This window comes from Castanea sativa, chromosome 6 (genome assembly GCF_040712315.1).
Source record: "Castanea sativa cultivar Marrone di Chiusa Pesio chromosome 6, ASM4071231v1".
Lineage (NCBI taxonomy): Eukaryota > Viridiplantae > Streptophyta > Magnoliopsida > Fagales > Fagaceae > Castanea > Castanea sativa.
Window position 1 is genome coordinate 20,397,104 of NC_134018.1, and position 72,089 is coordinate 20,469,192.

The following is a 72,089-nucleotide window of genomic DNA, read 5'->3' on the forward strand; positions in this document are numbered from 1 at the left end:
AACAAGTACAATCATAATGACGATCAAATTCTCAAAGTGAGAGTAAGTCATATAATTAAATTCACAAGGTTAAAAACCAACAAGTACAATCATAATGATGATCAATTTCTCAAAGAGTAAGTCATATGATTAATTCACAAGGTTAAAAACCAACTAGTACAATCATAATGACGATCAAATTCTCAAAGTGAGAGTAAGTCATATGACTAATTTACAAGATTAAAACCAATTAGTAAAATAATATTGACGACCAAATTCTTAAAACGAGAATAAAGTCATATGATTAAATTCATAAGGCTAAAACAACGAGCATAATCATAATGAAAATTAAATTCACAAAGTGAGAGTAAGTCATATGATTAAATTCTCAAGATTAAAAACTAACAAGTACAATTATAATGACGATCAAATTCTCAAAATGAGATGAAGTCATATTATTAAATTTACAAGGTTAAAAACTGACGAGTACAATAATAATGATGAGAGTAAGTCATATGATTAAACTCATAAAGTTAAATACCAATGAGTACAATCATAATGACGATCAAAATTCTCAAAGCGAGAGTAAGTCATATGATTAAATTTACAAGGTTAAAAACCGACGAGAACAATCATAATGACAATCAAATTCTCAAAGTAAGAGTAAGTCATATGATTAAATTCACAAGGTTAAAACAAATGAGTAAAATCATATTAACGACCAAATTCTCAAAACGAGAATAAAGTCATATGATTAAATTCATAAGGTTGAAACAAACGGGTACAATCATAACGACGATTAAATTCTCAAATCGAGAGTAAGTCATATGATTAAATTGATAAGGTTAAAAACCGACAAGTACAATCATAATGACAATAAAATTCTCAAAGCAAGAGTAAGCCATATGATTATATTCACAAGGTTAAAAGTCGACGAGTACAATCATAATGACAATCAAATTCTCAAAGTGAGAGTAAGTCATATAAATAAATTCACAAAGTTAAAAACCGACAAGTGCTATCATAATGATGATCAAATTCTCAAAGCGAGAGTAAGTCATTTGATTAAATTCACAAGGTTAAAACCAATGAGTAAAATCATATTGATGACCAAATTCTCAAAACTAGAATAAAGTCATATGAATAAATTCATAAGGTTAAAACAAACGAGTAAAATCATAATGACATTTAAATTCTCAAATCGAGAGTAAGTCATATGATTAAATTCATAAGGTTAAAAACTAAAGAGTAGAATCATAATAATGATCAAATTCTTAAAGCGAAAGTAAGTCATATGATTAAATTCGGATGGTTAAAAATTGATGAGTACAATCATAATGATGATGAAATTCTCCAAGCGAGAGTAAGTCATATGATTGAAGTCATAAGGTTAAAAACCAACGAGTACAATCATAATAACGATCAAATTCTCAAATCAAGAGTAAGTCATATGATTAAATTCACAAGGTTAAAACCAATGAGTAAAATCATATTGGCAACCAAATTCTCAAAAACAAGAATAAAGTCATATGATTAAATTCATAAGGTTAAAACAAACGAGTACAATCATATTGACAATTAAAATCTCAGAGCAAGAGTAAGTCATATAATCAAATTCATAAGGTTAAAAACCGATGAGTAAAATCATAATAATGAATTAAATTCTCAAAGCGAGAGTAAGTCATATGATTAAATTCGCATGGTTAAAAACCGATGAGTACGAATATACTAATGATTAAATTCTCAAAGCACGAGTGAGTCATATGATTAAATTCAATAGGTTAAAAACCGACAAGTATAATCATAATGACAATCAAATTCTAAAAGCAAGAGTAAATCACATGATTAAACTGACAAGGTTAAAAACTGACGAGTAAAATCACGTTGATGGTAAAATTCTCATCACGAGAGTAAAGCCACAAGAGTAAACCTACAAGATTAAAATCAACGAGAAAAATCATATCAACAATGAAAAATTCTCAATACGAAAGTAAGTCATGTGATCAATATCGTAAGATTAAAACCAAAGAACAAAATCATATAAACGACCCAATTCCCAAAACAAGAATAAAGTCGTATGATTAAAGTCAGAAGTATAAAATCGAAGGGCATAATTGTTTCAACAAAATTCTCAAAAAGCAGGCAAGATCAACAATATCAACAAATCAAAAGTTCTACCTAATTATCAAGATTAGCAAGAAGCATGTGATATAAATGGCATCCAAAAATAGAAGTCTTCGTCAAAACAGGTAAACCGTCAATATTCCTACGGTCATCCAAAAGATCAACATAGGAACAATGGAGTAATTGACGAGTACTAAAATTATAGGCTCGTCCATACAGATGACAAGTATACAATCTACAGGGTCATCCATAAGAGGATGACCATACAACTAAGGCTGTCCATGGGTCGGGCGGGTCGGGTTTTTGCCCAACTCGTAACCTACCCGTGCAAGATTGGGTGGGTGGTTTTTCAACCCGCAATCGACCCGTAACAGTAACGAATTTGTCAGTTTAGGTTGCCAACGGTTGGTCGTCAGTTTCGGGTGAACTCGATAATCACTGGAATCTGCCAAAACACGACGAGATCTTGCTAGATCCTTCCAAGATCTAGTTGGATCTCGTCAGATCCGGTGAGATTTCTGCCAAATCATGATGAGAAACCACTAGTTCGGCCAAATCTAGTGTTTATTGTGCTAGAAATTGATAGATTTAAGTGAAAAAGTGGCTAGAATCTTGAAAAAATGGTCATTTTTAATGGACTTCAAGCGGGTCGGGTTTCATGGGTTTTGCAGGAAGAGATCTAAAACCTAACCCGCCAGCGTCGGGTTTTTGGAGTCGGTACTTGAGTTTGACCGCCAGAGTCGTTGGATCGGGTGGTTCTGGGTCGGGTCTGAGCGGGTGGGGCAGGTTGGACGAGTGGGTGGTTGATTTGAACAGCCCTACATGCAGCATTTATGTTGCAGTCATTAATGGATTCATAACCAACGAACTCCAACGGTCAGAAAGGCCAACCATGAGCAAGTTAAGCCTCATTTAAACTTAGGCATATGTTATAAAAGATAGCCAAGAAAGCCATTAAGAGGCTATCATCAATTACACTCTTAATAAGCCTCCTAATAGTTGTACTAAGGCTATAAATAAGTCACCAAGCACCAAGAGAAGGTACACAAACTCTAACACACAGAATTACATTCTGATTCTCTGAGATATTTTGGGAACTCGACTGACTTTATCGTCGGAGAACCATTGGCTAATGCCACTCCGGTGTCTTTACGTGGCCTCGTCATAAGCTTTGATGAGGTCATCGATTGACAACCATTTTTTGGCTTCATTAGGCCTATAGAATCCCACCGCATTTAAGAAAAAAAATGTGTGCAATTGTTACACATAATTACACCTAGACAGGACTACATCAAAACAAAATTGCAGTTTTGGGCCTATGCAATCCAACTTAGAGAAACCGATAGAGAAATAAAGACGGGTAATAGGTTAGGCTCAAATGGGTACTAAGAGTATCCATAGCAGATGTGTCAAATGTGTCAAATGCCAAATATTTGGCACATTTGGTACACTAAACACCAAAAAGCCCCATTTATCAGATGTGCTAAATGTGTCAAATTTTTGCAACATGCTACAATACTTTCACAATTTTGGCATTGTACGGAAAAACAATGGCATATGGTTTATTATTTTTTATTAATCTTCTCTCTCATCCCAATTAAAATATCTCTTTCATCTTCTCCTTTAGCCACAGATTCACCGCCTCCATCTCCACTCTCCCATACTCTTTCTTCTTCCCTCGTCCTTTTGCTCTATTCACTTCCCATTCATAAATCATGAGCCACCACCGAAAAACTCTTTACCATCTCACAAATTTCATCACCACTAAGCTATAAAATCTCCTTCACCGGTTTTTTTTCCCCTTTTGTTTGCTCTCTCCTCTTTGTTCTATCTCGTACACCGAATCGGTTTAGTTCATCTTAGAGTCGCCAATTCGCTGTTCAATGTCAGTATCGCCGATTCGCTATTCAATATCGGTATCGCCGATTTGTTGTTCAATCTCAGTTTCACCGATTCTCTAAAGGTTTCATCGATTCGCCGATTCTCTGAAGGTTTCATCGATTCGTTTTACATCTATTGCGTACAAGTAAGTTCTCCATCTTCTCTGTGATTCTCTTGGTATTTCGGTCTCTACTTCTATTCTCTCTATCTTCTTAGTTCATATGTGTCGTGTGTTGTGTGTTGTGTTATGTATTTGTTTCATTAATTCCAGCATTTAGGCTAAAACCATATGTACCAAAGATTTAATTCCAGCATTTAGAATTTGGAATGATAAAGAGTGAGGCATGGATTCACAAGTGCTATGGATGCTCTTATGGTTTATTGATAAGACAAAAGGTTTTGCAAGGGAGGGTAACAAATAGGAATTGCCGCATTGATCAAAATAGAAGTTGACAAAAAACAACTATAACACTATAAAGTATAAACTACTCTCAGTGCAGCCTGATATAAATGATATAAGGTTTTTGTTTGGTTTAAGGAAAGTTTGAGGAAAATGAAGGAATTTGTTTTGGGGGGAAATGGGTTAGTTTCCAAGTTGATAAGTATTTATGAGGATTTTTTTCTCTATCTTTTCTTGAGCTTTTGAATGTAATGGAGCATTTGGGGTTAGGTGAAAATGAATTTTCCTTAACTTTTTCCCCTATTTTCACTAGAAACACACAGAGATATTTAGGTTGGTTTATTGTTGTGTAAAGTTTTGATCTTGGAGATAATTGTTCTGTGCTGTGTGTTATTAATATGCTTATTTGTTTATTCAAAATTTGGAAAATGCATGAGTTTTCAATGTCGGTAAGTAAAAGTGTGCTATGATATTGAGGTTTAGAGATTGGAAGATGAATTCTTTTAATTGAAAGCTATGAACTCCAGCTCATGGTTTTGTCATTCCAACTCCAATTTTTAGACTTTGGCTTTCTCTTCAACTTTATTTTGTCACTGTGGTTTTTGTTGTCAACTTGTTTCTATGGCAGTGTGGCTGCACCAACTTTATTTGTGATGATTATATCTACTCCTATTTGTTTTTTGGTTGGTAAGTTACATATGCACCCATTGGGTTTTGAACCCCACAACCTTACCCTCCACCCATTCTTATGAGAGAATGAAGTGTCATTTGAGCTAGAGTTCATTGTCAATGTATCACTTATTTTTCTATCTTTGGTGGGGGATGATGGGATTGCTACAGATGATACGTGTATTTCTTGGACTACCTAAAATATTTTTATCTATATATCTATTTAGAGCATGGACTCAAGACGTTATTCATCGTTCACTGATGTCTTACGAGAGAATATTAATCTTGAGGATGAACTTTTTGGTGTATCTGAAAATAGTCCCCTGTTAGTCAAAGATTCTCTACTGAATGATGAAGTTGCCACTTCTAAGAAAAAATCAACACGTGGTATCAACTTTAGTGCTGAGGAAGACAAGCTGCTTGTAGCATCATGACTCAATACCAGTGTCGATCCTGTGTATGGTAATGAGCAACATAAAACAACATTTTATGGCAACGTTGCAAAATACTTCAAGAACTACAAGACTGATTCTACACGTAGTATTTCATCCTTAACAACCCAATAGGGAACGATTAATAGGGAAACAGTTGAATTTTGTGAGTCCTTAGCTAAATTTGAAGCAAAGAATGAAAGTGGAACCACGGCTGATGATAAGGTATAAATTTTGCATTAGTCCTCAATTTTTTTAGATTTACAATACAAATGAATCGTTTGAAGAAACTAATTATGTTATATTTATTTAATTTTTTTTTAGATTGTAAAAGCAAGGGAATTGTTTAAAGAAATTCACGGTTACTTTTTTCAATATGAACATTGTTGGCTAATGTTGAAGGATTTTCCAAAATGGGCAACTACTATGCCTAGGGAAGATTCAAGAAAAGAAATGTCTCAAACTCCAGATTCAATAGATCAAGGGGGGGTTGATGGCACTATGGTTTTCGATAGGCCAATAGGTAGAAAAGCTGAAAAGGCTAATCGAAAGAGAAAAGATGATGGGAAAGATGTTGCAACGGAATATTTGAAAAAGAAAATGAAAATTCTTGAAGAAGGTTGTGCACAAAACAAAACAAAAAAGTACGTCTCAAAGTGGAAAAGGTTCGCTTGCAAGAGTTGAAAGAGAATGAAAAAATTATGATGCTAGACACAAGTGGCATGAACGAAGACCAAAGAACTTTTTATGAGGGACTCAAAAAGGAAATCCTTGCAAAACAAAGATCAAGTCGTTCGTTGGGTTGAGATGATGTTGGTGATGTCTTATTTCAACCTTATTTTGGTAGTAACTTATTTTAGGCCATGATATGTATTTTGTGGCATTTTTTGGGTGTAGCTAATTTTAGGCATTGATATGTATTTTGTGATCTTAGCAAAAGGTCTTGACTCTTTTATTATGTGATCTAAGCAATCCTAATATATTAGCTTATATAAAATGTCATGTATGAACGAATTATGATCCTAATGAAAAAATTATGATACTAGACACAAGTGGCATGAACGAAGACCAAAGAACTTTTTATGAGGGACTCAAAAAGGAAATCCTTACAAAACAAATATCAAGTCATTTGTTGGGTTGAGATGATGTTGGTGATGTCTCATTTCAACGTTATTTTGGTAGTAACTTATTTTAGGCCATGATATGTATTTTGTGGCATTTTTTAGGTGTAGCTGATTTTAGGCCTTGGTATGTATTTTGTGGCATTTTTTGGGTATAGCTAATTTTAGGCATTGATATGTATTTTGTGATCTTAGCAAAAGGTCTTGACTCTTTTATTATGTGATCTAAGCAATCCTAATATATTAGCTTATATAAAATGTCATGTATTTTCAGTGGCTGTTTACCGTTTGAAACCTTAAATCTTTATGTGGCTATTTACTGCTGTTTATGTGGCTGCCTGAAGTCTGTTTATGTGGCTGTTTACTGCTGTTTATGTGGCTGCCTCAAATCTTGTTCTGTTTTTATTTTCTTGATTGTTTTGATGAAATTTTTTTTTTTATGTTTTGGGTATATGTGCTAGTGTAAATTAAGTTATGAATTGTTGTTCTTTTTTGTGTAATTTGGAGAACTTTTGGCTCAGTGATTGATGGGTGTAAGCAATTTATGTACAGTTTAGTTCGTTTTCATTGTTTGAATGATATTGGGTGGTTTATGAACCGAAAGGAGACTTGTTCTAGTTGTGTGTGGTATATTTATAGCTATTACTTATTAAAATTTCATTGCGCTGAATGGGTTTTGGTATGGAAGGTTATTACAATGTAAATTGGGCGTGGTTAAATTTATTACAATGTTAATTGGGTGTGGGTTTTGGTATGGAAGGTTATATACATGTACCTACTTCAAACCTTTGATATCTTTAATTGGTTACAATACAGACTAGGCTTTATTGATTCATTTGTGTGCACTGCCTCTATATGCGGCAATCTAAGACTTAATTGAATTTGGAAACTATCATCTGCAAATTGGGTTGTTGTTCTAGATATTTGTCAAACTTTTTTCCCTTTCTTTCTATAAATTTTTGTTTGTCTTCCACCAAAAAGAAAAAAAAAAAGAGTAGCACTTACCTTTATATATACTGTGTTATTACTGACATGGGTCGTTCTTTTAAAGTTATTGATTTCGTTTCATATTATGTTTTTTGCATCTATATTGATAATTGCTTTCTAATGTTTTCTTCTAGTTTATCTCCATGGGTCATTCTTTTTTTCGTGAATTGCTTGATGATGACTCGGATGAAGATGAGATAATTATAAAACTTCTCACGGGTTCAACATCATAACGTAAGCATCGTCGATATATCGATCGTAATCATTTGGCAGGCCATAGAAGGCTTTATGATGACTACTTTGCCAAAGAATCTGTATATCCTCCCAAATTATTTCGAAGGAGATTTCGAATGAGACATTCTCTTTTTCTCCAAATCCTATCTAAGGTAGAAGCTCATGAACCTTACTTTATCCAAAAAAGAAATGCTGCCAAAAAGCTTGGTCTATCTCCCCTTCAAAAGATGACCGCCGTACGTAGGATGCTTGCTTATGGAGTAGCAGCTGATTTTATGGATGAATATGTGAGAATAGCATAAACCACTACAATAACCAGTATGAAAAAATTTGTTGCAGTAGTGGTTGCTATTTTTTCAGAGGAATACTTGAGGTCACCAAACAATGAAGACATTGCTAGATTGTTAGCTCATGGCCATAACCGTGGATTTCCAGGCATGTTGGAAAGTATTGATTGCATGCATTGGAAATGGAAAAATTGTCTAACTACATGGAAAGGGATGTGTTGTGGTCATATTCATGAGCCAACTATTATTTTGGAAGCAGTGGCTTCATATGATCTTTGGATATGGCACTCATTTTTTGGATTACCTGGGTCAAATAATGATACTAACGTGTTGGAGCAGTCTCAAGTATTTTCTAAGCTTGCATAAGGACATGCTCCTGCAGTTAATTACTCAATCAATGGTCATGATTACACAATGGGATACTGTCTTGCCGATGGCATATATCTAAAATGGTCAACATTTGTGAAGACAATCCCAAAACCATTAGGACCAAAAAATAAAATTATTTGCAAAAGCTCAAGAGGCATATAGGAAGGATGTAGAGCGTGCATTTGAAGTGCTTGAAGCACGATTTGCAATTGTACGTGGACCTGCACAGTTTTTCTATCATGAAACACTACAAGACATTATGAAAGTATGCATAATTCTTCATAACATGATTATTGAAGATGAGCGAGATGAAGCTGAAGTAGTGGACTTAGATTATGAACAAATTGATGAGATTTCATGTACACCAATGTCACATGAGCCGACAAATGAATTTACAGAGTTCATTCAAGTTCATCAATGCATTAGGGATCGAGAAGTTCATTCTCAACTCCAAATGAATCTCATTGAACATTTATGGCAATTACATGGAGAGTCATGAAAATTTTTGGTTTTGTTTATTTGTCTCATCTTCTTTATGGAGTTGCCATTACAACTTTTGATTTGGTTTATTTGTTTCATTTTGTTTATGAAGCTACCATTAAAACTCATTGGCTATGTTGTTTTGTTGTGTTAAGTTTAGTATTAGCCAATTGTTTTGTTGTGTTAAATTTAAGTACCATTTGTCATCAAGTGGCAAGCTCAACTATGTTTAATTCAATGGGTTCTGTGTGAGTTAATGTTATTGGATATGAGTTATTTGTGTAAGTTTTCTATGGATTACATTGGTAGTTTAGTTCAGTTGAAATAACTTCAACTTGACAGGTTGGCTTTTAGATTGCATATGTTGTTGGCTTCTGATATGAGCCTTGCCAGGTTCAATGTTTTTTTTTTTTTTTTTAAGGTGACAGGTTCTAAGGTTTTTTTTTTTTTTTTTTTAAGTCCCAGGTTCTGAGGTTTTTTTTTTTGAAGGTGACAGTTTCTAATTTTTTTTTTTAAATGCTTAAGAAAATATGGATATATATATATATATATATATATATATATATATATATATATATATATATATATATATATATGTGACAGTTGAATTAAGAGGATTGTTTGAAAATGTTACCGTTAGAATAAGAATTTTTAAAAATATGACCGTTAAGAACAAATATTACCGTTAAGAACAAATAAAAAAGAAAGAATAAAATAAGAATTAAAAAGAATTAAGAAATAATATTTAAGAGCAAACACATCAGTCTATGTAAAAATTTCCTCTATTTTACACAAAAAACTCCTTTTAAAATTTTACACATTCACTTTTACAAATTACCCACATCAGTTCATCTATCCTACACCCTCTATTAATTAAATAATAATTTTTTCACTTTTTTTATTAATTTCCTCAACTACCGTGGCGCGTCTTTATTTCATTTCTCCTTTTCTTCCGTTCTGATTAATTTCTCTCTCTCTCTCTCTCTCTCTCTCTCTCTCTCTCTCTCTCTCCTTCTCTTCATTTCTTCTCTTCATTTCTCACTCTCTCTACCCAGATCATCTCTCTCACTCTCTCTCTACCCAGATCAAAGCTCGATCCGAGCTCCGATCCAGCGGTCCGAGCGCGATCGGAGCTCCGATCCAGCGCTCGGAGCGCGATCGCGAGCTCCGATCCAGCGCTCCGAGCGCGATCGCGAGCTCCGATCCAGCGCTCCGAGCGCGATCGCGAGCTCCGATCCAGCGCTCCGAGCGCGATCGGAGCTCCGATCCAGCGCTCCGAGCGCGATCCGAGCTCCGATCCAGCGCACCGAGCGCCATCGCGAGCTCCGATCCGGCGCTCCGAGCGCGATCGCGAGCTCCGATCCGGCGCTCGGAGCGCGATCCGAGCTCCGATCCGGCGCTCCGAGCGCGATCGCGAGCTCCGATCCGGCGCTCCGATCGCCGATTTGAGCTCCGATCCGGCGTCCGCCGCCTCCGATCCACGGCAAGACCCACGAGCTCCGACCGGTGAAGCACCGATCTACAAGTCAAGCACCGATCTGTGGTTGTTTGTGTATGTCCGTGTTTTTTTTTTTGAGCAAAGTATATCTACGTATTCCGTGTTGAGAAAGTGATGGAGTCCGTTGAGAACGGATCAAAGAGAGAAAAAAAGGAGCGAAGGGAAAATAGTAAAATATTGTTTAGCCGAGCTACAAGAACCGTGTATATTTACACGATCGTAGCTCGTGGATGAGTTTCCACATTTTTACCCAGTTTTAGATACACTGATGTAGCTCAAAATGTGTAAAATTGAAAAAAATTTGTATTATACATAATTTTAGATAAACTGATGTGGATGCTCTAAATGAAGTTGTAAAAATATAGAACATCTGATAAATGAGATATTGTAAAATGATGTGGAAAAATAATAAATTAGGCTTTTCGTGTGTCAAAATGACATTTTTTTTGCAACATTTGCTACGGAAGTTCTAATAGTCACATGAAACCAGATCCAGACCAACAGATTTCTAGTAGGACTGGAGAAAAGTATTGATTCATGTAAATCCGAACTTCATTATAAACAAAATTCATCTTCTGGCAAAAGATGGACAAACAAATAAATTGAAATCTATAAAACTGAATCTAAAGTAGAAAATATATTGAACGCCTTTACTCCACCCTAATGTCAGAGAATAGAAGCATTAGCTTCTCATTCATTTATGGCAAAAAAGTATCTGGGTTGCTTGTGCGTTGAAATCGGAGATTGGACGATCAGCATGGACCATCTTAATTTGCCAGTGGGCTCGTTTTGTTACTTCCCTGATACTATCATGTCAAACTGGCCGACACAAGATGTTAAGATACGGAGCAAAAGTGGTACAAAAGTTGAATAATGCTAAAGGCCACCCAAATTCACATGGCACACTTTTAGAACTGGCACTGCTGGGACTCAGGGCCGGCCCTAGGCCCAAACTAGAAAGGCCCCAAATGTGGAGGCAAAATTTGATTTTTTTTTAAATATTTTTTGGAAATTTAAAAAAAATGGTTGTTTTAGATTTTTCATCCACTTTTAATAAGGCGCAAAAAATTGAATAATGCTAAAAATAATTCAAATTTGAATACATAAATCTTAAAAATAGATGTGTTACAAATTACAAGAAATAATTCAAACAAAAAAATGTTAGAAATACTATAAACTTTACTACATAATATTTTCATAATAACATTACAATCATGCAATTTATCCCCCCCCCCCCCCCTCCCCCCCAAAAAAAAAAAAAACACACAAATGAGTATATGCATTTAAGAAAAAAGGGGTAAAAATGAGAACTTCAAATAAAAATCATTAAAACATACTACAATCTCTATGATTTCTCTCAGTTTCAGATATTTAAAGAGATTACTATGGTGCATTATAAATACATTAAAATTTGTTAACAATGTTTACAGTAAAATGAAACCATATTACCAAAGTTTCAATGAGTTTAAAAATTTTATTCTGATATTTAGCAATATATATTATTTTGATTAAAATTCAATTGTCAAGAGTTTCTATTAATTTAAAACAGTCTCCGTGATTAACTATAAATATTTTTAACTATTCAACATATTTTGTCTTTGTTTTAGCACTAAACGTTAGACTTAATGTGTTTTGGTTTGGTTATGTGGCTTGATATATGCAGATGTTACATATTGTACAACATGCTTTCGTTATGTGATGATAAATATAAGTATATTAAAAATATTAACATGGTTTGTTTTAAGTGAAATTTTAAGAAATTTGAAACAGGCTACATTACTATTTTTTTAATTATATATATATATATATATATATATATATATTTTTTAAAAGAATTAGGTATTACACAATGTATTTTTATCACATAACTTAAATTTTTTTTGAAGCCTATAAAAAATGTTAAAGTAATCTTTTCCTTTTATTTTTATTTTTAAATTTTATCACTCAATTTCAATTATTTTATCAAATAATGTTTTAATTTATATATATATATATATATATATATATATATAATTAATTAATTGGTGCGTGGTACTTGCAGTCTAGCAAATTTAGAGGAAATTGATGCGTGTTGGGGCGGTCGCAACTTGCAAGGGAGGCAGGCAGTAACCTTGGAAGAACCTTTTCTTATGCTATATTTTTTACAACTATCCATCACTTTCATCTACTTTTCGCAGAAACTGATTCATGATTTATTTATTTATTTTACAAACATGTTTATATTAGTCACAGTCACTGGAATGGTCAAAATGATGGAGTGTGTGTGTAATCTTGCGAGTTATATATGACCCATTGACATACACCAATTACTACTACCTTCTTCTGGGGTTTGGTACTTTTATTTATATATATATATATATATATATATATATATATATATATATATAAAGATTAAAACAATTTGGTCATATACAAATGCAAAACAATAAAAGGGAAACATAGAAAAAAAGAAAGTAGGTTGTTATGTACTAAAAAATATGACAACCACATCAATATATATAGTAGCAATATTAGCTCTTACAATGTGCAATATTATTAACCTCAAATAAGAAGATTAAATTTTAGTCCAGCCATGTCTATTTAATTTTAGTTTATAAAGAAAATAAAGGATATTTGATTTTAATTAAAGAAAAAACTTAGGTATAGTATTTTACGTATTATTTCTTAGATTCTTCTCTTAAAATTCAATCATGTAACTACTTAATTAAAAATTACACCTTTATTCAATGAGAAAAATTCACATAACAAAATCTTAACAAAAAAAACTTAAAAAATAACACATAAATATTGTATATAAATCTTGTTCTTTAATTAATGTACGTTGTGGTATTTAGAAAAAGAAAATAAAAGGTTGTAACTTGTAAGAGCATCCACAGCAGTGGAACTAAAAATTTAGCAATTTAGCTCCACCAAAAGTTACTTTATCTATTTTACCTACACACATGCTGCAGCAGTGGATCTATTTTAGCTTTCAATACAATAAAATAATATAAATATCACAATAAAATAATATATCTACCACAATAAAATAATAAATCTCACTACAATATAAACACCACAATAAAAAGGTAATGTGAACACAAAATAAAAAATTAATTTTTTTTAGCTCTCATGAACAGTGCACATCTATCTATAGATGATCAGAAGAATGAAATAAAAAATATGACATTTAGCCCATCAGATGCTTCTTTTTGGTGTTTAAAATAAATTTATATATATTTAAATTTCCACTGCTGCAAGTGCTCTAAGTAACGTACTATATACTTTTTGGAATTAAATTTTCAACTACCATTTAAAAAAAAAAAAAAAAAAAATCAGTGCCACTTGACATGCGTGTTGTTCTCCCAGCTTCAACTGTCCCGGTAACATGTGTTTTTTTACACTACAAGTCTATTAGGAAAGCGTGCAGAGCACCTTAAATAGTATAGTTGACTTTGTTTAGAAAACAATAAAGTAAGTATTTTTCGTAGAAAGTGCTTAATTAGGGAGTCGGGATGGAGTGGCTGTTATTGGGGTAGTCAGAAAGTCTTCGAGTAACGTTATGAAGTAGTTGGTGTTAGACTAAAATATAAAATTGATCATTTAACTATTTTTTCATTTTATTTCAGTTTTTTCATTTTTTTTTTTTTGTTTATTTTAGTCCTCTAAGTTTCAAATTTATTCAATTAAAACTTTTGTTAAAATTTTTTGAAAAAAAAAATCTAGAAAATAATTTTCAATCATTAATTGAATTTTTTAAATTTAAAAAATTTGAAGAAAATTTTATAAAATTAAAAAATTAACTACAACATATAACAAAAGTTGATGAAAAATCTTTAATTAAATAAACATGAAAGTTAGAGGACTAAAATGAATAAAAATAAAATCAGAAAACTGAAATGAAATATAAAGAAACATAAAGGGTTAGTTTTGCATTTTACCTTTGATACTTTTATTATGAAAAATAATTATAAACAAATAAAAAAGACTATTGAAATAGTTTTTTTTTTTAATTATTGGAAATACTGCTAAACTTTATTAATCAAAAGAATCGACAAATACATCTTGGTTGAGAGCTTGTTCAAGAAAATAAGGGGTCTCTTCAACCCAAGCAAACAGATTTGTAATGCCTAAAGCATGTCTTGCAAGTAAATTGGCTGGTCTATTGCCATTACGACCAACATAGGAAAAATCTACACAGCGAAAAGAATGGGAAGCAGCTACCAAGCTATAGATCAAACCAACAACTAATGATGGAGGAGGAGACAAGTCCTTTAAAGCATTGATCAATGTTAAAGAATCACTCTCAAGTGACTACTGAAACAGTTTGGTCATCTGCAAATGCAAATGCAAATCAATGAAATTAAAGTGATACATGGGAAATCAGTGAGGTTGTGAAATTACAGACTTCTGATGTAAAAACCATAGTATTGTTTTTTTTTTATAAAAAAACATAGTAAAATACTCCTATTAGTTTTTTTATTTATCAAATGCATCAGATAGAATTTAAGTTTATAATTATTAATAATGGTTTGTTTATTATCAAGTCAAGATACTAATTGCTTCTTGATGTATGCAGGTTTTTAAATCTCAAATTTTTTATTTGACCACAAAAAATTTTAATTTTTTTTTTGGGGAGCTACCTCAAAAACTCATATGGAAAGTAAATGAATGCCGCATTAATTCAAGAAATATTTTTTTAAAAATTTATAAAAAATGAAAAAATAATTGATCATGACATTTTTATATTTCTCTTGAAATTGGTAAAAATTTTATTTTTAAAATAAACCATTAACAAATGTCATAGGGATACTCGTTAACCGGATTCAAAAATAAAATAGTAGCATTAGGGCTTATAGATTTGGATTGAGTACAATACCCTCCCTACTTAAAATATTCTTACCACTTTAACTTTTTTTTAAAAAATACTTTTTCTCACCTTTTTTGTTCAATGCTTGAAATTAAAAGTTTTAATTTTTAACTCTCAATCTTAGTAGTTGAGTGTTATCACATTTGTACTTGATCTCAATCCAACGCTTTCAATGTACAACTATAGGCTGGTCTCTTTCTTGCATGTGCAAATAAAACAGTCTACTAGTTAAGTTGCAAAGATTGAAAGATTACGAAGATTGCATCTTTGGTCAGATCCTGACTATTTAAGGCTTGTTTGTACTGAACACATATATTCAGTTTTTAAATAACATTATACGTGTTTTTACACATTTTTTAATTTACACGTATTTTTAAAATATACAAATAACGTTACTAGAACAACGTTACCAAACGGACCCTTAATTTTAGTTTATTTATAAATAAATAAATAAGTATTTGGTTTTTATTGTACGCTTTGGAATTTAAAAAATAAATAAATAAATTTGTTGCAAGTAATGTTCGTCTTGGAACTAAATTTTATAGTTTCAAGTTTCAACTTCCAGCACATGCATGTTCTTTAATTTACAGCTTCAACTGAATCAACTCCCAGTAACGTCACTACTAACATGTGTTTTGTTTCCAGGACAAGGAAAGCGTGGAGAACAGCGTCAATATTCTAGTCTAGTAGACTTTTTTCCTCCGTCTTCTTAATAACTTGTGGGATGAGCAAAAAAAAAATGAATGAATACCACCACCTGGTGATCGAGCAGCCTAGGGATATGCGCAAAACACCACCTGGTGACCGACACTGACGCTATCGCACCGAAAAGCAGACCGACCAATTAAACCGAAATTGGCGAGTGGAGACCGGAGACTGGGGGCTCGCTCTCACATCGATGCAGTGAAGTCATTGAAGACAAAATCGGAGGTCTACCATTTAGCGGAAAACTTTAAAAGAAAATTTATTTCTTGCATTTAATAATATAAAGAGTATGATATCATTTAAATTTTTAATGTCATGATATTATATAGGCAAAAATATCATTTTTGTAGTAGTCAAATTGATTCTGGTTATTTTTCACTTGCAATAAATTTGGTTCTATTATTTTTAATTTGCAGTCTTTTTTGGTCTAAATCTGAGTATTTTTTTAGTTACTGAGTTGATATATATGTGTCTATTGGAGTTAGAAATTGGTAGATTTGATTTGTATTTTTGTTTAGTTGGTGTTCGGTTGCCAATTAAGTGCAAGAAAGATTGTGATTTGATCATAGAACCAAAATTAATTGCAAGTTAAAACTAACATAAACTAAATTGACAATGACCCAAAAATGTAGAAACCAATATAATATTTTCACCTATTATATACACCTTTATATTTGTAATATTTAATCTTAACCAAGAAATAAATCCATATCAAATGAAAAATATCTTGATATGGAAATTTGTGAGGCCCCAAAAGTTATAATTTGTCTTCTATTCTTATTAATAATGTCCTCAAAATTTTTCACATTAGGATCCTTTTCATTTGCTTTTAAAATGGTGTGTCCATTCCAATTTTCATGGTTAAAATTCAATATTTCATAAATATAAAAGTCAATATACCAACAAGTTGTGTCCAAGAGCCTTCCTGATATTCCCAATGAAAATATTCAATATTCAATTCTCTCCCTCCTCAACTGTCAAATTATCAAACAAAAACTTATGTAATCAACCACTACATTGGAATTATTGGTACTCGGATACCTTAGTATGGAAATTTCTATCATTTTCTCAACAAAGCACATCTATGATTCCGTAAAAACCCTAAGCAGCCACACAATCATCTTAATGACCAAACAATCCACATTTTTTTTTCGATTGTTATTAGCAGCAAAGAGAGAAATGGGATTCTAACCACAAACATGGGGTTCTAACCACAAACACCATGTTTTAAATGAGGAGAGAGAGGTGCCATAAATCACATCTTCAAAACCTTCCACACAAATTCACACATGTCAATTGGCACGTGGCAGCTACAAGGGTTGAGGGGATGGGAGTTTGGGACTACTTTGGGGGAAAAAGTCGAGAAGGTAGAGCAGGTCTGGGGATTTGGGAATAAAATGGAGATCGAGAAAGAAGCTCTCATCAAGAGAGGCGGCAAGTTGGGATAAAATGTTGGCATAAAAATATAAGACAATCAATACATTCTCATCGGTTTTTCACAACTTCTAACCAGTCACACCGAACCAATTCGATGGTTTTGCGTAAACTCCTATCAGCCACCGTGTTGGACATTGTTGGACTTGGCAACCACCATTGCCAGTTGGCTCAACTTAGTTGGCAGTAGAGAAGTAGACACAGATAATAGTATGTTACTATGGTAGCAGTATTCATAACCAAATAAGGATAGCATCCTTATCAATAACTAATGTCAGCAAAGATATTCCATATCAAGAACTGTTTATAAATCCGACTAAAACAAATGTAAAATTATACACATCAAAAGATATTTCATGGGGCCTGCCCGCTTATAAATCCGACTAAAATAAATGTAAAATTATACACATCAAAAGATATTTCAAGGGGGGCAATATGGCAAAATCTGTATCTTCTATCTGGTACTGCACTGACATAATGATAAATCTCACTACAACTATACAAACGCAATTACAGAAGAGAAGCATATCAAAAAAAGAGAAGACACAACATTACGCAACAGAAAAGGAAAAAGGAAAATCGATTAAGAGACTTGTCGAGATGCATTTCCTGCCTTCTCATCCTGGGACTGCTAATCCCTGTCAGAGGGTAGGAAGTTGTATAAGGGTAAGAATACAGACTTGTATCCGAGCTCCCAAACATCCTTGCATATACCATCTCTCCAAACATCCCAATTGTCGGATTGGAGAAACTAGTCATCGCTGTACCCCCATGATGAGCTGATGCGTCTGCAGCATAACCTCCATGTAGGTGAGGGAAGAATTGCTGATGATGATATGACTGTGCCTGTGACTCAAAATAGCTTGGATGCATTTGCTGACTGGAATGTGTAGCAGAGGTTGTAGTAGTAATAAGAGAGTTCAACCCAGAAGGTGGAGGTCGATTAGGTATGACAAGACCCAAATTGGGTTTTTTTCCTATAGAATCTGAAGAGGATGATGAGCCACGGCCGTAGAGGGGGACCAATGAAGCCTGAGAGATGTTAGCCTTGCAAACGGGGCACTTCGGCTGCTCATCTGGCTCATCAGTAGAGATTTGAACATTGAGCCACTTGTAAATGCAGGGCCAGCAGTATAAGTGACCACAAAGGGTGACCACAGGTTCATGTGCTGATTCTAAGCATATATTACAATCAAAGCCGCCATCACCATTATCTGAGACTGTTGTTGGTGCTGAAATTGATTTCCACTTAGAATCGAAGTGCAACTCAGGTTCAAAGAAATTATGTTCCATATGTGCCCTGCTACAAAAAAGAGGTCTCATAAGGATAATAATACATGTAGAAATGTGCATAGAACGTGTGTATGTGTGTGGAAGAGAGAGATTCCCCCAATAACTAAGCATTCACTAGTGTTAGACTGGTATAACATTAATGATGACCTTAAGAAAACTCTTTTATGATCAAGGCTGAACTGCAATCAATAAACTTCCTAAACCAAAGTTATAAACATAAGGTTTCTCAAGCATATACAAAAGCACAAGGGAAATGAGAACAAAATGGGTCAAAGATCAAATAGTCTACATCTGAGTTAGGGACAATGACCAAATGACACAAGAAAAAATAAATGTCAAATGGCCAAACCGCTTCCGATACCCACCGATTGTGTATACCAAGAATATGACCAACAGGGAAAGAAAAAAAACAATTATGCTTGGAATTTCAGCAGCTTAATCTCAGTTGGGCCACTTAGAACCCTCCACACCTTCCCTATCAAGCACCGTTTCTAGATCAGGGGACCACTTTAGGTTTTAGAAAGTCTTATTTTGCTACATAACCAATTTCATATGAGGAGCTAACCAGGATTTATTCTGACCGTGGATAACTTTGAAAAAACATTACTTGGGCAGAAAGATCTGGTCTTCTAGATCATTCTACTTATGCTGATTTTTTCAACATTAGAAAATCCTCAATATGTAAAATTAACTTACTTTCTATACCAGATCAAAGGCCATAAAAGGCAGGTTACTCAAAATTGAAAAGACAGCAAATACTTCTTTAGATGAGGACCTTGTTGGACAAGTACAGAAAACTGTCATTTTTAATTTTATACCATACGTTTTAGCTATAAGGCAAACCAAACTCTTCAATCTATCATGGCCTATAATAACCTGAGCATCTGATCACCGTGCAAAAGAAATTACAGCAAATTAATGGCCCATTTTACAGCCAAGAAATTTTTTAGAACGGAAAATATGAAATTTATAACCCTAAAAATAGTATATCATTGTGGGAAACATTTTAATCTTATTTCCTATCCCTCGATGAGAGGAGAAATTCTTGCCTCAAAAGACGAATACCTCTCTATCCATTGAACATCTATAAGGCTCTGCTTGATTCTAAAGAATTTTTTTTTTTTTTTCCAGATCCAATGGTTCTCAATAAAAAAAACATAAATTTAAGATCCAGAAAAGATAGCTATTCACCCCAAGAAAATTGATGGGGGCAACATAAATCTCATCAAGCTTCACATAAAACAATTCCCTACCACTGAGCTAAACAAATTTACAAAGAAAAGACCCAAAAGACAAAGATTGATTTAAGAAACATATTAGGGGTAATAAGAATTGGGACATTGTTTTCTGCCATTAACATCGTTCTGCAGAAAAAGGGTCAAATTCTAAACATCCGACAAAAACAGAGAGAACCCATGATTTTTTACAACCTTGGAAAACAAGAAATCGCAATGAAATAAGCAAATCAAAAATTCTTGAAAACTCAGAATAGAACATGAAACATACCTTGTACAGAGAAAAAAAAATGCTTAATGAATCAAGACCTTCAATGAAACTCTGATCAACAGGGAATTATTAGATAGAGGAAACTAGAGAGGTTGGATTGGATTTTGTGAAAAAGGAAAGAGATTTTCACTTGTCTTCTTTTGGGGTGTGAGGAATGAAAGCTATTGAAAAGGTAGGTACCTGAGATACAAAGGTGGGCATCGGTAATATTTATATACAAAAGAAAGTGTTTTTTTTATTATATAATAATAATATTATTTTTTTATAATTTAAAAAACAAAAACACTCAAGGGACTGGGAGATGGTAATATATCGGTAATATTTATATACAAAAGAAATTTTTTTTTAATATTATTATTATTTATTTAATTTTAGAAACAAACACACCCAAAGAAGAAGGTAATATATTATATATCACATATAAGTCTACCTTTTATTGTTATTTTTTTTTAAAGAAATAATAATGCAAAGAAATCTATGAACTTCTTAATTTGTACGCGTGGACGTTTACGAACTTCTCTATTTGTATTTGTACTGTGGCTTCCCTCACAAGTCACAAGTCACAAGTCACAAGTCACAACTCACAACTCATAAACTAAGAGCCGTGGCAACGTGTCAAAGATCTATCCGCATTTCATCTATGTCAATCGCTCATGGCTGTCGGATAGGCCTTAGAATGGATGAAGGGGCCGTGTCAGCTCATATGCGGCGGGATCAAATTTGCATGACTTTGAATGTTCCTACGCTCTTCTAGAAACTATTCTTTCAACTTTTCACCTAATTTACATGAATTAATAAATGATGTTATAAAACGTTTTTTTTTTCTTGAAATTCTAATGCAAAATGATGTTATAAAACGTGTTTCCTCCTCCTTCTTTCCTCTTCTTTGTTTTTTTTTTTTTTCCAACTTTTTTTAATGACAAAATTCTTCATCTTCTTTCATATTTTTTTTATTTACTTTCTTTTAAGAAAAATGTTATCTCCGCGCACCCTCGATGCAGTGACCACTCCATAAGTATAAATGCTTGTGAGGTGTGGGAGGTAAGGGCCGGGGTTCAAGTCTCCAGGAAAAAACTTCACATACATATACACTTAGATTATACTAAAATAGAAATTCTATCTTGTATATAAAAAAAAATGTTGTCCATAACATTTTTACAATAAAACTTTTATGCTCTAGGTGACTGTGCCTCTAATTTTCAACCCAGCTTCATTTTCCACACCAAAACACAGCTGACCCTAAACTAATTAGCTAGCCTATTGTAGCCACCAAATGCAACTATCAAAAGCCAACAATGACAAGGAAACAATAGCTAATGGAGTCAGCCACTTTATTTCCAAAATCATGCTAAAAGCATGCTAAACTCTTTCCTAAATAAAAGCAACCCAAGCCAAAATACCAAATTAGTATCATGGGGGATAAAAACCTCTTCTATGACCAAAAATAGTCACTTAGAGCACCCTAAGTTCAATACAAAAGGCTCCAATCAGATTTAAAATAAACTAACCACGATCTACGTAGAGATCTAAAACTTTAGAGTAAAAGCTCATTCATCCAGTCAATAATCTCACAATTCCGAACCTTAGGGGTGGAAATATGGGTACAAGGGAACCTTCCCTTACTTCCTCATAACCTTTCTCAATTTCCTCTTCTCGGTGACTGTGAGTCGAATTTTCAAACCTGTTGAACCACGTTTTCCCCATAGAACTGAAACTTGAGAGCAAAAACCCACTGAGCCAGGAAACATTCTCACAATTCTGAACCTTAGGGGTGGAAATATAGGTACAGGAGAACCTTCCCTCTCTTTCTTACAGTCTCTCTCATTTTCCTCTTCTCGGTGATTGTGGGTCGAAGTTTCAGTCCTGTTATGTTTTTATACTTTTTTTACACTTTTGTTATTAGTATTTTAATTCTCTTTTGTAAAAGCACCATTAGCTTTTTGTTCATTATGCATTTGGAATTTTGGGTTTGATTTCTCCATAATAAACACTTCTAAAAAACCCAAGGGGAGATTTGGGTCATTCTCACATTTTTGGCCCTTGTCGCAAAACGTCCCCGACAATGGGATAAAAAGACAATTTCAATAATAGGTTTAAATTAGAATCAATAATATCTAGGAGTAATTATTGAGTACTCTCGAGATATTATAAATGTGTACTTCCCTCTCTCACATAACTGTAAGTCTCACTAATTAAATTTATGATGAGACCCACAATTCATGTGAGAGGAGGAAGTACACACTTATGATACTTCTGGAGTATTCAATAATTTTTCAATAACTAGTCACTTATGATTTGTTGTAAATGTATTTTAAAAATATTATGAACATAACATTTCTCTTCTTTAATGACAAAAGAAATAAGCGTTTGAGCATGGGATCATAGTCCCCCAACCATCTAAACCCTATTCGTGTATAGTGTGAGACCCCCAAGCAATAATTATTATTTGTATATTATACAATTAGTGTGATAAGATGAGATGTATTATTGTTTGATTCCTTTGTTTATGACATGGCTCTCATCATAAAAGTTTAGATGAATCTTTTTGATAATTTGATGGTTCATAGAGAGAAGAATTTGACCTCTAGACATTTTTTATGAAAACACTAAAAAAATATCAATTAAATTACAAAAATTTTGGCTCCAATAATGATAGGTGATAAAGTAATGAAGCTAATTTTGTAATGTAGCGAGGAAATTATGGTGTCAGGCAAATACTAGTAGATGTGATTGCAATTTTTTTAATATAGATTTGGAAGTTTGGCTACAGAATAATTTGCGTAATGATACGATTTATGGCAAGCACAACATTCCCTGAAGTTGCTTATTTTGTTTTGGTATTTGCTTCTTGGGTTTTGGTATTTGGAATAAGGTAATCGATACCGTATGTATCGAAACTCTAACGTTTCATACCGGTTTAAATTCCGGCCGATTTCGGGCATTACCGGTCGGTATAGAAAAAAGTTTTTTTTTTAGTTCTATAATTTTTGAATTTTTGTAAGGGTAGAATGGTAACTTATTTGCATTAACTTATTAGTATTATTATTTTTTCCTTAGTATGCAATTAACAATTAAGCTTTTTATTTTTTATATTGTGTTTTTTTCAATTAATACTAAAATCTAAAACCATGAATAATTTGTTCTGAATTGAGGTAATGTTTTACGGTAAATTTTTATATTTATTATAATACACACACACACACACACACACACACACACACACATATATATATATATAAAATAATGGTAAATCCGAAACGGTACACTGATATTGACTAGTATCGAAATATATCGTTCCACTGGTCAAACTGGTATAGCCTTTGGTATGAGATTAACCCCCTTGATTTGGAAGCTTTGGCTATATTTATCAAAATAAGAGAGTAATTAAACCAAACAATCCTTGTGAAATTTTGGTGGAGGAAGTGAGAAACATGGAAACTGAGTTTTCATTTTGTGCTGGGAGGGTGAAGCATACAAGTGGCAAGTTTCCAGTTAAGGTTAGATGGAAGAAACCTAAGCCAAATTGGATTAAGTTGAATACTGATGGTTCAACGTTAAATAATCCCAGATTGTTTGGCGACAATGGTATAATCAAAGACCATAATGGTACTTGGGTTGCAAGAGCTATTAACATTGCTATTAGTGTTGAGGCCAAGCTATGGGTGCTTCAAGATGGGCTCATAATATGTTCATCACTTGGGATTCAATCGCTAGAGATAGAGTTGGATGCAAAAGTTGTTGTGGAGTGGGTGTCGAGTCAAGCTCGTTCAATTATTGCACATTCACATTCCTTTCTTATTGTGGATTATAGAAGTTTGGTGAGTCAATTTTCCAAGCTACAGATCAAGCAATGCTATAGAGAAGCCAACCAATGTACTAGTGGGCTTACCAAATCTGGAGCTAAGCTAGAACAAGATTTTATTATCAATGATTCTCTCATTTGGAGATCAATTTGTTGTTGTTTTATGATTTTTCTGGCATGTATTTTGAGAGGCTTAAGCCTTACTCTGTTCCTTAATTTTCCCCCTAAGTAATAAGATCTTGGTTTACAAAAAAAAAAAAAAAAAATTATTTACCCAATTTTTTTCAATTTAATAAGGGTATGTTTGGTACATTGAACAAGAATTACGACAATAATGATAATCTTTATTACTAGGAATAAAATGTATTGTAATGGAATAACTAAACAAATTCATAAGTTTGGTTGAGTTGTAACATTAGAACTATACTTAAGATATATTTTAAGAAATATCTTACTCATATAATTATATTTCCTAAAAAATAACATTTTTTAAATTTGAGAGAGAGATTAATTATTTTTTGATATTTTTTATTTTCAAAATTGTTATGCATATATGGAAAGTTTGTTTATTTGAAAATATATTAATTTTAGAAATTATTACACTTACTAAGGAATAATTATTACAACCATTTTAGATGACAACAATTATTCTTCATTTTAAAGAATAGATATTCATAAGGAATGACTATTCTTTGTAATAAAAATATAACTAAACTACTAAATAGCTATACCATTGGAATAACTATTACATTACAGTGCCTATTACAGTGTATCAAACATGCCCTAAGTTGTTAATATATATAATATACTATATTCCTCCATCTCAAATTGTTTATACTATTTAGAAAATTTTAAGTTTTAAAGAAATATCATTTAATGTCTTGTCTTTAAAGTTTATATAAGCTTCCAAAATTACCCTCATTAACTAAGAATCTATAAAAATAATGGTATTGAATTTTTAAATAAATTTAAGGGTATATTAGAAAATTTAAATATTGACAAATTATAACTCCATCATCTTAAATTGTTAGTTCTTTATTCCATTTTGAGATGTCTCAAAATGAATGGTTTAAAAGTAATAATACAATGTATTTAAAAGTAAAAATAAAATGTATCTCATTAAGGCTAGGGAGCATTCATTGCTAGTATATAGCAAAATTGAACTAGGAAGTTTTTTTTTTTTTGATAGGAAGACAATAACTTTATTCAGTCATGAGAAAAAGATACAATATCATGAGCACATGCATGCTCAATAATGCTAGGACACTCCTCTAACCATGCAACATAGCTCTCTACACTTCTAGCGTGGCGGGCCAATAGGTGTGCAGGGATATTTCCCTGCCTCTTGGTATGGGAAAAAGCATACTTTCTAAAGGTTTTAACACGTTGAGACATACTAGCCACAACATTTTGCATAGATGTTGACACTTCACCTACTCCTCTAAGTGCATTGCATATACTCAGAGCATCACCCTCAAAGACAACATCATGTACCCCTACATCCAATGCAAACTGTATCCCCATCTCCATTGCCTTTGCTTCAGTCTCCAACGCACCTAAGGGCCGAGAAATCTTGTGGCTTAGAGCAGCGATCACATCCCCTGCCGAATCCCGTATTACCACCCCAATACCAACTTGCTTCTTTTTGGTGAAAACTGCGCCATCTACATTGACTTTGTAGCTGCCCTGCTGTGGAGGGCACCACTTAATCTCCTCTGTAATTGACTCTGTCGTGGGCTATGGGTTCTCATTTGCTGCATGAAACTCTTCCAAAATCCTGAGAGAGCTTCTCATAATAGCCACTCCGTTTCGGCGCTCCCTACCATGCCTGACATCATTTCTTTGCTTCCATATTCCCCAGCACACCATAATAGTCCGCTCAACTAAGCCAGGGCACTTGTCCTCCCACTTCTGTAATTTCCACAACACATCTATAAATTTCCAAGATGGGCTGATTTCAAACAGCAGTATCAATTTACTGGATGCCCATACCTCTTGTGCTCCGTCACAAAACCACAAGATATGGGAAACGATTTCTGGAGCTTTTCTGCATGACTCACAAAGATTATCCTTCGTGATGTTTCTCTTCCATAGGTTCTCCCTCGTGGCTAAAATGTCTCGGCAAGCCTTCCATGCAAAGTGCTTAACCTTATTCGGCACTTGCATATTCCAGAGGTCCTTCCACACCTTTTTCACAGCAGTAGGGTTCGAGCTCTCCGATGAATTCCCTCCAGTGGACATCTCTTGGGCCAACCAGTATGCACTCCGCACCGTAAACTTCCCTTTTTTACTCAGTGCCCATACCAGACGATCTCTAGCACCCTGTGTACTTAGAGGAATGCTTAAGATTGCCTCCACATCTTGGGGGAGGAACCATTGGTGTATCAGCTGCTCCTTCCATTCCATTCGGTCACCATCAAGTAGGTCATAAACCTATGCCTTTTGCAGACCAGGCCTCTCAGGTGTGACAACTTTATATGTGCTCGGGTTTTGCAACCACTTGTCCCTCCATACCTGAATCTGTTCCCCATCACCTACTTGCCATCTTACACCTCGTTTAACCACTGCCTGAGCTGATAATATGCTCCTCCAAGCAAAGGATGGCTGTCCACCCAATGTGGCCTCTAGAAAGTCGCATCTAGGAAAGTACTTGGCTTTATAAACTCTATAGAACAATGAGGAAGAGTTCGTCTGCAAGCGCCACCCCTGCTTCGCCAATAGAGCCATGTTGAAAAGCTTCAAGTCCCTAAAACCCATCCCCCCTTTTTCTTTTGGCAAGCACAGTTTCTCCCAGCTCATCCATGCGAGCTTCTTCTTCTCATGCACTTGCCCCCACCATAATTGTCTTACCATCCAGGTCAACTCGTCACATAGGGTATTTGGGAGCTTAAAGCAGCTCATTGTATATAATGGTACTGCTTGGGCAACCGCCTTTATCAGAATCTCCTTACCGGCGCTCGAAAATAATTTTTCCTTCCATCCCGCTAATTTATTTGCCACCCGCTGCTTCATCTGAACAAAAGTATTCCTCTTTGACCGGCCAACCAGGGAGGGGAGCCCTAGATAGGATTCGTGTGGTTTTATGATCTGCGCTCTGAACATCATCTTGATCGCCTCTCTTACTCCGTCGGCTGTATTATGGCTAAAAAATAATGATGTCTTATTCCTATTTAATTGCTGCCCTAAGGATGCTTCATACACCTGCAGTACCCGCTGGATTTCCTCACATTCCTTTATTGTGGCCCTCCCAAATATCAGACTATCATCGGCAAAAAATAGGTGCTGTATTCCAAGCCCCCTCGCCGACGCCGCTACACCTCTCAACTCATTTCTCTGGACAACCTTATGTAGTAGTGCAGATAAGCCCTCAGCACAGATTAGGAATAGGTTAGGCGACAAAGGATCCCCCTGACGCAAACCTCGTGTTGGAATGATCTGACCCTACGGCTTCCCATTGATGCGTACTGCATGAGTTACCGATGAAACACACCTCATTACCAGCCGAATCCAGTTCTCATGGAATCCCAGTTTGGCCATTATTTGTTGTAAACAGCCCCATTCCACCTGATCATAAGCCTTGCTCATATCTAACTTCAACACCATCTCCCCATATTTACCCTTCTTCTTCTTGTTGATATGATGCATTAGCTCATGAGCCACTAGCACGTTATCAGTGATGAGCCGATCTGATACAAAGGCACTTTGATTAAGTTTTTTTTAAAAAAAAAAAGTAAGAAGAAGGAAACCTTCTACAATGCTAGGATAGATCATACAATTGGTGAGAAATACAAAAAAAAAAAAAATGCAATTAAAATAAATAAAAGATTACTGTAAAAAAAAAATAATTATGAAACAGTACCAAAGTAAAGATATAGTGTGTGCGCGTAGATTTTTTTTACAAAATAGAAATTCTACTTTATTTTAATCTATATATGTGTGTGTGAAACTTTCTTCTGAAAACTTACACCACGCCCTTTGCCCCCTACACTCCACAAACACTTATATTTGTGGGTAGAATTTATATGAATTACAAAGGTCACGATCATAAGGGTAAGAATTAAAAAAGATAGGCTTATTAGGGATTGAGTGATAGCTTAATGATATATATATATTTTGGTGCCCAATACTTAGGAGTTCAAACTCCACCTTTCACTCCCCCACTAATTACTTAGGGAAAAAAAAAAAAAAAAGACCTAAGGCATATGGCATGTGGTATTCAAAACACAAACTTCACAATTATAGAGTCAACAAATGGCTAACATTACTATGGTACTGATAACGAGATGAATGAGCATATAGTTTTTAATTTTATATATATATATATATATATATATATATATATATATATATTTTGTCATTATCATGATTCATGAGCAAGGGGTAAGAGCAACCACATCAGCTTTTTTAAAAATTTTGTCTATTTTACACAAAAATCTACTTTTTCTATTTTACACTATCACTTTTACAAAATCCTCACATCAGTTCCTCTATTATACATGTTTATACAAATAAAATATTCATTCATGAATCAACACCCAGCCACCGTCAACCCTCAGAGCAGCGGAACCAGCCTCCATCAACAACCCACACAACCACCACCATCAAGCCAGCCTCCATCATCAACCCACCGTCAAAATCCCAAAACCACTAATCAAAATCATCAAAACCCACTGATCAAAACCCACTGATCAAAATCCCAAACCCACTCATCAAAATCATCAAACCCACTAATCAAAACCATCAAAATCCACGAATCAAAATCACAAAACCACCAAACAAAGATTGAGCTACATCAACGATTAGAGCAGTGGCGATCAGAGAACGGCGAGGTGAAAGCAGTGGCGACGCGAGGCGAAACCATCAACGATCAAAGCAGCGGCGAGGCGAGGCAAAAGCAACGGCGATCATAGCAGCGACGACGCGAGGCGAAAGCAACGATCAGATCGTTGATGTAGCGGCGATCAGATCGTTGATGTAGCGGCAGTGATCGTTGATGTAGCGGCGATCGGGGTGAGCAGCGGCGGCCCGGCGATCGGGGCGAGACTTGAGAGAGCAACGGTTTAGCAAACAGCAATCCGAGAGAAAAAGAGAGTGAGGTGGAGAGAGAAAAAATTAATAAAATAAGTTATACATGTGCTACAGTACCCGTGTAAATTTACACAGTACTGTAGCTCGTTTATGGTTTTGTACATTTTTGCCCATTTTTTACACCCACTGATGTGGGTGTTTTTTTGCATAAAATGTGTAAAAGTTGTATTTTTTCTATTTTATAGGATTTTAGCTGATCTGGTGTGGTTGCTCTAAGGGGCCCCAATTATATCATCCCAAATCCCCACGTCTTTAAAGAAAAGATTCCCGATTTTTTAAATAAAAAAAATATGATTTTAAATTCAAAATATTTCCGTTAACTTTTTTTTTTTTTTTTTAAATTCTCCGAAATCTTTTCACTAAAAAAAATCTCTTGAATATAACTTAAAATATTAAAATTTATATATGGCAACATTGATGCACAGATTTATTTGTTTTTATTGTTGCTTTTACTTCTTCTACAATGCCATGTATTTTTTAAGGTTTGCTTTTCAATAAACCTACATTTCAATGATTGATAATGAAAACTAAGATACATATAACAAACATTGATACTCTTCAATTATTTTACAAAGAAAACAAATCATATAATCTCTTTAAAAAATCAAGGCTTTTATAGAACATTTAAAAATATGAAGTTCATTATCATTATGGTTTTAAAACTTGTATAAACCGAATCGTTCAAAGATACAGAAAAGAGAGGCGTTCAAAATTTTAGAAGTCAGATCGGGGTCCAATTGTGATATATCATTTAATTTTTTAATATATTTAATTCATAAAAATTGTCCATATATATAATCATTTTCCGTAATTTACCATAAAAAAAAGTTTGTGGTCCAATGGTTGCTACTCCTGGACACTCAAAATATAGGCGTGGGTTGAATTGTGCTTTTAAAACCGGTCTTTGGGCCGATTTAAGGTTATCCTGGTTTATCGCATGGTCAAGTCCAAGTTCCACAACCTTGATTATCATACCCCCAATATTTCCAAATTTATTTATGCTTAGTTTTTATTTTTAAATAATTAAAATGACTTGTTTGAATATATTATTAGTCTTTTAGCAATTATATATTGGTTATTTCTATTTATAATTTTACTTGTACAAAATATATATATATATATATATATATATATATATATATATATACACACTTATTGATTATGAAGTAGTTTAAACATATCAATGATCATGAAGTCTCATCTCTAACACAAGACACACAAAAAATAATAATAAATTGACATTAGCCAACCATAATTAACGCCTTTCCTTTCCGACAAGGAAGCAGCCCTAGGGGAGCAGTTGTAACTCTGTTGGCATTTTAGTTAGGCTAACCGCCAATATATCTTCCTCTTTTTGTCCAAGTTGCAAGCAATTCTCATCTTTTACATTTTCCATTTCAACCGAAAGATGGTCAACAAAATTTTATAATAGCGTTGATAGTTACGCTCTTTGTCTCTTATTCACTGAAGAAGTAACAAATTGTATAAAAGACAAAAAAAAAAAAAAAGTTAGCGACTTTAAGTATAGGCATCATGGTGATTAGTAATATACTAGTATGTAATCCGTGCTTATGATGTTACGCATGAAAATGGTGAATTGTAGTGGTGCTATTAATATTAGCTTGAGTTATTAAACATATAGGACATTGGTTCGACCAAGACATTTGGTGATACTAAAATAGTTTTTCCTTGCAATTTTTATGATATTGGTTACACCAAATTTCTCATTACACTGCTATTACGTATATAATTTTGAAAATTATTATTTGATACTATATATATAATATCAATTTATAATTACTGTCTGTAAAATTCTACTAAATACAACACAAATAACAGAATAAATTGGCCTAATAGTACTTCAAAATTGAATGGTGATAGATGCATAAGATTGCTCAGCTCAGAGAAAAAATAATAGTAAGAATATAAACAATATAATTTGCATGGAAAGCAAACAAAAGTAAAATCCAAATTTGATTTGAATTGGATTTTCTCTATGTTTGGATATATATATATATATATATATATATATATATATATATATATATATTACCTAGTTAGTAAAAGACCATACATAATCATTTAGTATATTACATAAATGACTTATAAAATTGAATTATTTTTAATTACACAAAAATGACTCATAAATATAAAATTATTCAAATTCTCTCTTTCTCTAATGTTATATATAAAGTTAGATATATGATTAGGGTTTTTATGATTTATTTATATTGGACTTTTTTTTACACTAAATTAACTTACTTGGTACAAAAATTAAAGAACATAGATTAGATGAGACACATGGCTCAAAATTAACCTCTAATTGAAATTCAATTTTTATACTAAATTAATTTACTTGGCACAAACATTTAAAAACTTAGATTAGATGGGATACGGGACACAAAATTAGATTCTAATTAGATTTTCTCTAAACTTTGGCTTTTAATATATATATATATATATATATATATATATATATATGTTTAGTAATAAACAATATTACACTAAGTTGGAGATCATATCTTATATTACAAAATAAAGATTATTGATTTGATCCTAATCCTTTATAAAGTTTGGCTACAATTTTATTTGATTTTTTTTTATTATATGATAATTTTGACAAATCTAATTATTAGACAATATTTTCTTATTATATCTTTCCTCAACGTTTGCAAAATTTTCAAAAGATCAAATATTAGTTATGTCATTAATTAAATACTTAAATTTCAAGTTTTTATAGTTTATAATTATAAATAAAATAAGATTATAGATTAATTAATAAATAACATTTTTTAAACTAATAATAAATAACATTTGATTGATAAGAAATTTGACATATATATGTGCTAAGAAAAAAAAAAATGCAAGTTAAGGCCTAAAATTTTAAAATATATAACTATGTTAATTTTTTGAATAAAAATCATAACTATGGACTACAATCAAAGTTTGTTGTTGTGGGTTCTAGTTAGCTTAACTGGCAAAGTCTCTGATAATTGTATAAAAAATCTGAGGTTCAATCCTTGCCTACACCAAAAACTGATTGGTATTTTAGTTTGATGATAAAAAGTTATCATCAGGAATGGACGTCATAGGTTGAAACTCTCCTAAAAAAAAATTTATTTTCCAGACATTATCCTTTTTTTTTTTGGATGGGCAGACATTATCCTTATACTCACCCATTCAAGAAAAAAAAAGTTTTGAAAATAAATTTGAAAGTCCATTAGTTAGTCCAATTGGTTCTTGAGTTTTTTTTTTTAATTTAATTATTTTTGTAAATTTAATGGAATGTTGTGTACGTAATATGCAAGAATATATACTAAAAAGAAAAAAGAAAGAAGAAGAATTTGGATTGATATCATCGAGGCCTTTTTAATTTAAAAAATTAGAATAAATTTACTCAAAGTTAAGATTTTTTTGGGTATAAAATATTAAATACACATGAGCTGCAGAATAATGAGAGACATTTTGAGACCAAACCCAAAAAGTCCTGGACCATCCAGAAGAAAGTGACGGATTGTATGTATATTCGTATCTTGGATAGAATCGTAGTAGCCTCGAACTTTCTCATGTGAGACCTGACTGGTAAAACAAAAACATAGTCAGTTAGATCCTTCTAATACTGCTTAGCTGACTAGGCCGCTATCCCAAAAATTGTTTAATCTCGCGCGTGGACCCCATTATGCTTCCGACGAACGAAATTGCACGGACGGCCATGTGTTAGTTATGTGGCATACCCCATTCGTATTTAAATTACACGTGGTGCAGCCTTGATCTTTGGTGAGCATCAGGAGATTTGACTAATTAGGTCGATATCAGTGCCAATCTTCTAGATGCTTACTTGGCCTCCCTTCTTCATGTGACTTTCTTGCTGAGGACTTCTAGAATAGTAAAACGTCTATAGAAATAATAAATTACACTTCCAATCTCCATCCTGAGCTGGGCGAGTTGAGTATAAAAATTTCAGGTTTGTATATTTGATTTTATTTATGAGTTAACTCTCACCGACTAAAATGATATGTTCAATTTTAATTTATTTTTATATTGAACGAATTCAAACTTGTTCATGAGTAAAAGTGTAACTCATCTAGCCTTGCAAATTTATTATTTATGAGAACCAAACTAAAATGTTTTACCTTTTCATAAATTTATGACTTTTTTTTAACTACGAATTAATTGAGTATTTATATTATCAATAAGTTAAAAATAATAATTTGGTATTATATTAACCTATTTACAAATTTGTATAATTCAATCTCAAGTCTAAATAAGTATAGTTTTAGACTAATATGCATATAAATATAAATTATCATATATTGTTAAATTAAGCTATATTGTTCATGAGATAGTTTACGAATATATAATTATATTTGGGCTTGACTCGTTTAATAGTTGAGCCTAAATTTGAGCTTAAGTTGACTTGTTTGCTAAATAATGAACATAAACAAATTTTTTCTTAAGAAGAGCTCAAAGTGTTAAAATATAGTTTGGCTTATTTATAACCCTATTCAATAGTTCCCACTTCAATATATATCTTTTTGAGTGACGGAAATATTTATTAGATAATAACTTGCAAGAGTAGTTTTTTTTTTGGGACTTAAAAACAATAGTTGATGTGTTTATTCATAATCACGTTGTACAATTGGAAAGAGAAAAGATTAGCAATATTCTTCAAGCCAAACAATGGTTTCCTCACTTTCTTTTGCAACACTAGCAATATCCATAGTAGCTCTATTACTTCGCAATGGAACACCAATAAAAGAAACATTATGAAAATTTTCACAAATCAAAGCAATATCCTCCAAAATCCAAGCAGCTTATGGGAATAAATTTTGTCTGAGTTAAGAAGGGTCACTAATTCACCAAAAATGTACTCTACTACAATGTTAAGAAAGTAATTGGAGTGACAAAAGAGCAGAGATTTTCTCTGGGGCTGGTCCTCCCATTAGGTGAGTTAGACAATCATCTAAGGCTCTCAAATTTTAACCAATATCGTTATCCCTTTGGTTGTAGAGATTTTAATGAGGTACCAAATATTAGCTAATGGAAAAAAAAAAAAAAACCAAACGAGGATATGTTTTACATTGCTCTATTCTTTGTCCATGTAAACTATGCCAAGGATACGTTTTTATCTATGTAAAAGGAGTTTGGGTAAGGGGCTTTGGTTCAAAAAATCTAGTTCAATGAACTTGTGTGACACAATTTTGTCACAATCTAGTGTGTCAAATTGTGAGTGATGAAGGGAAAAATAGTGAGTTTACGTGAATATGATAAACATATAATCATAGTCTATCATATAAGATAGTTTTGAAAAAGAATTATGATAGTTTTTTTGTCCCTAGATTTACTCGATTTTGGTTTTGTCCGTATAAAAAGGAAAGTCACTATACTAGAGTGACTTTTCATATATTTAATTCTTTGTCAGGTTTATTTTTTAGTAAGTATTATATTATGTGACTAGGACTTTGTCATTGTTGTTGTTTTTGTAAATAACTTTTCTTTTATTTGTAAAATATTTTTTTTATGTAAATGTTTACTATGAAATATGCATTTAGACATGAAATTTTTTTATAAAATATAGAAAAATTAATTGAGTTACAAAAGCTTCATTGGATAAATTTGTTATCAGCATTAAACAAAATATAATAGAAAATTTAGATATAAAAGCCTCATTTTAGTTGTCACTTTACGCGCTAAAGTGTAGGGCAAGCTGCTTTTCTTATTTGCAATAATGCACAGAGCATCCAAATCTTTCATTTTACGGAAAATTATATGACCATCAGCTATGAGAAAGGAGAAGCATATACTCAATGCAGGTATATTTTCTCTCTTTACACGGTCACATGTTACTGCAAGAACTTCTCCTTGACTTTAGACTTTGTGTACTAATAAACACATACCCACTGTAAGGGTTGATAGACCATGTGCCAAAGCGAGTTTAAAAAAATAGAAAATGTAGAATTTACACTATCAACGAAAACAAATTAAACAAGAAAAATTAATTAGTCATATAATATGTCATCAATAAAAGAAGAATAGCATCAATAAAAGGCTTAAATGGTGGTTTAGTAGAAGGGAACAAAAACCTTTTTTGGATATGCTGTCTAATTGGGTCTCCCTCCCAGTGGCTTGAAGAATTTCAAATATTATTGAGGAGATATTTATAGCTTTGGGAAAGCACTTTCCACATGATATCTTTCACCTGGGTTCTTAGGACAGCCAATAAAAGCAGCTCTCGAGCTTGGAATGGTCTTTCTGTCTTTATGATTCTTCTTTTGTTAATAAAGTTTTTTCCATTCCAGGAACAAACAATTCTTCTCTTGAAGAAGCTATAGCCCCTGAATTCCATCGCTGCTTCAACATGATGTAGTAATTAATTAATTATTGTCTTTAATTAACAAAAAATAAGAGAAGTTACACTTAAGCACCCTAAACCATGCTATATATTAACCTTTGCACTCTAAACTTTTTGAGGGTATGTTTTGCATCTTAAACTATGATCTTTGTTGCATTTTGCACCTCGACGTTAAGTTTGGTGTTAATTTCGATTGAAAAATATGATACTAAGTGAAAATACTTAGTTCTCTTCTTCTCAATCCATTAAAAACAAATGCAAAATTACATTTTACTACCCTAAACTATATTCTTTATTATACTTTATACCATAAACATTGAATTTCTATCCAAGTTAACACCAAACTTAACAAAAGTCACAGTTCGAGATGCAAAACATGCATTCAAAAAATTTAGGGTGCAAAATGTAAAATAGAGTATAGTTTAAAGTGGTAAAGTGTAATTTTCCTTTAAAAAAAATGTACATTTGAAATTTTAGGGCATTTTTGGTACATGTCTTTAAACACATGTTTTCAATTTTTAAACAATATTACACGTATTTTTATACACTTTTTTACTCACATGTATTTTCAAAAAAATTAAAAGCTGTTATTTAAGCATACCTACCGAATGAGCCTTTATTATCTTTTATTTCTTTGGTACGTACCACTGTCCCCCCCCCCCCCCCCCTAATATATGTTTCTTGCTGCACGCTTCAATTAATTTCAAACATAAAAATGGTATTTAAAAACACATATTTTAAAATCTGACATACTGTTTAGAATATTTAGATAAGATTGTCCAAACACGAATAACATGGCCCATGTCACGATGATGACAACTTCTTTGTCTATATCTTCATCTCAGACTAAGATAATGAAATAGCAGGTCAAAGACACAACCAACCAAAATAGCGCGAGAGATCTAGCTCAATTCAATGCCAGTTGCGTTGAAGAAGCGATTTCTTGCTCCGTTTTTGTTATTTATTCTTTTGATCATTCAAATAGAGTTACAATTTCTTTTTTTTGGCAAGATGGGAATTTTATTCAGATAATAGAGCTAGTACATCAGAATTGTCTATGAAACAACTGTTAAAGGTGTATAGGAACTAAAGTTAGGGCGAAATCAGGATTCAAACTCCAAGAGGCCAAATTTCTTTGTTCAAGAATTTTTTAAAAATTAGAATATTAATATTAGAGGTTGACAACGGTACATTATTAACATTATTTTTTAAATTTTTTGTATTTTATATTTTGAAAAAAAAAATTAATAATAGAAATTTATAATCAAAAGTTTCTGTAAGTCAATTAGCATGTCTTGAAAGATTATTGAGTTTTTATGATTTGTTTTGCTAGTATTTGTAATTGATTTGTTGTGTGATAATATATAAATTAGGGGATTGTTTTTTCCAAAGGCCTAGGGATTTGGGTGGGGGGGGGGCATGGTCCCCTTTAGCCCCAATGTAATTTCGTCCCTAACTAAAAGGCATTCTCCAAGAATTCCTATATATACACAAAAAGTGTTGTATATATAGGTATATACATGGATATGTTGTAATAATGATATTTGAATTTGGAGAGTACTCTTTCATAAAGTGAAAATTCAAGTTCTGAAATTTTCTAAGTGAAATTTGAACTAAAGGATTTTCGATCGGTCGAAACTTCTGCTCGATCGATTGAAATGATGAAGAAAATAATCCTAGAGTTTCTGGATGATTCGATCGCTATTCGATCGATCGAAAAGAGCATTCGATTGATTGAAAGGAACTCTTGACTGATCAAAACTTTTAAAACTAAGTTTTTTGCAAAATTTTCTGGTAAGAGCATTCTCATCAGCTCTCTTATAAAAAATGTCATTTTAACACATCAAAAGCCTACTTTATTATTTTGACACACCATTTTACCATTTATCATTTATCACATCTTCTATTCTTCAATCCTATATAATAAAATAATATATCCAACATATTAAATAATATATTAACTCAAAACCGCAGTAAACTAACCACCAACGGCAAATCAACCGGCACAAACTACAATCACCTACAATCACAATCACTGGATCTCCAACAAATTCCAAATCCAAAAACCTCAATGAAAGAGGGGGAAAAAAAAAAAAAACCCCCCAAAATCTTCAACAAACACCGTTGGCCCACTACAGCCACAAACATCGTCGCCCACTACAGCCACAAAACTCAACCAACCGCCGCCACAACCACAACACCACCACCGGTCCAAAATCCCAACCCAACTGATCAATCAATGACCCAAAACCCACACATCAAAACCCATCTCAATTCTCACACCCACGACCCAATTAAGAGATTCGAAGGTCGGTGGGCGGTGGCGAGGGCTGTGGAGGTCAGTGGCGAGGGCTGTGGAGGTTGGCGGCGAGAGATCTTGAGCAATCTTGAGCAGGGAGGAGAGGGAAGAGATAGAGAGTGACAGAGAGAGAAGAAATGAGAGACCTGGCGTGGGAGGTCGGCGACGAAGGATGTGGAGGTTGGCGGCGAGGTGAAGTGGTGAGATATCTTGAGCAAAGATGCTATAGAGATCTTGAGCAGTGAGGATTGAGAGGGAAGAGATAGAGTTTGACGGAGAGAGAAGAAATCAGAGAGAAGAGAAAAGAAGAAAGTGACGAGAGAGGAGAGAGCAAAGAGAATAAAAAAATATTTTTAATTATAACACATCTGTCCGTACGCTCTCATATTTGAGAGTGTATTGTAGCATATCTCAAAAATTTGACACATTTAGCACACCTCATGATGCTCTGTTTTTGGTGTTTAGGTGTGCCAAATGTCAAATTTTTGATATTTGGCACATTTACATTACCTGATGAGAGTGCTCTAATTATTTTGAATGTTTGAAGAGGTTTCAAACCTTGTGAACGGTTTTATAAAACATTTTGATTCTCCGTATGTGCCTTTTGATGAAATATAACCCTATAGGTATAAATAGAGGCCTATGTTTACTTGAAATAGTAAGTTAGAGAGAAACACAAGAAATCCTGTGATTATTCTCCAGAATTGTTATTTGTAAAACTCAACAATTTGATTGTATTTTGAAGACAAGTTTGTGATAACCCTTTAACAATAAGAGTGTAGGGGAAAATATTGTCTAAGGATAATAATTTTGTGCTTTCAAGTTATCTATTTCCATTTGTCTTTTGAGTTACCTTATTCTTCCTTTATTACTTTGTGTATTATTCTCAACCAAAAGTCCCAAGAACTTGTTCCTTAAAAAAGAAAAGAAAAGAAAAGAAATAAGTCTCAGGAATATTTACATAACACAAGTCTTTGTTATTTCATTATGTCTGTACATCTTGGAAGTTGCTTTTCTTTTTTTCTTATTTTTTTGGGACTAGATCAAAAGAACCTTTACATAGCTAATATAAGTGATGTTCAAGAGGGTCAAATTACCTGCATGTAGCTGCGATCCGCTTCCAGTTCCTTGGCTAATCTTTGCCTATCCAGGCTTATCTGAGTTGGCTCAACCCCAAAGTGCACACGAAACATTGACCTTAATATATTTAGATCTTGTAGGATGATACGTGTTCTCCACGATACTCCCTACTAGTGAATTCATATTAAGCTCAACAAACTTCACTTTCTCTAAATTTTGAAGACATATGATTCCGAGAAGATATAGGGTCCATTTGGATAGAACTTATTTTGTTGAAACTGAAAACTGAAAACACTGTAGCAAAATAATTTTTAAATGTGTGAATAGTGCTATGAGACCCATTTTTAATGAAAAATTAGCTAAATAGAATTTGTGGGACCCGTAAACAGTGCACTATTCACAGTGGAAAAGTCAAAGTTGCGGCCAAAAAAAAAAGAAAGAAGGAGAAAACGCAACATTGAAAACGCAGACTTGAGATAATTTCTATCCAAACACATTCATATTAGCACATAATATTCAATAAATAAATCATTCTCTCTCTCTCTCTCTCTCTCTCTCTCTCTCTCTCTCTCTCTCTCTCTCTCTCTATATATATATATATATATATGAGTTAGTTCAAGTTATACCTGATGTAACTTAAAATTACACTATTCAATATTTTTTAATTGAATGCAAATTTTGACAAATCAACCGTTGGATTATATTATCTTTGTATATTCTCTATGCTTGTAAAATTTTAAGGTGATTAAAGATCAATAACTATGTTATCAATCAATTATTTAAATTCAAGTTAATGTAATTTAAAATAATATATAAAAGATGAGATTATGGATCAAATGGAAAATAACATCTGATTATTATAAAATTTGGCATGCATGTTAATAACATATAATCCATGTAATCTAATGGCGAGATTTTTAAAATATGAGTTCAATAGCAAGTTATTAGGTGATGTAACACTACTTATAGTTACACCTGGTGTATATCTACTAGAGTTATGCACATTTTTTATACTGTAGATTTCTAAGTGATCTAATGGTTAAAAAAAATCATTAAATATTATTGCCTTTTATCTTATTGATATTACCTAATTAATACTAACATTCTCTCTTCCTCTCCTTATTTATTGTTGCTTTGCACTTGATCCAAAACTTCAAATGTGAGCCTATCATATGCTAAACAAAATATCATATTTTTTTTTGAATTGCCTGATAAATTATCAGCATTTTAACAAAGGCATAAAAAACGATATATGAATAAAATATCAATACCGCTTTTCCAAAAAAATTATATGTGATGGTAGACGAAGCAGTTCATATCTAAAAATATATTTTCCTCAAAAAGAAATCTAAAAAAATATGTTAAGCTTGAACTTTCGCTATAAATTTTAAGTTATTCGAAATAATATCTTCCATTAATCATTGTTTATTTATCCTTTATAAGAACAGATTTTTATATCGTATGGAGGACCAAAGCATGAGCAGGGATAATTATCGTTGCATTTGCAATGCAAAAACTTTTTTTAAAAAAGCAGCAGATTACTTTTGAGTTCAATTGTATATATAATTGTATAAATTTTATTTCAAATAATTTAATTTTATCATCAAATATTTGTTTAATTTCTCTTTTAGGATGAACCATTTGTAAGACAAGTTATTGAAAATGGCATGTGCCCTTTAATAAAGTGAAAAACAATATACAAGAATAGAGAAAAAGATGTCAAGTTATAAAATTTAGTAACTTTTTTTAACTATAAGATCTCTTAGAAATTTACGGTGTAAAAAAATATAAACTTATGAGCTAATTAATATATCTGTTCAAAAATCACATCAGGTAGATGGCTAATTATAAAAGAGACCATGGGGCACTCACGAGGAGTACCGAACTGTCAACTTTACCTTTTCTATCAGATTTGTATTCATTTCTTTTGTTTTGTTGAGAAAGAAATTAAGTGGAAAGGAAATGTAACTTGTACTAATTTATGGATAATTTATAGTGATTTATATATAAGAATCAATTTTTTTCTCATATTATTTGAAAATTTCTGTAAATAATGTATTACATAATTACATCAACAAATTAATTTTTATATGCATATTTTACGGTGATGTGAGTTACACCCCCTCACATTATTATATGCATACCGTGATGTGCAAAAATACTTTACATTTTCATGTGATAAATGATATACCTTCTCTTAATTAGGAAGATGGTTTTTTGGTAGAGTCTGGTGGCAAATTTCAATCCATCCCCATTTTCCATCACCCCATATTATATTATATTATATTATGTTATAATATTATCCATTATTTTCACCACACCATGCAAATAAAGGAAGTGTTCCATTTGCCATCGATCTTTCAATGTTTCCCCATCAAACATACCCTTTTAGCCATATCTACTTCCTTCTTCAAAATTATTATCCTGGAAGTAGGACAGTATTTCGTTTAGTACAGCAGCTATATATATATATATATACACGATCCTCTCAATTTTTGAAATTTTCTAAGATTGCATGTATATTTTTTACTCTTTTCAAACAAAAATCTCTCCAAGCCTAGTTGATAAAAAAAAAAAAAAAAAAAATCTGTCGAAGTTAAAGGAATTGACATAATAGTTAAGAGAATAGTCTTGTTTTGTTTTGTTTGTTTTTTTCAAACCATCCCAAAACGTTACTTATAATTATTGATGTCCTAAGAATCGTACCACAATTATTGTTGATGCTATATATACATCGATCATGTAACAGAAAGAGCCAAGCGGGGGTCGGGAAATTTTACATTCTTCCCACTTCCCAGATCTGTCTTAAAGTGATGGAGACAAGAAATTAGAGGATAAGATCGATGGGGCCTTGAAGAAATTATATGGATTACTATGTATGTGCCACCTCACCCAACATAATGTGGATTCTTACTAATCCACAGCAGTCGGTCACAAATCCCAATCATTTAAGTTGAAATTAAACAACTAATCCAATACCGTTGCTAAGCTAGGTTTATTATTAATTGAGCTTATCATTAGGTATGGATAGGTCGCCATATATACCAAATATTCTCTAATAACGGTGCATGGTTTAATTTGTAATTGTTTTTTGACTGGTTTTACTAAAGATATGTTACAATAGAAAAAAAAAAAAGAAAAAAAAAATAATGATACCTTGCGAGATAGATGTTGCCGAAGGAACCTTTGTCCTTGGACCCTGTTTTGGAAAACCAGCCTTGCATGCAAGGTAAAATTCATAAACCGAAATAGTTTTCATTCTAATCCAATTTCTTATAGTTAATTTGCTGCAAAATATGTTTTTCTTCAATGATATGGGATGAAAATGTTGAACATTCGAGCCTTTAGAATTTGGGTTTCCATCTGCTCAGGTGATGTTAACATGATCAAATTCTCAAAACCCTAGTTACTAGGTCCATTTTTCTGATAACAACATACGTTTTTATTGATTGTGACATGTTTAGATGTTATACCTTGTTTGCATGACATAAACTCATGGCAATTAATGATGTTCTAGATTGCAAATTTAGGTTGAGCGGAATAGGTGGCAAACACTTCATTTCAAAATGTAGCCTCCGAACTTAAATTATTGGTTTTAGACTAAGTTTTATTTATGTGATTTTTATCTTTTTTAGAATATAACTAGGAATTGAAGCATTGTAAATTCTTAGAATGCAATGAGGAATTAACGTTGCTATTTCTCTTAGCTGCGTGATGCAAGATTTGGCGGGTGATTCTCTCTACTTCAGTTAGATCAACTTCAAAATTTTAAGTGATGTGGTTAGTGAATCAAAAAAATTTATGGAGGGCTTGGATTTGATGAGAACAATGCTCGAATGGTAATGAAAATAATGTCGGAAGGTGACATTATTGAGGGAAACACCGAAAAATGATAAGAGAGATTCCTAAAACCTGGGCTCCATTAATAGCATGTTAAAAAAGGGGGCAAAAGAGAAAATTAATTAAAGTAGTGTAGAGAGAGAAAGTGGCATCAAGAGGGTTAATGTAGTTCAATTTGATAATCAACTTTCATAATGGCTCACAACGAAAAGCATAAGCAACTACATTTTTATTCTATTTAATTGCATGTTACAATGGACCAAATGTAGGGTATATATAAAAATATGTGTTGGTTTTAATATTATAAACATAAAACCACAATAGCCCATGGTATTACAATACTACAATAAATAATGGTTTTTACAAAAAGCATTATCTGCATATCCATGGTAATAACGACTTTATAGTACTTTCTTGATATGTTTTAACAGCAGGAAAAACAAAACAATTTGAGACTTGGAAAGTAACTCACCAACATATCTTTCTTTACACGCCTTTTTCCTCCACCAGGTCTTTAAATTGATTCTTTTTGGGATAATTTTGGACACGAGCAGAGGAAAAAAGAAATTCAAACTAGTCTTAGGAATGGATAGAGACCATTTCATGATTAAGATATATTTTTGACAAACTTAAAAGTGTACTTGGTATTACATCATTTAAATTCTCATTCCACTAAACAAGAGTTCAAAATTAATAACTGATTTCAAAAGAAATCACCTATACATTGAGATATGCAACAATTAAATGGTTAATTAATTTCATATACAAATGACAAGGATCTTATCTCCTTTATTCTGCTCATCAATCATCCAAGAGGGTTTTAGGCTATGTTTATTGCAACATAAAATGTTTTATTATAGAAAATATTTTAAGTGAAAAATGATTTTAGGGCAAATGATTTATTTTCAATTGTTTGGTTATGATTGAAACATTAATTTTCTAGGATTCTGTAACACCAAGCAAACGGTGGCAATAATAGTTGGTGATTGATGAGAGTCGAGGAGGTTAGTGGACGGCCGTCTATTGGTGGTCAACTAAATGACAGGTAGCCAGTCATGGTTAAGATAAAAACAAGGTCGAGTGGTAGACAATGGCCGATGGTTAATGGTGATGATGGCTGAAACTTGGGGATTGTGGGCAAGCCAACCTCGATAGAAGAAGGTAATAGGTATAAACCACCGTTTTTGTGTAATTTTTCGTTGATCACAGGACATGTATTATTGGCTGAATTCAGAATTCAAATTTAGGATTCATTTGAGTTTTGAAAGGCCAAACCTATGACCTTAAGTTTTGGAAGATTGCGACAAGTTGTCTATATTCTCTTGCCATTTTGTGAGGTAGATTGATAATGCAGGTCGTCAGATATTTGTTGAAGTGGTTTTAATTATATTAATTGTTTAAGCCATTGGAAATCTTGTTGATTCCGCTGACTTAGAGTCTAGAACATGTTCGCAGGATTAATAATCTGAATTCAGATGCGGATCATCAGGGGATTTGATTTATAATGCTTATACTATAGCTCAACTTGTTTTTGGTATGTAATTGTGAAACATGTAGTTGGATTGGATAGAGGACACTTTTTTTATTTTTTTATTTTTGGTAAGTAATTAGGATAAGGAGGAAACACATGAATATGAAGTGGGTGAGCCAACCTCAGCCAATAATACAGCTCTAATTTTTGACCTTATCCGAAGCAGTGGCATTCTTGTTAGTGTAATATATATAAAATTTCAAAGACGGCTAATTAATCATCATGTATGCATGTTCATGTAATTCCATTGGTTCATTCCATTCAAGCTGCAAATCGATAAAGTCAACCGATTTTATATGAATACTTATCGTGCAAGGAATAATAACTTCAATTAGTATGATCGAGTTGGGGGCAGTACCATTAATTATTTTCAACCAACGAGCACTGCAAGTGGTAGATTCTAGTATTGTATACCGTACGTTTTAAAGTGCCTAATTACGTTAAACTTTAGTTGGGATTAAAATAAAAAAAAAAAAAAAAACCCAAGAGAAGGTCAAATGAAGTGATAGGTATTGTTTTGGACATACATGCATGTTAACTCTTCGAAGAGACGTGGATTTCGAGGCTATATATAGTTTTGCCTTGCCCTTAAGTAAAGTTAAGTAAAGTTTAAGTCGGTTTGTTATACAATTTTAAATTCACATTGTTGAAGCAGAATATCGTCAGTTGAGGAAGGTTCGTCCAGATGAATACCAGTCGGTGGGAGTCCGTCCAGACGATAACTGTGTCACTCCTGCGAATAAGATAAGTTTCTTTACTTGGTCACCGGTGTGGTGCCTGCCACAACACCTCCGATGCCAAAGTTAGCCCAAAAAGAAAATAAAATTTTTATAAAGGAATTACTTTGTTCTTTATGCAATTGTGTCCCCCTTATGTGGATGGTGCTTCTCCTTTATATACCTTTTTTTTTGGTGTCTAGCCGTTGCGGCATTAATTCCTGACTTAATGGTGCTCCTGGCCGAGTAATGGTTCTTTAATATGTTTCCAACGGTCTACCCAGCTGGCGTCGTAATCGCTCGAGGCATTGCTGCTGGCATTGAATCATTTTGGTGCCTTCGTCAGTGACGTGGCAATATTTCTCTCGTCATGGGGGTATAGGTCGTCTGTAGCATTATACCCGTCTGTGAGCCATTCTCGTCATTCCCATCAGATGCCCCTGGATCATGTGGTCGACGTGACACGTCACGTCGTCCATAGGATGCGAATCGTCCGAATACGTCGTCCACAGAATGCGAATCGTTTGAGCTGCAGATGACTTTTGGGGTTTCGTGCTGTAATAAAGGCGTAGTGGTGGCGCCATTCTAGTTGTTGCCACGTGGCGCTTACTGGTGGGTGCAGTTACTGTTTCTTTTGTGCGACCCTTGGGTTTCCCGCTAATTTGCGGTTTTTTTCTGGGCTTTGTTTAAAAACTTCCACTTTTCCTCTTCTTTTTTGTTTCTCATCTTCTAAAATTTCTTGTTGGTGCTCTTTCCTATTCCTTCGATTTTCTCTGTGAACTAGTGCGCTTTCTCCATTTCTCCAAAGCTGGTGCAAGGCAGGGTTCTCTAGCTTCTCTATCCGAGGTATGTTCTTCCTTTCTTTTTCCTTTTCTTTTCTTCTTCCCTTTTTTTTTTTTTTTTTTTTTTTTTTTTTTTAATAATGAGATTCTAATGCCCCCTTTTTCCCTCTTTCCCTTTTCTTTTTTTTTTTTTGCTTCTTTGGTCTTTCTATGATAGATAGTTCTGAGGTTTGGGTTATTTGTCCTTTAGTTTCTTTCCTTTTCGCGCGCTTAGGAGGGTTTGTAGGAGTTTCCCCAAACCTTGAGGGTTTTGTCTCAGAGGGTAACGGTTTGGGAGTAGTGGTGACCAATTTGTTGCCATTGCTTCGTCTATCCGTCAATTGGTTGGGGAATTTGTTAAGGGAGTGGGAAGAGATGTCTGAGGTGAGGACTAGTGAGCTTGAGACCGGGTTGTCATCTAGTGACGACCCAGTGGGGGGAGATACTGCCGTCTCTTCCTTCCGGGAGGTCAGGGCTTTCCACGCCCTTAGAGAGGTATGTGGGCTGGATTCTGAGACTTTAGGTCGATTTAGGGAAAGATTTCAGTTCCCGGAGCGGGTTAGGGTTCGTTTACCATCCAAGGAGGATCGGGCTTGTCATTCTTTCCCTGGGGAGGTCTGTTTTTATGAGTCTTCCTTTATCTGCGGGTTGAGGCTCCCGGTCCATCCCTTTTTTATGGAGTTGTTAGATCGTTACGGCATTGCTCCGGGGCAACTTATGCCTAACTCCTGGAGAATACTGGTCAGCTGTATGGGAATATGGCTGGCCGCTACGGACGGTGGAGAGCTTAGGGTGGACGAGCTCACCTATTTGTACCGTCTGAAGGAGTCTAAAGAGTTCGGGCACTATGAGTTAGTCCCATGGGAAAAGAGGACCAGGATCGTCCGAAATCTACCCTTGTCTTTCAGGTACTGGAAATCCCGGTTCTTCTTTGTGTCGGGGGACGATTTTGAAACCCCCTCTGAAGGGGTTTGGGGTGAACTCCCGAGGCTATCTCGTCAATGGAGGACCCCAAACTTAGGTGCGTCATTACTTATTCCCGTCACCCGAGTTTCGTTGAACTTGACTTTCTCTCTTTTTTTTTTTTTAAACTTCTCTGTTCATTGTTTTGTGCAGTAAAAAGGCGTCCTAAGCTCAAGAGCAGATATAAGGAACGTGTGGAGAAGGCGATCGAGTACGCGCGGACAATTGAGGATTGGGACGACCTTGTAGATCCGCGCACTCTCGCGTTTGATTGCCTCGGCCCCGAACCTTCTGCTTTCGTCTTGCGTAACCTCAGGATTGAAGGCAAAAAAAGTAATTTTCGCCTCGTGTATTTCTTTCTCATGTATGTTTTTTTTATATATATATGTTCCTTTCTTGCAGAGATGACGACCAAATTTAACAAAGGCATGTATGACAAGATGAGAGCAAAAAAGGACGAACCTTTATCCCACCTCGGGAAGAAGGTGGTACGCATTACCGGGAAGGGCCCTCCGGTTACTTCTGCGGCTTCTGTCACGCACCTCGCCTCCGGGACTGACACGACGAGGTCAGCCTCTCCTGCTGCCTCTATCGAGGAGATCCCCACTCCTGCTTCTAAGAAGCAGCGAACTTCAGACAAGGGGAAGGAGAAAGTTGATTCCCGTTCGTCATCAATCTGGGACGACGAGAAACTTGCTGTGGACAAAGCTCGTGAGGTGGTGACGGCGGAGGACTTGAGGGTCCTCTCAGGCTCATCAGCAAAGGACCTTGTGGATTGTCATTTGCACAAGCTGGTCCAGGTAAGCCCTTGTGTCATTTTTGCTTCATATGCCCGTTCACTTCTTCCTTCTCCCCTCTTTTTTTTTTTTTGAATGTGACCTCCCTGTGTGTTCTACAGGTGTTGGGGGAGAGTATTCATCTTTCCTCTGAGTATTTAGCTCAGGAGGCCAAGGTCGAGTCTGCTTTATCGTAGATATCGGTCTTGGAGATGGATAATTCAAAGCTGAAGAAGGAGCTTATAACCGCCATGGGTGAGGCCAATACTGCCAAGGAAGAGGCCAGGAAGATTCAGGATGACCTCAGAACTGAGCGGCAGTTGGTTCTAGAGAAGGACGAACAACTTGCTTCTGCTCGGGAGAGGCTGAAGGGGGTTGCTGCGAGGGCCATAGAGGGCTTCCAGCAAACAGAAGAGTACAACTCTGTCCTCTTTAGCTAGTACTTCAAGGGATTCGAGCTGCTGTAGAGATACCTGATCAAACACCCCTCTGGAGTAAACTTGGAGACGCTAGATATGGAGGAGGTAGATAAAGAGATGTCTGCTGACGAGGCTGCGCAGCAATCTGCTCCTGATGCTAGTACCCCAGCTGAGGTTCCTCCTGCTGATGAAAGAGAGGACGAATGAAAACTTTTTATAATTTCTGTTTGTGTTGTTGTTGTTGTTTTTTTTTTTTTTTTTTGGATGTGCCCTTTGTATTTTGGGCTTTAATTTGAGAACAATTTTACTCATATTTTGAGAATACTATTTTTGCTTTAAAGTAATTGCTCACTGCTCTTAGTTTTGTAGCTACTTGTTTTGTTGCCTTTACTTAGAATATACATCTGTTATTGCGGATTTCTTTCACTTAGACTTTTAGAGACAATCTCTCTATCTCGTCAGTAACGCACACCCGTCATTACTTAGACTTTTGGGAGACATTCTTTGTGTCTTCGTCGGTAATGTACATCCGTCGGCGCAAGATCCCATTACTTAGATATTTTTCGGAGACATTCTTTGTGTCTCGTCAGTAATATACATCCGTCGATGCGGAATTTTATTACTTAGATATTTTTTGGAGACATTCTTTGTGCCTCGTCAGTAATATACATCCGTCGATGCGGAATTTTATTACTTAGATATTTTTTGGGAGACATTCTTTGTGCCTCGTCAGTAATATACATCCGTCGATGCGGAATTTTATTACTTAGATATTTTTTGGAGACATTCTTTGTGCCTCGTCAGTAATATACATCCGTCGATGCGGAATTTTATTACTTAGATATTTTTTGGGAGACATTCTTTGTGCCTCGTCAGTAATATACATCCGTCGATGCGGAATTTTATTACTTAGATATTTTTTGGAGACATTCTTTATGCCTCGTCAGTAATATACATCCGTCGATGCGGAATTTTATTACTTAGATATTTTTTGGGAGACATTCTTTGTGCCTCGTCAGTAATATACATCCGTCGATGCGAAATTTTATTACTTAGATATTTTTTGGAGACATTCTTTGTGCCTCGTCAGTAATATACATCCGTCGATGCGGAATTTTATTACTTAGATATTTTTCGGAGACATTCTTTGTGCCTCGTCAGTAATATACATCCGTCGATGCGGAATTTTATTACTTAGATATTTTTCGGAGACATTCTTTGTGTCTCGTCAGTAATGTTGACTGGTCTGTTAGCACGACTGTAGGCAATGCTTTTATTAATTTCAAAAAAATGAATACATTAGCTTGTTACACCTTTTGATGGTACTTCTTTAAATGTTCAATGTTCCATGGTCGAGGAAGCGCTTTCCCGTCCAGGGTTTCCAGGTGATAGCTGCTTTGCCTGGAGTAATGAGTGACTCGGTAAGGTCCTTCCCATGTGGGGCCGAGCTTTCCTTGGGTGGAGTTTCTAGTTGCTGTCGTCACCTTCCGCAGGACGAGGTCACCAACGTGGAGTCGTCTGAGCCTCACTCTTCTATTGTAGTATTCGGTCATTTTCTTCTGGTATTCTGCTATCCTGTCCGAGGCTCTGTCTCTTATCTCGTCCAAGCAGTCCAGGTTTACTCGTAACTGTTGGTTATTGCTTTCATCGTGGAATGCTTCTTGCCTGATGCTGGTTACTCCCACTTCGACCGGGATTACTGCTTCAATGCCATATGTAAGCATGAATGGGGTTTCGCCCGTTGGAGTTCTTGCCGTGGTTCTGTAGGCCCACAACACGTTGGGTAATTCCTCCGGCCAGGCACCCTTCGCATCGTCCAGCTTGGTTTTGATCATCTGGAGCAATGTCCGATTCGTTACTTCCGTCTGCCCGTTCGCCTGTGGATGCCCAGGGGATGAGAACTGATTTTTGATGCCGAGGCCGGAGCAGAAATCTCTGAAGCCTTGGTTATCAAACTGTCGCCCATTGTCCGTGATAATCGTCCGTGGGATCCCGAACCTGCAGATGATACTTTTCCACACGAAGCTTCGGACTCGTGCTTCGGTGATGGATGCCGTTGCCTCGGCTTCGACCCACTTTGTAAAGTAATCAATTGCGACGAGTAGGAATCTTACCTGTCCTTTTCCCGGGGGTAGCGGTCCGACGATGTCGATTCCCCATTGTGCAAATAGCCACGGGGATGATATGGTCGTCAACTTCTCCGCCGGGAGTCGCTGGATGTTCCCAAATCTCTGACACTTGTCGCAATTTTTGACGAGTTGCGCTGCGTTTGTTTGGACGGTTGGCCAGAAGTAACCTGTTCGGATGACTTTGCTCGCCAGGGATCTGGGGCCAGCGTGGTTCCCGCACACGCCTTCGTGTATTTCTTCTAAGATGTACCTAGCTTCGTCCTCGTCGACACACTTCAAGTATGGTAGGGAATAACCTCTTTTGTATAGTCGGTCATTCAGAATGGTGAATCTGGTTGCTCTTTGCTTGATTTTCCTGGCGTCTTTGGGGTCCTGGGGGAGGTGCCCGTCTTGGAGGAAGGATATGATTGGCGCCATCCAGCTGTTTATTCCCTGGACTGCGAATATCGAGATTTCTTCGATACTGGGGCGTTCTTGTATCTCCATGGTCAGCTCCGTGCATGTTGGTTCATCTTCTGACGAGGCTATCTTTGCAATCTCGTCTGCTTCCATATTCTGGCCTCTCGGGATCTGCATGAACTCCAGTTTGTCGAATTCCCGGGCCAAATGCTTTGCTATCTTGAGGTATTTCTGCATTCTTTCCTCCTTTGCTTCGTACTCCTCCTTGATCTGTGCTACTACTAGCTTCGAGTCACTTTGGACGACCAGGTTTTTTGCTCCGATTGCCTTCCCTAGTCTCAGCCCTGTCAGTATTCCTTCATACTCGGCTTCGTTATTGGTGGCTGGGAACTTAAGTCGAACCCCATACCTGAGTTTTTCTCCGTCGGGAGTTGTTATAACGATCCCTACTCCTCCCCTTTTTTGGGCTGATGATCCGTCAGTCTGGATCGTCCATCGTTCTGCAGCATCTTCGCAGTTGTCATCGTCGTTAGGGGTGAACTCGGCAATGAAATCCGCTAACGCTTGGGCTTTGATGGCAGTTCTGGGAAGGTACTCGATATCAAACTGGCTAAGTTCCACTGCCCACTGAACCATTCTCCCGGCTGCCTCTGGCTTGTTCATGGACTTCCTGATCGGTTGGTCCGTCATTACCAATATTGGGTGTGCTTCAAAGTATGGTCGCAGCTTCCGTGAGGCTACTATCAAAGCGAATGCAATTTTTTCAATCCTGGGGTACTTGGCTTCTGCCCCCTGGAGGGCTTGGCTTATGTAATAAACTGGCAGCTGTTTCTTGTCTTCTTCCCTGATCAGGGCCGCGCTGACGGCTGATTCTGACGCTGCCAGATATAAGTAGAGGCTTTCCCCTTCCTTTGACGGACTTAGTAGGGGTGGATTGCTTAGGTAGCGTTTGAGCTCTTGAAACGCGGCTTCACATTCGTCAGTCCAGGCGAAAGCTTGCTTCAACGTCTTAAAAAAGGGGAGGCATTTGTCCGTTGCTTTGGAGACGAACCTATTCAGTGCAGCGATCCTCCCTGTGAGCTTCTGGACATCTTTGACAGACTTCGGTGATGTCATGTCTAGTATTGCTTGCACCTTCTCCGGATTGGCCTCTATCCCTCTTTGAGACACCATGAATCCCAAGAATTTCCCTGATGCTACCCCGAAAACACACTTGCTAGGATTCAACTTCATCTGATATCTCCTAAGGGTGTTGAATGTTTCCTCCAAGTCGTCCAGGTGTGCCAGTTCTTTTTTGCTCTTGACGAGCATGTCGTCCACATATACCTCCATGTTTCTGCCGATTTGCTTGCCGAACATTTTGTTTACTAACCTTTGGTACGTTACCCCCGCGTTCTTCAGTCCAAAAGGCATTACCTTATAGCAGTAGAGCCCCTGGCTCGTGATGAAGGCGGTTTTTTCTTGATCTTCCTCAGCCATCTTTATTTGGTTGTATCCTGAAAAGGCGTCCATGAACGTCAGGATTTTATGCCCGGCCGTGGAATCCACCAGCTGGTCTATCCTAGGCAAGGGGAAACTATCCTTTGGGCATGCCTTGTTTAGGTCCGTGAAATCTACACACATTCTCCATTTTCCATTTGCTTTCTTTAACAGCACGACGTTGGCAAGCCACTCGGGATAATACACTTCCCTGATGAAGTCTGCCTGCAACAATTTGTTAACTTCGTCGTTGATCGCCTGGCTTCGTTCGGGGGCAAAGACGCGGCGCCTCTATTGGACGAGTTTCTTTTCGGGATCTACGTTTAATTTGTGCTGAATCACTTGTCGCGATATGCCGGGCATATCCTCATGACTCCATGCGAAGACGTCCTGGTTTTTCCTGAGGAATTGAATGAGCTTCGTTCTCATTTCGGGGCTTAGTGCCGTCCCTATCCTCGTCATCTTCGCGGTTTCCCCCTCCACGAGCTCGACGGCTTCCAAAGCCTCTGCTTTGTCTTCTTTCTCCTTTTCTATCGTCCATGTGTGGTTCTCCTTTGTGGCCACCACAGCCTGGTAGCATTCCCTAGCCAGGACTTGATCTCCTTTAGCTTCGCCAACTCCGTCCTCAGTTGGGAATTTCACCTTCAAGCAATATGTGGACGTGACCGCCTTCCATCTGTTGAGCGTAGGTCTACCAATGATTACATTATACGCCGACGGGCAGTCTACTACCAGAAAGTCCAGCTGACGTGTTTGCTGCTTTGGGTATGTTCCTATCATGACTTTTAGTGTTACTATGCCCCTGGGGTATACTTTGTCCCCACTGAAGCTAACGAGGGGAGAGTCGAAGGGGCGCAGCCTCTTGGGATCAAGTTTCAGCTGCTGGAAGGCTGGTAGGTACATAATGTCTGCAGAACTGCCATTATCTATAAGTATCCTCTTCGTGTTAAATCCCTCGATCGTGAGTGTTATAACTAGGGGGTCATTGTGTGGCTGCCTTACTCCTCGCGCATCTTCTTCGTTGAAAGAGATGTCATGGTCTGTTCGTCTCTGCTTGAATGGGGGCTGCATATGGACGCTATTCACTTGCCTCTGGCATGCTTTCTTGAGGGACTTGCACGACCCTCCCGTTGGTGGCCCTCCTGCAATCGTGTGTATTTCTCCAATTACGTCTTGTGGTAGTTGAGGAGTGCTGGCCCCATTCTTTACCGAAGGCTCGCGCTGGCCCTTGCCTTCGTCTTTGAACCTGCTGGGTTCTCCCTTCTTGACATACTTCTGCAATTTTCCTTTTTGTATCAACTCTTCTATTTGTCCTTTCAGGTCTCGGCAATCCTCCGTGTAATGGCCGTGATCCTTGTGGAATCGGCAGTACTTGTTCTTGTCCCGCACGTTAGGGGATGAATGTAAAGGCTTTGGCCACTGAAGGTAATGTTGATCCTGGATTTGTGTCAAAATTTTGTCAATAGGCATAATCAGAGGGGTAAATTTTACCGTTCGTGGCGTCTTCTCTTCCTTTCGTTTGTCTACGTCACTTCCCCGACGGTTTGGACGCTCCCTCTTTTGCCCCCTACGTTCGTCTTCGTGCCTTCCCTCCTTTTTTGATCTGCCCTCGTCAATAATGGCTGCTAGTGCGTCCTCGGCATTCATGTATTTTTGCGCTTTCAGGAGCATCTCTGCCATCGTCCGGGGCGGATTCTTTGCCAGTGAGACAACGAATTCCCGAGACCTAAGCCCGGCCTTAAATGTCGTCAGCTGTACTTTGTCGTCTGCATCATCCACTTCTAAGGTCTCTCGAGTGAAGCGCTTCACGTACGAGCGCAAGGTCTCCTTTTCACCTTGCTTAATAGTGAGCAGGTGATCCGCGGGTCTCTTGGGACGTTGCCCTCCGACAAAATGGCGCAGAAAGGCGCTACTTAACTGTTCGAAGCTGTCAATAGATGAGGTGGGCAGCCTCGTGAACCATTCCCTACCAGCCCCCTTTAGCGTGGTAGGGAAGGAACGACACATTATCTCGTCAGGGGGCTGTTGAAGACCCAATGTCGTCTTGAAGGTATTAAGGTGGTCTTGGGGGTCCTTGAGTCCGTCGAAGGGTTCGAGTTGAGGTAACCGAAACTTTGGTGGCACTGGCCGTTCTAAAACTGCCATGGTAAAGGGTGAATCTGTTGCCCTGACCATTTTATCTAAGCTCCGATTCGTCTTCTCCTTGATGGCATTTTTCAGCTCGTTCATCTCCTTTCTCATCTCCTGGAGGAGATCAGAATGCTGTTCCTCCGGAGTGATGGTCCTTCGTCGGTCAGTTCTCCCATGGCTATCTCCTTCGTCTTCTTGGACTGCTCTCGATCGGTTCTCTTCCTGCTGAAGCTTTTGCCTCATTTCTTCGTTCTGTCTGGTGAGCTCTTCCATAGTGGCCATAAGAGTTTGAACTTGCTGAGCCAAAGCTGCTGGATCTCGGTTGGACTCCATCTGGATATTGAAGTTGGTAGGAACTACGCTTTCGGATCGTAGTACGAGAACGTCGTCCCCACAGACGGCGCTACATTGTTGAAGCAGAATATCGTCAGTTGAGGAAGGTTCGTCCAGATGAATACCAGTCGGTGGGAGTCCGTCCAAACGATAACTGTGTCACTCCTGCGAATAAGATAAGTTTCTTTACTCGGTCACCGGTGTGGTGCCTGCCACAACACCTCCGATGCCAAAGTTAGCCCAAAAAGAAAATAAAGTTTTTATAAAGGAATTACTTTGTTCTTTATGCAATTGTGTCCCCCTTATGTGGATGGTGCTTCTCCTATATATACCTTTTTTTTTTGGTGTCTAGCCGTTGCGGCATTAATTCCTGGCTTAATGGTGCTCCTGGCCGAGTAATGGTTCTTTAATATATTTCCAACGGTCTACCCAGCTGGCGTCGTAACCGCTCGAGGCATTGCTGCTGGCATTGAATCATTTTGGTGCCTTCGTCAGTGACGTGGCAATATTTCTCTCGTCATGGGGGTATAGGTCGTCTGTAGCATTATACCCGTCTGTGAGCCATTCTCGTCATTCCCATCACACATTTTTACATTTTAAATAATATTATATATATTTTAATATATTTTTTTTCATTCATACATATTTCAAAAAGTTACAAAAATTTCATCTCAAACTATTCTACCAAATACCCTTTTAATCTCTTTCATTTTCTTTTTCTTTTTTTCAATTCCTTGACTTTCTCTTTGGCAATAATCAGTAATTTTGCAAAACTGAATTTATATTTTCTAGATACATTATTTCTATTAAAATTTCATTTCAGGGGGCAATTATGTGCATGCATAGATGCTATTCATTGTACCCACTACCCATACATCGACCTAGCTTTTCTTTAGTTGCTAAAAATAGAATGCTCCAATTGCTTGTGATAATAAATTAAAGAGGTAATTACACTTTCCTCATCTATGATTTACTTCAAATTTAACTTACTCATATGTGGTTTTATTTTTGACATTTAACCCACCTGTGCTTTATTCCGTTACTATTCCATTACCTACCTCCCTATTAGACGTTGCTCTAACACATTTTTTATCAAAAACAAAACCCAAATCAAATCAAACACTCCTCTCTCCCAAAACACACTCCCATCCACGCGTGCTCACCAAACTAAGATCCTAGATGCTACAAGGTAGAGAGCTTGAGATAATAAACCAAGAATCATCTGGGTTTTGATCATGCAAGTAAACCAAGGAAGAACGAGACACTGATTCTGGGTTTATCTAAGGCAAACTCGTATTTTTGATTATTAGGTCTTGATCCGTTCGTTTTCTCTTTATTGGGTTGGAGTGTCCTATCAATTTTTCTAGGCAATGGATATGGAAACTTGATACAGCTCCAAAAATTCAAATCTTTGTGTGGAAATGCTATTTACATAGTCCCTTTGTCAAAGATAGGCTTATAAGTAGAGGTATTTCTGAAGATTGCATATGTGAAATTTGTGGTAGAAAGAGTGAGACCACAATTAATTCATGTTTTGTGTGATTGTAGTTTTGCCAAAGATTTTTGGTTACACTCAGGTTACACTAGTTGTGATAGTGTGTTTTTAATTTTGATATTTGCTGCTGGTTGAAGAGAAACTTGTGTTCAGAACAGAGTACTAGTGAAGTGTGTTTACCATGGAACCAGTTCTTTGCATTTGGAATTTGAAGTTTATGGACTCATCACAATGAGAGAATTTTCAAAAAGGTGGAACCAAAACAACACCTCAGCAAAGACTCCTTATTGGAAGTTATCTGCAGAACCAACACAATATCAGAATCTCTCACTTCAAAAAAAATTCTAGTTAGAGCAAGAGCAAAATGTAAATTTATTCTATTGAGTAAAATCTTATATTAGATAAGTCACTCTAATCTTGCATTGGCATGGAAATAATTTTTATGAAGCCAATGAAACCACGGGCACAGGCCACACCATCCAAAGTATTGGCTTAATGGAAAAAGCTCAGTAACATCATGGTCTCTGCCTAGAATCAAATGAACAGAGCATATGAATGTAAAAGAAAAATAAAACTTGAAGCTCATAAAGTCAGGAAATCACCCAATAGAGAGAAAACGAATGGATCAAGACCCAATAATTATAAAATATGAGTTTGTCTCAAATAAACCCAGAATCGATGTCTCGTACTTCCTCCGTTTACTTGCACGATCAAAACTCAAATGGTTCTTGGTCTATTATCTCAAGCTCTCTGTCTTGTAGCATCTAGGGTCTTAGTTTGGTGAGTACGCGTGGATGGGAGTGTGTTTTGGGAGAGAGGATGGTTTGATCTGATTTGGGTTTTGTTTTTGATAAAAAATATGTTAGAGTAACGATTGATAGAGAGGTTGGTAATAAAGTATTAACGGAGTAAAGTATAAGTGGGGTAAGTGTCAAAAATAAAATCACGGGTGGATAAGTTAAATTTGAGGTAAACCACAAGTGGGTAAAGTGTAATTCTCCCTAAATTAAACAATCAAAGCAACTAGGGCATTCCATTTTTAGCAAATAAAGGAAAGCTAGGTCAATGTGTCGGTAGTGGGTAATGTTCAATATATTTCAAAGAGTTATGCCGTTTAACCTAAAAAAAAGAAAAGATCTCTCTCTGTCTCTCTCTGTCTCTCTCTCAAATTGGCACCACACCCCAATCATGGAGAAGACCGACAGCATGGCCATATAGAGGCATCCTAATCATTCATCCATCTTGTGTGGATCTACCCTTTGTTTTCTTATATATTTATATATATAAAATTATTAGTATACGTATCAAAGTGTACAATGTTGCAAACGTGTAGTTTGTTTACAATATAGATCTTACATTATTTTTTTTTTTTGAAAAAAATTCTTATATTGATAATACAATGTAAATTACCAATTTTTTTGATTGAAAACAAATGATCACACTTTTTTTTTCTTCTTTTTAAATATGATAAAATATTAGTCTATAACATTCACTCCAAGATGATTACTCTTATCATTAAACTAAGACATTAATGAATTTTTAATAAACTAAGACATTAATGAATTTTTAATATTGGAGAGATTTGGATTCCACATTTCTTATTCAAGAACAACAAACTTAATTACTTATACGTGGCTAACACAGCTAAAACGTCCAACAAAAAGTACACGATAATGCAATCAACTAATAAAAGTTGGACCTCGTGCATACCCAGCCCAGCTAAAATTAACCTTTATAGACTAACGTTAGAATAAAGAGAAAAAGCCCAAATCCAATAGCAAAAGATCGATTCAAGGGGTATCTGACGGTAGAGAACGTGGGAGTGCTGCATTAACTGAGACTAAAAGTCTAAAACCATTACCTTAATTTTCCAGGACTTTTTTCCCTTGAGATGTCTACTGCAGTGCTGCATTTCCATAATTCCTTTACCTTTTCCAGGAAGTTGTCACTCTGATAGTCTGATCATAACAACATCGTCAAAAGTAAAGGATATGTTCAAGCTTGCTGCTCCCACAGTTTTAAAGCAGCAGCCTATATGCACACAGATTCTTCTTAATATTGTGGGTACTTTGAAGGAGAGCTGAGGGACCAGAGGAGGTTGACTAAGGTTGAAAAATAAAAAGGGACATTAGGTTATGCTTGTAGTTAATTGATTTACTAACACCATGACCAAGTAAACATAAAATAAAAGGCCATGTGCTGGATTTACATCCAGCTCCCCATAACTTTTTTACAAATAAAGCACCACTACTCCATGATAACTCGATCTATTCCTCTTCCTTAAATTATCTAATAATGTCAATACCCTCCCTAATGCCAAACACCATTACCATCAACGGCACAATATATCGAATGGACATGTAAAAACTATCCCATCCTTGATGAAGCCTGAAATTGTTAGTATGTTGTTCGTCCAACGGAGCCAATGTCTTCATTGTGTGCCTACAAAACAAAAGAGAGATTTTGGTAAAGAAATCACCAGTGAAGTAACCCTTCGATGATAAAGTCAGAATAACGGCTAATAATGGAATAATCACAACTTTTTTTGGGGTTTCAAAGTGTTTTTTGTGCATACCTTTCCTTCATTTGTCTGATTCCTTTTTGGGAGCTGAACCTTATAACTTGCTTTCATTACGTTATTAATTGGGCTTTATTACCTTTATAATGTATCAGGTGATTGAATTGACAATCTTTAATAATCATCGATTACAAAACTTGCTGGAGGTTCTGTCAGTTACTTATTGTTGTTTGGACTAATCATTTTCCAATTCATCCGTTGCCCCTCATTTCAAAATTGTTCATCTAGAAGGAGACAATTTGTAAGAATAAATTATTTTAATCCATGTCGCTTTAGATTCCGTTCTTGTCACATTTATGAGGCGTAGCTTTTTTGGTTGAATTCATAAATTTAAGTGTTGCCATCCAAACACAACTTACGTAAATTCAACAAAAAATCTTTACCAATACCAAATATAAAGATTTAGACAAATACACGACCAAAAAATTTATTTAACCCAACAAATATGTGGATTCCCTCTCCAAACCTGATCAGGCAACCTAAGATGGTCAAAGTCCATTCAACCCAACCCAAAAAAAGAAAAAAAGAAAAAAAAAAGAGATTGAAATAGCTAGTCTCGAAACTTCTTGGAACCTTAAATGAAATAGGATTGGAATCCAGACATGACTCTGCTTTCGTCAAGATGTCACTTGTTTATGGTGGGCAAGGGCCATAGGTTCCGAGTCTATACATATAACCTGATTCAAGAGATGTTGCAGTGGGACATCAATGACACAAGTGTTAACATTGTATTTGTCAAGATGCTCTTCTGACGACACATGAAGCAGTAGCAATAATGAAAAAGTTTCTCAATTTGCTAAGGTAAGCATTTTCTTTGTGGGTAAAATACCTTTTTGTCCATATATTTTGGCATTGTTTTCAATTTGGTCCTTAAGTTTTTCAAAGCTTTCATTTTGGCTATTATCGTCATCACCGTGATAGAAAATGCCTACATAACTAATAGGCTACACTAGTAGTTTAAAAATAGCATTTTTAGTATGTAAAACAATGAGAGCATTCTCATCAAAGGTAGAATAAATGCTAAAAGCTATTTTTAGCAACAAAAGTTATAAAACCACTAAAAAAAAGCTCCTACATCAATGGTGCTAAATTTTAAATTTTTTAGCACTTTACTACAGTAAGATGTTATTACTAAGAGCATTCTCATCAACAATTGTAAAAATTTTAGCATTTACAATTTTAAAACACTACTTTTACAATTCTAACAACTCATTTTACAATATACCAAATATCAAACATTCTTTTTTTTTTACAATTTTATTTAAATATTCTTTCTTTAATATTTTTATTCATTTTTTTTACAACTTCATTCAATTTTTATTCTTTCTTTAAAAGAAAATGGGCCCCACCTGAATAAAAAATAATATAAGTTTTACCATTTATGAACAGAATGCGGTCTCAAATTTGAGATTGCACTGTTCATCAATGCAAAAAATTATGGCATTTAAAACACTTGACGAAAGTGATTTTTTAGAGTTTGGTGTGTCTAATACCAAATATTTGGCATTTGACACACTTGATCGGAATGCTCTAACACCCTACTGTTGCTGCTCATTTTTTATTATTTTTTTATTCCCCTTCTCTCTCTCCCTTAAACCTCACTCTTTTCTCTCTCTCAAAAAGAATAAAAAATGATAAATAAATAATATTTTAATGAAGTGGTAAAAAAAAAAAAATTTGAATGTTAAGTATATTGTAAAGTGATGTGTTAAATACTATAAAGTTAGATTTTTAGATGCTAAATGTTAAAATTTTTAAAACTCTTGATGAGAACGCTCAGATATGGTGCAAAATAACAAAAAGTTTAAAAGCTTAGGAACTAAAATAAAAGTTGAGAAAACTTAAGGACCATATTTAAAATAATGTCAGCATAGATCGAAAAGTTGTTTTTGCATGTAATATAGCCTGGTTGTATATTAAAATGAGAACACTAGTTTAAACCGATGGTTAAGATTATTAGCATAACCTTACAGCCATACTCATGCATGTAAACAGCAAAAGAATGACATTTTTTTTTTTTTTTGGTATTTGTATAAATCATTCCTAACAAAAAGATATTTTTAGCACATTTTCCACTTGTTTTTTTTTTAACACATGTTTCAATAATATATATATATATATACACACACGAATATATCTAAAAGCAATGGGAAAAAAAGAATTTGATGGTTAAACAACAAACAATATTTCAAATAATGTGAAAGAGAAGTAAGCAAAATAGGTATAAAATTCAGTATTATACACACACAAAATTCAGTATCACATACTGATGTAATAGGTTGAAACTCTCTCAAAAAAAAAAATTTCAATATCACACACGCACAAAAATTAAATGAATTTTACAATATTTAATAAGATATGAAGAATCATTCCCATTTGCTTTGAATCTTGTTAATGTGGTTGAATTCATAAGTTAATACCCGGCTTCCGTCCATTCGCTTTAGCACAAATCTCTCTACCAAAATATAACAACCAAATTTCCCCCACCTTCCCGTCCCTCCAAATTCCTCTACTCTTTTCAAGCTCACTTGTCTATCATTCCCCCCAACCCATCCAACCCTTTCCTGCTCCCACTTCATTCTCTCAAACACTTCCAAGCTTAATCCCACACTTCTTTCTTGTCCCTCCATACTGCAGCCCTTGAACCACATTATTCCATTGACCACTTTTACATCCACAACTTCCCTCCCAGCAACTGAAACCACTTCTCTTGGAAGAGCAACATCCACATCAACAACATTGTCTTGGCTCCCATTATTTTCACATGCAAATATTTGTTCCCACTTTTGCTCAAGCGTCAGCTCGTAATACATTGGTGTACTCATTTGGTCTTTCAATGTTCCGTCCTTAATAAACATAAAAGGAGAATACCACTTCCCTACAACCACTGGTTGAGAACTCGTACATGATAGCGGGAAGTTGAATTCTGGAAGGTGAGCACGAAGGGCACTATCTAGGCCTAGTGCATTACCTAATCGAAAATTTCTAGGAGTTGAGGTATGCACTTCCCACCCTTTTCTTCCAAGGAACTTTGGAGGAAACCCATCTGGTGTTATAGGTTTGGCAACAAAACCACTCCCTTGACATCCTCTTTCGATCCGATGAATCTCAAATTGCTGGTGTATGTCGTTGGGATCCAAAGGTTTTGGTGTTACATCACTAACATACTTGAAGCAAAAGCAGCTTCCCATATCCTCCTCCTTAGAATTTTGATACGCTTCCCTGATAAAAGGCCAATTGACGTTGATATATTAACATTAATATTTTGATAAAATTAGCTTATATTGCCAATAAGCCAACACTTTAGCAAAATCTTCCTTTGAAGTACATATGTCTTTGCATGATACATACATACATACATATATATATATATATATATATATATATATATATATATATATATATATATATATATGAGTTTGAAGAGCTTATAGGACAAAATATTGTGAGAATTAAAAGCCAAACATGATCATGTGTATGTATACATAATCTTACATGTCATAATTTTTATATAATATATATATATAATATTTAAACCCTCCAATAAAATTTTGTCACATCATATCATATGCAAACACAATCATAATAAATGTATATTAATAACTATCATAATTAGTTACGCCTACTATAATTCTTTCTTATTGAATTAAAATTTTAAAGATTCTACCATGGGATTATATGTTCTCATTCTTAATAATATGCACACCTACTTTCATGTTAATTGGACGTCATATACTATTTGATCCATAAACTTATGATTTATATATAGTTCTAAAATATAAAATACTTAACATCTAAATATATTATAGATATTTTTGGATTATATGTTTTCATTATTCTTAACATGCACACCAAATCTTGTGTTACTTGAACGTCATATACTAGTTGATCCATACTCATGCTTTATGTATAAAAATTATTTATTTTATAAATGAACAACTATCAATCTCTGATCATTTTTAAATTTTACAAACATAAAGTGTATAGGAAAAAAATGTTGCTGAAAAAGGTGGCGTACATTGAAGAGAGTAAATGGTCGAATTGACTTTTTTTTGGGGGGTGGGGGGGGGGGGGGGGTGCAGAAGAAGAGGATGTAGAAACGATGTATATAAGGGCCTAATCACACCACATATAATTTAAAAACTTAGTATTATATATTATTATTGAAAAGAAAGTCATAGGATTAATTGTAGAGAGGAAATAGTTGGGTAGATGTTTTTTTTTAGATTGTTACAATATGCTAACTATTTGATTATTTAGTGTATTAAACATCTCCAACAAGTTCTCTAATCCCAAAATTTAGAGAGTAAACCCACAAAATAATTTTCCAACAGTCTCCCTAAATTACTATTTATGTGCAAAAAATTGTTTGCTAATGAACAATCACTCTCTTGGTTTGATGACGTTCATGAGCAAAACAATTAATTATAATAAAAAATTCAAACCATCAAATAAAATATTCAATTTTACAAAATAGTTTCTAGAAGAAAACTACAAATGTTAAAGCGAGACAGAACAGTACAATGAAAATATTATATCTCTTCTAAAATTTATCATTAAATTATTGATACTGGAAATTGAATTCAACTTGATATACACACATACCCTTTATGGCTTCCACGTCTCTTTATGGCATCGTACCGATTGGAAGACAATGGCTGATTAAGAACTGGGATTAAGTTTGCGTAAAAATAAGAGACAGATTCGCTCTCGCCACCGCCTGATGAATAGCGAAGGTTTAGGTTCTTATTTTGTGGGAAAGGCAAGTCTTTGAGCTCATCACTCTTACACAATCCAAAACAAGTATATTGCTGCTCGGCTTCTTCATCTTCGATGACCAAAATACCAGAATTTGGACCTTCAGGGGGTGGCCCTGAGAGTGCCGAAGGATTCCTTTGGAACATAGAGAGAGGCCTTGTCACATACATTTTTCCTTTTACAAAGATTATTTTCTGCTCTTTGACTTGCACACCATATGATATGCTATACGAACTTTCATGTATTTATACGTGGAGAAGGAAACAACGTGTCAGACAAGTCAAGGATTTCCATTGGATCAGACTATTGACGGAAAAGAGGCGTGCGGTAGGAGATTTCCTTTGAAATTGAATGGTAAGAAGAAATCCACACCGCGGGTAGCAACTATAATTAAGCAAACTGTGTGATGTGTGGATCATTTTGACAAAAAAAAGTAGAACTTAAATTTTGATGTGACTGGACTATACAACCAAACAAAAAATCTAGAATTTTTGAGAAAAAGTAGAATTTGGACGATGGGGGATGAGTTTTAAGTTTTTTTTTTTTTTTTAAATGAGTTTGAGTCATGAGTTATAAATATTAATTTATAAAAACGGATCATAAGTCCTAACCAAACTAAACAAGTCCTCAATTTAGCCGTTTTTAACTTAATTTTCTTAGTAATATTTTCAACCTTCTTCTAAAAAAAAGATTATTAATTATTGGGAAGAGTTCGAAAACCAAAGTTGACACGCTAAATTCTGTGCTCCAAATTGCCACGTCACAGGATATGGATTAGCAAGGAGTTCGAAGTTGCGTTGCAAATTCCGTGGGAATTGCGAAAATCTTCTGGCTTAAGTTTAAGTTGTATAATAAAAATAATAATAATTCCAGCAATAGGGTTCTCCAATTGGTGGTTTCCACGTGGACAAGTCACATTTCATTTCCCTGGAATTCAAGACTGACTGTTTGAATGCGAAGGTATGTTTTTGACTTTTTGCAATGTTACGACATTTTTTTTGCAATGTTGAAAAATAGTACCTACCTTCTGGGCTTATTTTTATTTTGGCTAATACTTTTTTATTTCAACGCTTTTAATTCTTAAAATAAAAAACACATTTTATTTTTTATTTTTCCGTCATCTTATCAATAGAAATTATTTACATGGTAGATGGAGTGCATTACTAGCACACTAAATACTGAGGTGACCATTAAAATAATATTAAAAAAATTGTATATAGCATTTTAAAAATGTCATGTCAGTATTTTAATTATAAAAAAAAGCTAAAAATACAAATTCTAAACTAGTGTATTTTTTAAGAAAAACAAATAAATAAGTAAATTTTTTTTTTTTTTTTTTTAGTTTTTGTTCTTTTCATTATCTTGTTGGAAGAAAATGTTCTTCGTGTTCTTCCTCAAATAACATGTTTGGCAGCCACAAAATTTAAAAAAAAAAAAAATTTTGTTTCTTTTCTTGCATTTTCTTAGCAACCAAACATTAAAACCCGTTGAAACCAAAACCCAGCCATCACCCAAACACAAAAACATCTCAAATCCAAAACACCAAAACCCATTGAAAGCAAAACCTAGCAATCACCATCTGATTGAGAGAGACCTATTGATTTGAGAGAGAGATCAGTCTAAGAGAGGAGGAGCTTGAGGCATTTGGGTCTAATTTTAAGTAAAATAAAGAGAGTAAGTCGATCAGAGAAAGAAAGAAAGCACCCTTATAAATCTCAAATCCTAATTTTTTTTTTTTTTTTTTAAGAACTAATGGTTTCTCCCAATGGCTCTATTTGACTTTCATTTTCCAAGCGTTCCTGTCTCTTCTAATTTCTTCACAGCCTTATCTTGGCCTGAAGTGTTGCCTATAATTCCAGTCAACTTCCTTGAATTGGCTAAAAGACGCATCCCTTACAAATACCCAATTGCTGAAACTGGTGTTGGTTGATACATAAGGACTAGTTCACCTCCTTTTGTTGCAATCTGAGCGGATATTGGATGCTCTTACTATGCAGGTTTGCTTCAATTCTGGGATTTTTTTAGCTTAGCTTCTTGTGTTTGCTTTTTATTTTTTATTTTTTTATGGAAGTATTATGTGAAAGATTGTGGGGAATCGGTTTGAGATGGAAGTTTTGGGGTTGAAGTTTTTCTTTTGAATTTGTGATTGTGTGAGAAAATACTTAATAAAATGTTTTTTTTAATAACATTAACAATATGAGTCATATAATAGGGAAGAACACAAAGAATGTTCTTCCAAAAAAAATAATAATGAAAGGAAAAAAAAATTAATTATCCTTTTTTTTTTAAGTTAGAAATTAAAAAAAAGGTTAAAAAATTTAATGTGATTTTTTATTTATTTAAATGTTGACATGGCATTTTTAAAATGCTAAATACAATTTTTTTTAAATAATTTTAATGACCATGTCAGCATTTAGTGTGATAAAAGTGCACTTTGTCTGCCCCATAAGTAATTTTCATTAGTAAAATGACAGTAAGGACCAAAAATTCATTTACACCTTTTTAACTATCAATCCCAGCTATTGAGAGCAATCACACAATATGCAACACCTTGATCTCAATCCTTTTTGACTTATAAGGCTTTGGCAATTTGAGATTTTCAAGAATCTATATGTAACACCCTGACCCAACTTTATAATTCCATTGAATAAGAATTGTAAAGATTATAAATAATTGATGTGGCTATTTGTATTATAAACATATACTAAGTATAAGTATGTACAAAACTATATTAAGTGGTTAAGTTATTAGATATATAGTTGTTGGTGTTTAATTAAGTGTTTAAAAGTAAGGGTTTATATGCAAAGTTATTTTATTATTTGGGTCTTTCTAAAATATAAAACTATAGGGTGAAAAGTGTAAATACCAAAAGTTGAAACGGTGAGCCAACATTTTCTTTCCTTATCAACCCACATGCCCCACCCAAGATTTTTCTCTTATCTTTTCTTGGCTGTAACAGAAGACATTGTTCTTCATTCTTTACTCTTTTCAACTCATCTTCTTTCTTTGTTCTTGTCTATTTCTTCTTCTCTGTTCCCACATGGCAGCCCCTTTTTCCTTATGCATACACGTGCCCACCCAAGCCATTTTCCTTGGCTTCTAGGCTGCACCAGAAATTTCCTTGCTCCTTCTTTCTTTTCTCCTTTGTTTTCTTCTTTCTTTGTTTTTATTGGCAGCACCTATCTCTTCTTTGACTTTCTTAAGCAACTAGAAGACTCAAGAACTCTCTCCCTCTCATACCCACGGGTCCAACACCAAAAGAAAAAAAAAACTCTCAACTCTCCTCTCCCTTTCACACCTACAGGTCCAGCAGTAAGGAAAAAGATTATTTTAAATTCTTCACAAGCTTTTGTTCTCAATTTAAAGCTAGAGGGACTCTAGCTCTATCACTCCAAGAACCATGCTTAGTGTATGGGGAAAATCTAATTCTTTTAGTCTATTGTTCATTTTAAACTTGAGTGATGGTTATATGATTTTGTTTATAGGTGTGTTGGATTTTAGAGATTGTTGATTTCATGAATATGAATTGAATCATTGTTATGCTTGTATGTGCTCTTAGATGATAGACTAAGATAAAATCTGTTATGGGTACGTGTTAGAAGGAGTAAAATAGCTAGATAAACTTTATAGAATTGCTATTTGAGGTGCTAAATGTGTAGTTGATTCAGTAATTAAAGCTTGTTGAGAGTTAGTTCATGAACTTGTTAAGAATTGCACTCATTGGTTAACCTGTTTAGTCATTATAAATCCTGTATTTTTCTAGGACAGCAATGGGTAAAAGGTTTACTGAAGATTATTATATAATATGTCTAGTATGTGTGTATTAAATTTCATATGAAAATACCATTGTTTGATAATTGTTTGTGAATTTACAAGAAAATATTGCAAAGTTGTCATTGTGACAGATTCTATGTTTATGCATAATAAATTATGTATTAAATTATATACAGTGAATTTGGATGCTAGGGATATTTCATGTGAAACCTAAGACACATGGTTGTAATGGAAGTGGTTTCACAGCATTTGGATTAATATAAAAATAATGGTTTAATTTCTAAGTTGCATCAAATTCTGTTAGGACAGATTTGAGTATGCTGCATTGTATGATTTTTAGTAAATTATGTTTTTATGCTTTGACTCCAAAATTAATATGGTATTTACTAGACATCTAGAGGAGTTGCTCTGTAAAATTTTATGAGGATTGGATGTGTTTAGATAGCTCATTCGTATTTTTTTTAATGAGGCATATGCTGCTGAAATGAGCAGTAAACAGTAAATGATAAATCTGACTTTAAGGATTTAATTCTAAAGTTATGGTGAATGTTTTGAGCTATAATTTAATATGCTTATCATTTAGAATGTCTAGATCATAGATATATTTTCATATATACTTGGCTCAAGGTTTAGTGCTCAAAGGAGGGGTTCTAAACCATTCAACTGTTGTTTCTATGAAGCTGTTTTGTTCAACATGATGTATGTTGCCTTGTGTAAGTTTATGCATGCACCATTACTTCCGATCTTAAACACATTCTGAATTGATTTTAAAATTTTTTGACATGATATGAATATGAACATTAAAATGATGGTTTTTCTTTAGTTTGGTACATCATTTGTTGATGTGTGCATTGTATGTTTGTGGGAACCTCATTGAGGTGGGATTAGAATTTCATTGATTTTAAGAAATAGGCTTTGAGATGAATGTGTAAGTTTATTATAAAGAGTAATTGATAGTAATAACCTTTGATTTTTGGTTTAGGTGTTACTAGTACCCAAGTCTAAGCTCCTTCAACTTTAGGTTCTCAGTTCCTCTACTTTTAGGTAAGGGATAAGTTATATGAGTATTTGGTAAGTCATGAGGTTATTTTAAAGTGTATTATGCATTAAAAGGTTTTTTATTAGAGATATGACATATAATCATGTTTTAGATAATGATATGTTCGTGAGCTTTTGAAACCTTATGTATATGATTTAAGCATATTGATGCCATTGCTAATTCCATGAACATGATGTTTAAAGAAAATAATGAAAATGCTATTATTGTGAAATGTTATGCAAACTGTGAATTTCAGTATGATGTATAAGTATGAAATGTTTTCGAGTTATGTCATCTGGTGATCTGAACTCGGCCAGTAGGGGTGAATTATTAGCTTTCCATGGAAAATGTTATCTGTTTGGCCATTTAAAGTAGAGGAAATGGGGCTGCTCGTAACTCAAGGCCATTTAAAGTAGAGGAAATGGGGCTGCCCGTAACTCTAATTTGAACAAAGCCTTCTCCCCAATGTGTACGAATGGCGGGGATGAACAAAACCTTGAGGGGATGTGCCATCAAGCCTCCCAAAGAGGACAATATCATACACACGAGGGCACCCAAATGTGATGAGGCCTTCTCTGTACAGACTTATCAAAAATAAACTAACCAATATGTTATGAACAACTATATTATTTTAATGATCATAAGAGAATGATTTTATTTAAATGCATTATGAAAAGTTAAAAACTCTCATGAAAAGAAGTTTATGATGAAAAGAAAAGCTGTTATTTAAAGATAAGAATTTTTGAAGTTCTGCTGTGCTTTAAAGTAAAAGAATATGATGAAAATGTTTTAGTGTTCTATAAAGATAAAGCTTCTGATGAATACAAGTTTACGTTAAAAAGTTATCAGATATCTGTTCTTTAAGAAACGTTAAGTTTATGACTACGAAAGTTATAATATTTTATGAGAAAGAAGTTTATAAAGAAAAGTTTTCTTATTTGTTAAGATGTTTCTAATTTAAGATAAAGTTACCAACTATTTGATTTAAGTCAAATGATTAAATTTAATAAGACTATATATATATATATATATATATATATATATATATTAAACAATCAATATTGTAATTGGTGACTTTGTAAGAAATGAAAGAAAATCCTTGATTATACCACCACTGCCAATATTGTAATTCTGACTTTGTAAGAAGATAGAGTGACAGAGAAGAAGAGAGGCATGGGTTTGATGGCTTGAAGAACTATTGGCAGTGGTGGTATAATCAAAGATCATAATGGTACTTGGGTTGCAAGTTTTGCAAAGCTATTAGCGTTGCCACTAGTGTTGATGAGCGCTTCAAGATGGGCTCATAATATGTTCATCTCTTGGGATTTAATCACTAGAGATAGAGTTGGATGCAAAAGTTGTTGTGGAGTTGGTTTTGGGTCAAGCTCATTTGAATATTGCACATTCCTCTCTTATTACGGATTACAAAAGTTTGGTAAGTCAATTTCCCAAGGTGCAAACCAATTATTGCTACAGAGAAGCCAAACAATGTGCTGGTAGGCTTACTAAATATGGAGCTAAGCTAGAACAAGATTTTATTATCTATGATTCTCTTAATCGGAGATCAATTTGTTCTTGTTTTATGATTTTTTTGGCATGTGTTTTGATAGGCTTATGCCTTACTCTTGTATTTTTTTTTCCCTTAAAAGTAATAAGATCTTGGTTTACCAAAAAAGCAAAAAACAAAACTATCTACCCAAAGTTTTTACAATTTAATAAAGGCTCGTTTGATACTTTGAATGAGGATTACTACAATATTGGTAATTTTATTACTAAGAATAAAATGTGTTGTTATGAAATAACTAAACATATTCATAAGTTGGGTTAAGTTGTAACATTAGAATCAAATTTAAGATATATTTTAAGAAATATCTTCCTCATACAATTATATTTTCTATTAAATAATATTTTTTAAATTTGAGAGAGAGATTAGTTATTTTTTGATATTTTTATTTTCATAATGATAATGCACATATAGGAAGTTTGTTTATTTGGAAATATATTAATTTTAGAAATTATTACACCTACTAGGAAATAACTATTAAAACCATTTATAGAGGAATAATTATTCAAAGAATAGCTATTTATAAGTAATGACTATTACTTGTAATAAAAACATAATCAAACTACCAAATAGTTATATCATTAAAATAACTATTACAGTACAGTACCCATTACAATTTACCAAACGTATCATAAGTTCTTAATAGTAAATTATAAGCTACAGTCCTACATCTCAAATTGTTTATACTATTTAGAAAATTTAACATTAAGGAAATATCATTTAATGTCTTGTCAATAAAGTTTAAACTATATAAGTTTTCAAAACTACCCTCATTAATCAAAAATCTAGAAAAATAATGGTATTGAATTTTTAAATAAATTTAAGGTTATATCAGAAAATTTAAATATTGACAAATTATTACTTCATTATTTCAAATTGTTGGCCCTTTATTCTATTTTGAAATGTCTAGTGAATGAAGTAAAAGTAAAAACAAATAGTATCTCATCAAGGCTAGGGAGCAATCATTGCTAGGATAGAGCAAAATCAAACTAGGAATTTAGAAAAGAAGAAGAAGAAGAAGAAGGAAACCTTCTGCAATGTGATAGAGCATATACAATTGGTGAGAAATACAAACAATGCAATTAAAATAAATAAAAGATTACTATAAAAATTAAATAAAAATTTATGAAATAGTACCGGCGTAAAGATAAAGTGTGTTGGTAGAATTTATATGAATAAAAAATCACCATCATAAGGGAATGAATTAAGAAGATAGATTTATTAGAATTCTATCAACACCATTAAGTTATCACTTAAATTCTAATAAACCTATCTTCTTAATTCATTCCCTTATGATGGTGATTTTTTATTCATATAAATTCTACGTTTCATGGCCCTGGTTCCTAAATAAAAAAGAGATTAAATTCGGTTCAAATGGATGTAAAAGACTATTTTTACGTCAGCTAATAAAAACATGTCACGTGATTCAACTTCAAGATATACATTCCTCTACTTTACTCTCTTTTTTCTTTGGATTTTCTTCCTCTCCCCGTTCCCTCGTTTACTCTTTGAATTTTCAAAGACAGAACTTTTACTATCTGAGTATTGTGACTAATTCTCTCTCACACACAAAACGTCAGCCAACCCAAAGCAGAATTTGTGTTCATAATCATCATCAAAGATCATCAAACACTAAAAAAGTCTCAAGCTTTCCCTTTCATTGATTCATCCACCTCCATTCTGTGCTCAATAAAAGCAAATAATCACATCTTTCCCACCATCTCAACCCCACCAAAGCCAAACATGCGTCATGGACCTGGTCGTGGCAAAGCTAAGAGCACCGAAGCCAATGGGGTTCAAAAGGAGGCCGGTGGTTCAGTGCATCGTCACAGCCCTGTACTGTGTTACAAAACCCCTTTTCCCTTTTTTTTTTTTTATTGTGAAATTTTAGTTTGGAAAAGATAGTCTTTGTAGAATTTGTTATTTCTCTTTTAGATGTAAATTTTCTTTTGATTATGATGTGATATGTGACGTGTATATGTAAAAAGTTGCAAATTTGAGATATGGAGCTTCTGTCATTGTTGGATTAGTTTAAGGAATATTGTGAAAGACTTGCAAAAGACCCAAGTTGAATATTGTTGGATTAGGCCGAAGCTTGCATTTTGGTGTTACTTTTCTTTTCCTTCAACTTGAAGCATTGTTTCTGTCTCTGAAACTTTCAGATTTAATGCCCACTGTGTTGACGCATGGATCAGGAGGGAAGATAAGTACCACAAGACAAGGAAAGCAATGGATTTGATGGTATGGAAAAAAAAAAAAAAAAAAAAAAAAAAAAAAAAAAAAAAAAAAAAAAAAAAAAAAGAAGAAGAAGAAGAAGAAGAAGAAGAGGAAGCTAGAAGAGAGAGTTACAATCTTACTGAGGGAACGAAGAGAGAAAAAAATTCCAAAGGAAAAAAAGAGTCAAGAAGAGGAATGTTATATAATTTGAAAATGAACCACATGGCATGTTTTCATTGGCTGGCGTAAAAACAGTGTTT

General features: G+C 34.5%; 3 protein-coding genes across 6 annotated transcripts; 1 reads left to right on the forward strand and 2 right to left on the reverse strand.

Moving 5' to 3' along the window:
* Positions 1 to 17,734: 17,734 nt before the first annotated feature.
* On the reverse strand, positions 17,735 to 20,392 carry LOC142640585 (E3 ubiquitin-protein ligase RMA1H1-like). Its single transcript, XM_075814751.1, has 2 exons — positions 20,248 to 20,392; positions 17,735 to 18,748 (listed from the first exon to the last, which is right to left on the reverse strand). Exon 2 carries the CDS (start codon positions 18,739 to 18,741, stop codon positions 17,977 to 17,979), a length of 765 nt encoding a protein of 254 aa, XP_075670866.1. The 5' UTR covers positions 18,742 to 18,748; positions 20,248 to 20,392; the 3' UTR covers positions 17,735 to 17,976.
* Positions 20,393 to 44,877: 24,485 nt separating this feature from the next.
* On the forward strand, positions 44,878 to 48,225 carry LOC142641480 (uncharacterized). Of its 4 annotated transcripts, XM_075815923.1 has the most exons (5): positions 44,878 to 45,567; positions 45,740 to 45,801; positions 45,955 to 46,797; positions 46,893 to 47,539; positions 47,638 to 48,225. In XM_075815923.1, the coding sequence occupies exons 3-5, from the start codon at positions 46,152 to 46,154 to the stop codon at positions 47,710 to 47,712; spliced, it is 1,368 nt and encodes a 455-aa protein (XP_075672038.1). In that variant the 5' UTR covers positions 44,878 to 45,567; positions 45,740 to 45,801; positions 45,955 to 46,151; the 3' UTR covers positions 47,713 to 48,225. The 4 variants fall into 4 exon arrangements, with proteins under 4 accessions (XP_075672038.1, XP_075672037.1, XP_075672036.1 ...); XM_075815922.1 differs by having other exon boundaries at positions 44,878 to 45,801; XM_075815921.1 differs by lacking the exons at positions 44,878 to 45,567; positions 45,740 to 45,801 and having other exon boundaries at positions 45,927 to 46,797; positions 46,893 to 47,072; positions 47,142 to 47,539.
* Positions 48,226 to 60,638: 12,413 nt separating this feature from the next.
* Positions 60,639 to 63,464, reverse strand: LOC142641138 (uncharacterized). Its single transcript, XM_075815529.1, has 2 exons — positions 63,083 to 63,464; positions 60,639 to 61,699 (listed from the first exon to the last, which is right to left on the reverse strand). The coding sequence occupies exons 1-2, from the start codon at positions 63,403 to 63,405 to the stop codon at positions 60,844 to 60,846; spliced, it is 1,179 nt and encodes a 392-aa protein (XP_075671644.1). The 5' UTR covers positions 63,406 to 63,464; the 3' UTR covers positions 60,639 to 60,843.
* Between the last annotated feature and the right edge of the window lie 8,625 nt (positions 63,465 to 72,089).

Bases quoted from the DNA above. Each gene is read 5' to 3' on its own strand.
- LOC142640585 (XM_075814751.1), bottom strand. From the start codon at position 18,741: ATGGAACATAATTTCTTTGAACCTGAGTTGCACTTCGATTCTAAGTGG.
- LOC142641138 (XM_075815529.1), bottom strand. From the start codon at position 63,405: ATGTATGTGACAAGGCCTCTCTCTATGTTCCAAAGGAATCCTTCGGCA. The intron at 61,700-63,082 runs GTATGTGTGTAT...GCCTTTTATCAG, and splicing joins AGACGTGGAAGCCATAAAGG to GGAAGCGTATCAAAATTCTA.
- LOC142641480 (XM_075815920.1), top strand. From the start codon at position 45,948: ATGATAGATAGTTCTGAGGTTTGGGTTATTTGTCCTTTAGTTTCTTTC. The intron at 46,798-46,892 runs GTGCGTCATTAC...TGTTTTGTGCAG, and splicing joins ATGGAGGACCCCAAACTTAG to TAAAAAGGCGTCCTAAGCTC. The intron at 47,540-47,637 runs GTAAGCCCTTGT...TGTGTTCTACAG, and splicing joins ATTTGCACAAGCTGGTCCAG to GTGTTGGGGGAGAGTATTCA.